At 40.6% G+C, this 72,089-nt stretch overlaps 1 long non-coding RNA gene across 1 annotated transcript; it reads right to left on the bottom strand.

Moving 5' to 3' along the window:
* Positions 1-41,961: 41,961 nt before the first annotated feature.
* LOC119697617 lies at positions 41,962-52,938 on the bottom strand. The gene is made up of 4 exons (XR_005255889.1): positions 52,838-52,938; positions 43,891-44,023; positions 42,890-43,154; positions 41,962-42,635 (listed from the first exon to the last, which is right to left on the bottom strand). It is a non-coding gene; the product is annotated as an uncharacterized LOC119697617 (long non-coding RNA).
* Positions 52,939-72,089: the final 19,151 nt, after the last annotated feature.

The raw sequence follows: 72,089 nt of genomic DNA, 5'->3' as shown, positions 1-72,089 counted from the left end.
TTTTTCTTATTCATCTGTTTTTTTTAAAAAAAAAAGATAATCCATTACCACTTCCATATTTACACTTTTACAGTTTCAGAGTAAGCCTTGTTTGTCTATGAGTCAGAAGCTAATAAATATCCCGCTTTTTTATGTCAACTCATCAACTTCCTCAGGACCTCTGCATGGCAAAGCTGACAATCTGCTGGTTCAGGGTTGCACTGGGAAGGGAATTAAGCAAGTTGGAACTCTTTCTTAAAAATCCACTGCATCAGGGAGATGCAAAAAATAATTGCAACCTTATCTTTGCTATTAAATACAGAGTAAGTTTTTGATATTTTGATTTTTGATATTATCTTCTTTTAATGGAGACAAGGTAGTCACAGAGGAACCAAATTGGTGCTTTTAGTTCAAGATGCACAGGGTCCAAGTTTTATCATAGTACCTGAGTTTTTCCCTGCACCTTGATCCCACGTCAAATGTGGATGACTGATGAAACTCTTGTTTGATGCCTCAGTCTTGAATTTGGAGTAAAATTGTGTTGTTATGCAGCAAAAGTGCTTACTATAAGGCAAAGAGTGTCTCAGCACCAGAGACATCATGGCTCTGCTTCGTGTTCCCAGATGTGAAATTCCTTCAGCTGGTTCCAAAAGGAATGGAGAAATAGAAGAAAAGAGAAACATGTTTCCAGATGTGAAATCTCTTCAGCTGGGTCCAAATGGAATGGGGAAATGGAAGAAAAAGATAAATTGCCTTTATCTTCCTTCTCATTCTTCAGGGGAACAGCTCATCTTGGGATTTGCTAACAACCATTATTCTTCTGAAAAAAATAGAAAAAGAGAGTAAAACCTCCCCTTTCCCTCACTGTGAGCCTGCTGCAGTTTTCTCCCTCATGCCCAAAGAACATAGAGATCTTAATCCTGAAAGTAACATACCTTCCACTCCTTTTCCTACACACTTTACATTTCTAATTCCCATTGCTGTGTGGGTTTAGACCCTTCAGGTTTTCTCCCTGAATACTCTGCCATTCTTCTTTTCCTTATATTCTTCACTTGTCAATCTGCAGGGGTCCTTGTGCAGGAGATTGATACTCTCATTTCAGTTAATTACCACACACTCATGCATACTTGCCCACAGTGCTGCCTCTGATCCATAGCCAAAGCACTTCTTCATATTTAGCCTGTCCTCTGCATTACCTCCACTAATCTTTGTCCCTCCAAACTTTTCTTCATAGTTTCTATTCTGTTTCTTGCTCCTCATCTCAGGCATTTTCTGGAGGTAACTGTGTGGTGGGAATGAGGTGCTTTCATTTCACCCTATTTCTTAGTGAGATAAGTAGGAGTTGTCCCTGCCTAAACAATTCCCATTCTTGTAGCTGGATGAGCCACTGTTCACTCTGCCTCCAGAGGACCTCAGGCCAAGCTCACCCCTGAGATGCAGGACAGTCAGTCAGGGTTTTGCTAATAGAATCTAAAGCTCCAGATGTGGTTTAGGCAGCTGCTACAGCCTACTTGCTGTAAGGAAGTTATTCCTGCTGGGGACTGGAGGCAGGTTAGCTAGACAGTGAATTTGCTGTTGATGTCAGACCTCTGCTAGCTTTACATAATTTCAGAGCTCTCCTCCAGTGAGAATCTCCTCACATTGTGGGTCTTACAATCAATTGGCAGCTTTGACTCCTAAAGAAGCAGCTCCATGTGAGAATCTCCCGTTATATTTTTTCTATCCTTGTTCATTTCCCAAATCAGAAATAATTAGGCTATGCTAATAAAAATGCTTTAAGCTACACATGAGGAAATACCATGTCCTGTTTCTCCTTCACTGAAGGTGTTTACCCAATTTCCTCACACCTCTCCTGCTTTGACCATTTTCCTTTGTGTCTAGTCCTGAGACAAAAGACCCACTGCTTATTTTGCAGCATCCTGATTTTCTGCCAGAATCTTTGTGTTTTAATTGATCCTATTGTGCCATGGTGAGTTTTTCTTCAGCTGCAGCTCATGAGTTATGAATCCTTTTTTGCCAAGTGCAGAGCTCATACTTTCACTTGATTTACTGGCACTAAAATATTGTCTGATCAGATGTCTTGGCACAATGCTATTCTCATCTAAGGATGACATCTTTACCTTTCAAAGAAAAACAGAGCTTCACTTGAAGATAAAAAGGCAGAGAGCTGAAGAATGTAAACAGTCTAGATTCTCTTATCACAGTTAAGGAAGAAAAAAATACCCCAAACTATTTTAAACAGAGGCCCTATATAAGGAAGTCTGCAAAACCACTTCCCATTTCATAGGACAGGATACACCAAAGAAATGATACAGCTTGGCACAAATAATGAAGATAATTTCAACTTTATTTGAATACTACAAGGACATTTAAAGACATCTCAGGACAAATCCCATTTTGATTACATTCTTCAGCTTTGCTTTAATGTTCATCTTTTTTTTCTGAGTAGAAGGGGAAACTAGAAAGATAGTCAAAACTTGTGGTTTGCAAAAATTATGAGCATCCTGTAAGCAGGTCTGGAAATTAAAACCTTAAATTTCTTCCCCCTAGAAGCCTGGAGAAGGAAGCCAGCATGTAATCTTCTTCCCTTTGCTTTACTGGAATACTTCTATCGCTCATGGCTGACCTGGAAGATGAGAGGTAATTTAAACTCTAATTGTCTCAAAAAGAGCCAAGCAAAGAAAACAAAACTATATTAAAACAAACAGTCTGCAGTCACTGAACCTATCCTCTGTCAGACTTATCACCCTGGGGACACTGACGGATGGGTCAGAATTCAAACATTGTAGGCAGGGATCACTGATGAGAACAGTCCGTGCTGGCTGCTGAACAGATGGGCACCCTCCAACCTCCACATATCCTCAGCTGATGGAAATCAGCACTTCTCTGCAGGAGTCAATAAAGAAATATCAATATTTTACAGCCAGGAATACAGCCAATACGATTTTCAATTTGGATTAAGCTCAGGATTCACAAGTGTTGAATCACAAGAACAAGGCATGAGAGATCCCTCAGGATTTTGCCATTTGTAAGTGCCAATAAAAACCACACAGGTGTCAAGTAAACCTGCACCTATGCACCTATGCACCTGCACCTATGCACCTATGCACCTCATGTCCTGCATACATGCAGGGTTCACAAGAGAAAAGACAATTTGAGAGAACTGTAAGAATTTAATTAGGAGTGCAAACCTATAGTCATCTTGCTCTTCAAGCACTTACACTAGACAGATGAGCAATGATATTAAAAGCCAGTAGCTTGTGTCCCACAGGGAATTTTTTATTGTTGGGGAAAAAAAAAATCCACTTTCCATTAGGGAATAGTTCTTCAATGTGCCACAAACAATGGTTTAGTTCATCCTTCTATACTGGTTTCAATTCTACTCCTACAATAAAACTCTTTAAAAATCGTTGTGTTAAGAGAGTAAAGGGAAGAGGTATCAGAAAACTCAAGGCAAAAAGAATGTACATACAAATCACAGGCTCTGCATAAACCTTATGCTCCCACTCCACACAGTGGGGAGAATGATTCAAGTCAAGGGGAAAACTCAATTAGGCCTACAGCATACCTGATATACTTGTTTAAATAAACCAAGCTGCCCATTCATTTTTCTTCAATGCCAAAACACAAACTCAACATAAACCAGAGAATCGTCCTCCATGTTTAGAAGATGATAGTAGAAGTTTTGCCAAGCTTTGCCACCTTCTGAAAGTTAGAGTGGATGGTGTCTAACTGGAGGGCCTTCAGACTTCATGCAGAATGCTGATCAAGTCAATTCCAGAAGTTGAGTTGGACATTTTAAAGTATTATCTCTTGTTAATATATATGTATACATATAAAGATAGACTTTTTAATATAGATATATAGAATATCAACATAATAATTCTTCCAAACATTCCAAAATCTTTCAGAATAATCCACAGAAATATTTGTAAGGCTCAAATACAAAGGGAGGCCTTCACTCATTCATCCCTGTTCTATGATGTCATTGGACTTTAAAATGACCCAAGGACTTCCTCCCAGGTGTGCACTGCAATGTCTGCAGGGCATGATGCGCACCACAGCTCATGCTGTGTAGATTCTGGTGACATTTTCAAAAGTATCTAACACATGAGTTGGAGTTGAGAATCCAGATTCTCTAGGTGACTCACAAGTCTTCAGGTAGGAGATTCTTCAGACTGTGCCCAAGGGCACAAAGGAGGAAAAGCTGCTTGAAATACATCTTCTACAACATTGTGTGTGAGCCTGGGCACAATCTGCTTCCAAATTATCTGAAGAGAGAAAAGGATATTTGCCAGAGAAATATTTTCAGGACATAGTCATACAATAGCAACTAGAAAGGTCATCATAGGGCATCGTCTGGTGTTTGTTCCTGTGCCTTTCACTGAGCAAGCTTTTAAAAAAAAGTTGGTTTCATATAGGTAATAACTCTGCCAATTAAAAAAAGAAAACTGAGAAGAGTCCTGTGCAATGCCACCTTATAACATGAGGGAACTGATGCAGAGATCTTATTGCAGTTCACTGATACCATCTTTGCTCCTTATGAAGCCAGCCAGATAGTAGAAACAACTGCCAAAAAATAGTCCTGTCTCTCCAGGCAAGGACACAACCCTAACTGGGACAATGGAGGCAGGCTGGAGTGCCTGAAAAGTGAAAGGAACAGAGCAGTAATCAAAACAAGTTTGTTTTGTTCTCAGCCTGGGTGTGTCCTCATTTTGACTGAGGAAGTAACTTCGTTTAACATCCCAATCAGCTGAAAAACCTCAGCTTTACCGTAAGTTCAGTTTTTCACATCCCGTTGCTCTTCTCTCACTCTCTGTTGCATTTTCATAACTGACCAGCAGTGCCGCTTCAGTGCTGCTCAGACTGGTTCATTTGATGACCAAAGCCACCTTCTTGGCAAAGCAACTGGTACAAAAAAGCTGTTGCTGCACGTGTGCCAACTGTGCCTGCACATGTTGCCTTCCCATTCATTACTCCTCAAACACCAAATGTGGACAAACATGAAGTACATGCTCTCTGGGAATTTTGATGGACAAAAGAGCCTTGTAAAGCAAGCCAGGAAAAAGTATTCTACAGTGGATAAGAAAAGAAAAGGCTACAGAGTCCTCTATCCTTGCTCCCAGAGCTTTTATATCCAGTCCAAGCCCCGCTGCACAGGGGGCACCAGCACTCCCACAGATGCTATGCTGACCTTTCTTCAAATACTTCTCAACTCACAGACATCAACCCTTCTGCTTTGAATCTGTCAAAAGAAGAAGTTCAGCTCCAAATACATAAAACTTGATGAAGCCCATGATTGGGAAGGCTGAAGTACAGTAGTTTTTACCCCAGTTATTTCTTCTCAAGGATTTTTGGAAACAATATCAGCTGGTAAAATAAAGAGAGAAGATATCATCATGTAGTGCTGGTGTGAAACTTTGCTGTGTCAGTCTCAACTCAAGAACAGGAGGGGAAGACTGGAGGAAGATGTTACTTGCTTGCTATTGTAAAGAAAAGATGAAAAATCACTCATGTGGAATTGATAGAGCCAACTTTTGAAAAATGAATTTACCATATGGGACCCTGTAGAGCCCTGGCTATTTAATCTGTTGAAAATTTGAATTAAACTGTCCAAGGGAAACTTCTGGGCACTGATTATGGGACTCTTGAGAGTTTTGAGACCAGTCAAAAAACCCCATTGTTTTCTTGGGGCAATGGAATGTGCATGGGGAATGTATCCAGCAGTTGTAGTTTTCATCTTCTACAGTGTCTCCTCAGCTTTCAACTATCTCCAGCTGCTATAAGGGCGATGGCATATTATGAAGTTGTACCTAAGGCTGCTAAACTTTTATTTCCCTCTACTTTCCTAGAAGGAAAATCAGTCACTGTACTGAGATGTGGTGCCTTTGGATGTCCATTGCTGAACAGGGGATACAGAAAGAGCTGCATCTGAAACTAGGAACGCATCATGCAACAGCTGTACGTGCAACACCAAGGGCAGTACCCAACCCAGAAGCCCAATACATTTGAAACACCTGACACACAGACACCCGAGGCTTTGCTCACTTCTAGATGCTTTTTTAGGCAACAATCAAGGCACTGCAGGTGGCAGAAATAATAGCAGTAACAGGTTAATCAGACCTAGCTGGTTAAAAATAAAAACCACCTATTTTGCACAGGTGTTCTGTCTTAAAACAGGATGTGGGGTAAGCTGCAAACATCATCATAAAAGGCTTATTTTTTGGGTGGAGCTAGGAAAACTGACACTTAGTGACTTTTCTATTAGACCTGTGTGGTTTCCTGAAGACTGCTTTTCTGTGACTTCTGAGAAGAGTGTACAGGTCATAGGATAATTTTGTTTATGAACATAGGATTGTCCCCTGTTTAAACTGCACAGATAATGATCAAGGGCTAAACCACATCAAGGCAGATTCCTTCTCTGACTGCTGTTTCCAGAACTGAGTAGCTTATTTTTCTTGACAGTGGTGCTGATCTGAAGGTTGGATACATTTCCAAATACAGGCACATTTTTTCTCTCATTTAGGGTTTTAAAACTTCAGTTTCCTATTTTTTCACTGTGAATTGTGTGTTAAACATAATCTTCCTCCTCTTCCCCACAATACAGGCACTGCAAAATCTCTAACAAGATTGTAGTAGCAATGTAAATGAAAATCCATGATGATCTTTCTATTACCAGGAAGGAGCAGTCTCTGAATGACAAAGTTTATTATTTTAGTTTATTAGTGGTTGTGGTTTAAAATTATTTGACTGTTGTGCAGAAATCACTGTCATAAAAACACAAGCCACTGAGCTTTTGATACTCTACAGCAGGGAATGAAGCCAAACATATCAGCCTTGTGCTGTGTACTTTTCTGCCCTTAATCTGAGCTCAGCAGAGCAATGACATCCCTTCTAGAACATCTGACCCATTGTGTCTCTGACTTAAAAGGAATACTTAATAGCAACCTTTATAGTGCTTTTACTGAGAATGGAGAGAGAAGTGGTTAAAAGGGCTTTGAAAGTTCATCCTTTGGCCCTTCCTGCCACCCACCTCCTTTTATATATTCTCTAGAAGATATAATAAACATAACTGATACCTGAAACATTTATCAGGTGGTATCATGTGATATGTTTCCCATTCATGTTGGCTAATCATCTCCATTTCTTCACATGCACAGATATAGGAGATACCTGCTAAAGATTGTATTGCTATTTCTTATCTTGCCCACAGTTTACTCGAATCCCTATAGTGAATAGGACACATAGCAAAAGATGTATTTTTGGTAGCTGGGAATCTCTGGGATTCTCAGGTCTCAATATTTTGTAGTTTTGGAGAACTGGACAACAATGTTAATTGCATAAGAAGCAACTTTCTCCCCACGGAAAGGGTGTGGTGCTCAGCAGCTTCTGAGCCATCGATGCAGAAAAAATGCATGTCTCATTTTTGATCATCACAACCCTGTAATACTATTCACACACAAAACCAGGAGTTTGTAAACTACTTTACAAACACCCTGGTATTTGTTACAGCCAAGTGGATCCCAGAGAATTGTTCCTTTTGTTGTTTGGCCTTAAGGTAAATAGTATTGCTAATGGCAATGCTATGAAAATTCAATACATTGACAGAACAATTTTCCCTGTGAAGTACTTTATGACCTAGAAATTTGGCTGTGGAGAGCCTGATATGTCATTACCCACATTTCTACAAGGAGTGTGGGATGTGGCTGGTCTGAAGGGAAAAGTTGCTATCAACAGCTAATAAGGAGGCTTCAGAGCAGCAAGTTTCACAAGTTGCCCAGAGACTTTTTCAGACAGCAGAAATGCCCAATATTTCTTGCAAACAGTGTTGAGGAACTATTAATGATCATAGCCGTGAAGGCCTCAGGCTCCTCTTTCACAGAAGGCATGACACCTTCAAACCATCCCCTCTCTGCATCCAGATGAGACCCTGGGTCTGAGGAAGGATGAGTTGTGCTTTACTACTAACATTGCTCCCAGCGACATTTGCACACCCTCCACTCCCTGCTGTCACCCAGAAGTGACCTCTGTCTTCTGAGTTCAAATGTAGTGCAGTGTCTCAAAGCAGGACTCCAATTCAGGGTAGGGAGTGTGTGATTTTATGAAAATTTGCATTTGAGAAATAGTTAAAGGCTGACTCACAACTCACAGAAATTGTCTTGAAATGTTGTCAGGAGTGTTGTCTACATTGACTTCAGCAAGGTTTTTTACACTGTCTCCCATAACATCCTTGTAGATAAGCTCAGGAAATGTGGGTTAGATGAATGCACAGTGAGGTGCATGAAGACCTGGCTGAATGGCAGACCTCAGAGAGCTGTGATCAGAAGAGCAGAATTCATCTGGTGGCCAGTGGTGTTCTCCAGGGATCTATACTGGGTCCTGCATCCAGGGAAGGATAATCCCAAGTCTTGGTGCAGGCTGGGGGCTGACTCACTAGAGAGCAGCTCTGCAAAGAAGGACGTGGGAGCCTCAGTGGGTGACCAGTTTGCTGCCAGCCAGCACTGTGCCCTTGCAGCCGGGAGGGCCAGTGGTGTCCTGGGGTGCATTGGGAAGAGAGCGAGCAGGTCAAGAGAGGAGATCCTGACCCTCTGCTCAGCCCTAATGAGGCCACATCTGGAGTGCTCTGTCCAATTGTGGGCCCCTCAGTACAAGAAAGACAAGGAGCTACTGGACAGGGTTCAGTGGAGACCACAAAGATGATTAAGGGAATGGAGCTTCTTTCTTACAAGGAGAGACTGCAGGAGCTGGGACTGTTTAGTCTGAAGATTGAAAGGGGATCTCATTAATGCATATAAATATATCAAAGGCAGGTGTCAAGAGAGTGGTGGCACCTTTTTTAGTGGTATCCACAGACAGGATGAGGAGAAATAACTAAACTAAAACACAATAAGATCTATCCCAATATGAGAAAAAGCTTCTTTTTGTTGAGGGTAACAGAGTTCTGGAACAGGTTGTTCACAGAGGTCATGGAGTCTCCCTTTCTGGGTACATTCAAATTCCATCTGGATGCATTCCTGTGTAACCTGCTCTAGGTGATCCTGCCTGGGCAGAGGGGTTGCGCTGGGGGATCCCCAGAGGCCCCTTCCAACCCCAGCAATTCTGTGATTCTGTAAAATTGATTCCGATCTCTGTGGGACTGGACTGAGCCATAAGCAAGGAGAGGCCCTTCATATTGTAGACTTTTCTTAATTTTTATTGGCTATAAATCATTAGGTTTTGAATGGCAATGCCTCTCAACACTTGAACATTTACACAGCTCTTATATCAACAAATATTTTCCCCAAAGTGTTGCAGTAATTAACATATAAATAAACCATGTCTTTTCAAAGCTGGTGACATATGTTAGCAAGTGTTTGCCAACACGAAGCTTAGCATGGCAAATACAGAGAGATTCCATTTCTTCATCTTTTCAAGCAGCCTGTTGCTAAAACAGGTCATTAGCAAGTTGTAGAACCTCCAGTTGTCATCCATATGGCAGGAACTAACAGCTATCAGCCACATCCATCCCACCAGCCAAACCAGTGCATAGGCAAGGATTTTCAGGAATGCAGGTTACAAGGTACAAGAAAGCAATACAGAGATGCATCCACAGCTGGTATAATTTGACATGGCTAAAATTATAGAATCACAGAACCACAGGCTGGGAAAGATCCTTAGTGTCACTCAGCAAACCATTAAACCAGCACTAAACCACGTCCCCAGGTGCCACATCTACACATCTTTTAAAAAACTGCAGAGATGGTGTCTCCACCACATCCCTCAGCAGCCTGTTCCAATTCTTGAAAGCCCCTTTCATGAAGAAATTTTCCCTGATATAAACCTCCCCTGGTGCAACTTGAGACCACTTCATTTTGTCCTGTCACTCACTCCTTGGGGAAAGAGACAAACCCCCACCTGGCTATCTCCTGGCTATCTCCTTCAGGTGGTTGTAGAAAGCAATAATGTCTCCCATGAGCCTTTTTTTCAGACTCTGTTCTTGATATTGATTCACTACTTCTGTCCAGTTTTGTTGCAGAGGATTTAGTCCTCACTATAAACATTGTAACTCTGAAGATTTACATCTGTGTCAGGATGGATTAATGCAGATCGTGTCACTGAGCTGAGAGCTAGGGGTGTCCTATCTGTCAAACCTAAATCATTCTTGTAAAGAACTGCTCCATTGTACAAAATATTGCAGACTTCATTCCTTTGATGAGAAAATACTTGATAAAATAAGATAAAATAGTAGAGTAGCAGCTTACACTAGATGGATGGACTTCTGCTGTCCCTCTATGGTAACAAACAAGGGTAGAGAGTTTGATGCCAGGTCTTCTGATGGGGCCATGGACAAAACTAGAGTAACTAAATAATTAATTAGTTTTTGGTGGATGAAATTTTTATTGTAGATACTTCTGGGTATTCCTTCTACCTTAGCAGTCCAGTCCACAACAACTGAAGTAGCAATTGCAAAGGAACCTCCCTGAAATAAAAGTCCTTCATGTTTGCTCTGTCTACCCAACAAAAACCCATCTCATGTTAATGGAAAGGTGTCAGGAGATTTCATGAAAGCAGAGAGTGGTTTGGGGAACATGACTGCAGAAACACTGTACTCTGAATATTTTTCCCAGTATCCTTCCCAAGCTGACAAGTATTTGTCATCCATCAATGGTACCCCTGCCTCTCTCCATATCACAAAATCCCAACAGTGAAATCCTTAATTTTTATACATTAAAAAAAAAACCAAACCAAACCAAACCAAAACAACAACAACAACAACAAACCAATCAGTCTTAATTCAGATACAAGCTACAGCTCATTTATTTACCTCATTCTTAACAGAATAGCAACCAGACTACCTGGTGTGCTTTGCATCCAGGTTAGCTTGAAACAAGCCAAGTCTGATATCGGAGCATAAGAAAGCTGAGCTGGGTCCTCTCATACTGACCATACCCCATCAGGCATCTAAAATCCTTAAATTCTAAAGATCTCATATGGAAATGAGAATTTTTGGGCCCATCTACAACCTTTCATCTCCTGTGCCTGATTGACTGTGCTCCATGTAGTGACAGAACTCACTGTCCTGATCTGCCACAGCCACTTGCAGAAGCAATGATGGAATGTACTAGGTTATTAGACACTGAAAAAATTATTAGGAACTAAAGTACATTGTAGATAGAATTATGGTGCTGACACCATAAAACCCTGGCTGATCACTTTTTTTGCCAGAGGCATCATGGAAACATATGTTTTTGTCAGTAGAAACCTTAAGACACCCTCAGATTCTTCTGTCTTGCTCTGGCTGGGTGCTCTATGGCAAGTGTGAATTTTGCATGTATTCAGGAACTGAGAGCTAAAAGAACTGATGAGGCTGGGCTGCTCAGACATATTGAGAACCTGGTGCTGAGACCAAAACACAAGCTTTGATATATAAGAACTACTCGTATTAAAAAAAAAAAAAAAAAAAAAAAAAAAAGTAGCCTTCTCCTCCCTGCCTTGAAAACTAACAAAACTAGAAATAATAGTAAAAAGTATAGTTTAGGGTTTAGCAGTTAAAAACCCTTTAAGGAAAGGGAGATAATTCAGGTCTGTTGAATGAATTGTGTCTAATATCTCTTCCTACTTAGCACTTGAGATGTTTTAGCAACACAGACCCGAATGCACCATTTTTGCCCAACAAAAAGCACTCAGCTCTAAGTCACAGGAATATCCTCTGTCATTCTCTCTTTGCTTCTGGCCCTTTGAATCTTGCCCTTTTTTCCTGCACACTGCTACTTTTGCAAGGATGGTGAGTAGGAATATCCTGGTGCTCAGGACCTAACCCTAGAAATGTCAGCCTGAAGTGAGCTGAATGCAGATCTCCCAGTGTGTGAGCACTGAACAATGTAGAAGACAGCCATGACCTCTTCTTCCCCCCATAGGGCAGCTGCTTTTCAAAAGGGGAAAGTGATTCATTTCCTTGGTACTCAGCCTGATCACTTAATACTACATGTTTAGGAAGCAGCTTTGGACTGTGAATCACAAAATATTAGAGGTGGAAAGTCTGAGCTGCAGAGGTAACATTTCAGACTCTTCTCTCAAATGTGTCCTATAGGAACAATTTGTTTAGGTGCCCCCCTGCCATGTGCTGGGATTGCTGGCTTTACAAACCCAAATATCCCAGAATGCTGCACACAGGATGCACACTGGGACTATCTGAGGACCTTCTGGTCATTTTAAAAGTGAAGCTTTAATGTGAATATGAGGCACTGCAGAGGATATACATCCGTTTAGGGTTGTGGAAACATGAACTCAGAGGAGCATTGTGGCACAGCCAACTGTGAGGAGAAATAAGTGTTACTGACTGACAGACTTGTCAGGCAGCCAGGTATAATAAGGTTCTAGCTCCATGTGGAAATAATGGCTTGTGAATGTTTATTTACTTTCCATTACTTTCAATTTTGATATTCTAGGGAATGTTTTGGATGACAAAATGCTTTAGAGTACACTCTTCCCTGAATAATGGAATGGATTCAATTGACAGAACAAATAAACTTGAATACTGAGAGCAAAAGAAAACATAAATAGGCAAGACAGAAAAGTGGTGGGAGGCAGAACAGAGAGACAAGGGAGGGAAATTGCATGCCAAGGTCACAGAGCAAGACAGTAGCTAAGACAGAAATAGAATTCAAAAGACTGGCTTGCTTAGGTATTTTTTTTAAGGCTTAACAAGTTATATCCTGTTTATTAAGCTTAAACAGATTTTTTTTATTTGTTCAGCTGACTGTAATAGCAATTGTAAATATGAGTCAGGTTTCTTTTCAGATCCTGAATGTTTCTCTGTGCCAGCTTATTCTAAATTATCAGCTTATTCTAAATATTCCCACTTATAGTGGGAGCTATGTTTTCAAAATCGGAAAGCAGCCAGTAAGAAGCCCCATTCTGCTGCCTCTGAGCCACCAAAATGCCCTGGTTGCTTGCAGAGGTCCACTGGCTCCATGGTCTGCAGCATACAGCTTGCTTTGGGTGATGGGGCCGTTGCATCTTCCCAAACTATTTCAGCAAAACCTGTGAAACTTTGGGCTGAGAGGTGGAGCAACTCCATTCTGTGTTGATCTAACTCCCTTGCAAAGCCTCAGATTGAGCCAGGGCTGCAGGACCACTCTGAAGGGCCCAAGTCTGGGATGCTTCAAGGCAGGAATGCTAGAGTCCAATGAGAAAGCAAAATGCAAAATAGCAATTAGCTCAAACATAGTTTATTTCAAATTTTACTTTGATTTCAGATGGTCTGAGTTAAACTATGATCCATCAGCCAGGTATCTCTCTCATCTGAGAAGGCAACCAGAGAAAAGAAGGAGATTACATCTGTGCATACATCTGATGGAGAGGAAGATGGAGTTCCTAAAGCCTGTTTCTTCAGAGAACGGGATTAAATCTACCTTTGAGAGGGTTGTGTCTTACTCATTTAAGAAAATTTACCCTATGTAAAAATAAATAGACAAAAACTCATCATCAATCTTCACTGAAGATGAAGAAAAATGCTTCTTAGGTATTACGGATGGAGTGAGACCAAAACCTATCCTGTTAATTTCTTCCACTATAAAATACGAAGATGTGCCACTCAGTTTACAAGCTCACCAGTGCCATTTTTGATTCTTCTTGTAGTAGCTGGTTTGGGTTCATGCTTTGCCTGATAGTACCTGCTGACTTCACAGGTTCAGCTTTGACTGTATTGCTTTGGGTTTTATTTTGCTTTTTAAATATCTTCAACTGAAAAAAAGTAAATACAAATAACTACGCATCATGGGCATATTTGTATTTAGAGCTGAACTTGAGGTGCCATGGGGGCACCTGCTGAAGATGGCCACACAGACTAGCTTTCCTGCACCTCAAAAAGTCCTTGCAGTTTCCTAAGTACTGTGAAACCAAGGTCTCAAAAAGCAAATTTTTAGTCTTGTTTCAGTAGAACATAGAGGTTTTTCAGAATATGTGAAAAATATCATATTGCTTCCCTTTAATTGCTGAGCCATGAATTTCATGGGTCTGATTTCACATACTCCCACATTAGAAAATTCACTGTATAATCTCTCTCCATCTCAGCTTCTCCATCAATCAACTGGGAATAATAGCAACTGATTTAGGAGTACTATGGACTTTAATTAATATGTGTACAGCATGTTGAGATCCCTGAAGAATAAGATGCTTTAGAACATCAAAGAATAAACAATGACATTCTTTGTCTTATGTCCTGGAGTCAAGAGACTTTAACATTAATCTTCAGACCTATAAGGGATTCAGACAGAATCCCTTTACAGCACTAAGTAAAATCAAAATGTGCAGCTGCCAACAATTCTATATTAAAAAAGAAATCACAAGAACTTATTTCCTATAGTCTCAATCTGAGAAAACATTTCTGCATGTTTTCCCACTCCTTGTTCTATCTGTAACCTTACTATTGCTGAAATTTTCAGCTCCAGACTACCACAGGGAGATCGATCCTCATTAGCTCCATGATGTCAAGGAGCAATGCTTGAGGTTCTCACATTAACATCACAAGCACAGGCAATACATCTGATAAATCTCGGCTGATCTCTGGATGTCCATGAGGCCTGCCCATAGTCAGAATGGGCAGAATATGGTACATAATATACCCTTAGAGCAGAGCCAGTGCACCCAGCTTTGGAGCTGAGTGGTCACACTGCAGTGCCCTCCCAAATTAGCAGTCGCTAGTGCCAGCCTCCATTCTCGCCCTGCTGGTCCTCCATACAGCAGTGGATTCTGCTAGTGCAGCCAAAGTTTGGCTTCTGATCCTGCTGAAGGTTTGTGAAGGTATTGAAAGACCCTAAGAACTTTTGGTTTCTGTATCCTTACTGCAAAGTGAAGGAGTAACCCTCTTGGAATTACAGGTAACCTGAAGTCATGACTTCCTTCTTCCACCCACCCATCCCCAACTCCCTAAAGAGAAGTGTGAGATAAAATGCCATTTATCTCTGGAGAAGATTCTCTCTTTGAGAAATAGGAGGCAGGCAGAAAGCCCGAGTGGAGATCCCCCCTATATCTACAATTAAAGCAAACCCGTAGATGAGATATCACACAGAAACAACAACAGGGTGTGTATATATCATTACTGCTGCACCAGCAGACACAACGTGCTAGAGTGTTCTAGAATTGTGTATTTTTCCTGAGCAAATTCTCAACTACAAGCAGTTAATTATCTTTTAAGTTAAGTTAATTTCATTCACGGGCCAAAGACTTAGAACGTTAAAATTTTTCCTTGCATATGCGTCATTTATGAACACCATATAATGATAGGTATTGTTTGTTATTCATAAACAAAACTACATTTCTCAAATCCTGTGAATATTAACTAAGATGCCTTATAATTTTCAATGTTTCCAGAACTTAATTCACTTGTCTTTACAAAGATTTTCCAAATGCTTAACAGAAATCACATGTTTTATGATCACTAAAAGTGTCATTACCCTTTGAAGTCTATAGCTGAGACAGCAAGTTTCTGATTTTTATTTTTTTTACCAGCATAGGCTTTTCATTCATACTTCTCCTTAGTTTAGTTTCGTCATTTTTCTGCCTCCTTATTTAGTATCTGAAGAGGCAGGGAAAGGCATCCACAAAGCCAAAGAGACCACTGGAGGTCAAACAGGATTAGCACTGAGCATTTTTGAGTCTCTGGCTAGACTCTGGGCTTGTGCAAGTCAGCAAAGTTTGACCAGCCAAGGATATGCAGCTGGAGTTTGCAAGGCAGCAAAACTCTCCAAACCAAGTACAAAAATACACCTGGCACCTACATGGTGATATTCTTCAGGGGAATAGATCTTGTCTGTCTGGGGCTGGAATTTCTGAAGACAGAGGGAAATGTTTTCAGGAGTGAGGATGTGTTGCACAGGGAGGTTCAGTCACTCACAAGACATTAAAAAATGCAGAATAACATACAGCAGAATTGAGTTTTCCAATTTTTCACCCAAAGGAAGGATTATAAATCTGTAGCTTTCCCTTCCCTCCCTCTTTTCACTGCACTGTTGGCTCTTTGCACTCCCAAGCCCTAAAGTGAGTCACCACTTCGCCCCACCCAGCTTGCTGCTCTGAGAGAGGGCTGTGCTTCTTCCCCATCCCTAAACAGTCTCTGTCTTATGGTCCCCTTCAGACCTTGATTCTACTGGAATATATGAAAATATTACAGGGAGAGGACAGTTGCTCTCATTTTCCTGGCTATTACAATTTGGAGTGTGCCAATTTCCAAAACTGGGATTGCTGGATAACCACCAGTTATCTGCACTCTGCCTGTGCCTCCATGGTGTAAAATCTGCCTCCTGGTGACTGCAGGAAAGGTCAAGGGCAGGGCTTGTCCTTGCAGTGAAGATGGAGGTCACTGGAGCCTGAGGGCCCTGAGCACAGTTTGTGAATGAAAACATTAGTCAGACGTCATGACTGAGGGGAAAAAGGAAGGAACATGACTCTTCTCTAGGCCATCACACATATGACAACAAAAAATTACTCGGCATTTTTCTGTGGTTTTTACTAACTTTAATCCATGTTGTCCTCCAAAACATCTGGATGTTACCAATGACTCACAGAGTGAGCACTTGAAGCTATGTCCATTGCAGATAATTGTGCTGCTGCCCATGTAGAAAAGGTTTTCTCATACATGAGATATTTTGCTGAATGTAAATCTGAGGGACAGTCTGATATTGAAGCTTTGCTGGAAGAATTTTTAAGACAACTGAATAAAATGGAAGAGATGAGACCCTGGGTCTTGACAGCATTCATTCACTCACTCATTCATTCATGAGTTTTCAGGAATTCAGGTGTGAAATTGCTGAGCTGCAGTATGTTTCATTTTGCATAAATGAACTTTGTTGACAAAGTAAAGAAAGATGGGAAATGTGACAGTCACCTTTAAAAAGGGTTCAGGGATGAATTTTGTCATGATTCACAGTCAAATCAATAGAAACAACAAGAAGAGTTGAATTAGTAGATGTGGGTAGGACAGAGCTCATAATGGAAAAGATGCTTTAGCTACAATAATGGAGTTTATTTTAGAAAGCTTTTCATGAGGCCCCTCAGTACAGTCCTAGAAAAAAAGTAAATTTTCACAGGACAAAGGAACAAATCATCATCACAACTTGAATAAACTTAAAAGATGGAAAGGAAAATTTAGGATAAATGTTAAATTTATACAACTGAAGGGAACTCACAGTAGAAATACACAGAGATCCTCCACAGAGATGCTCTTAAAGCACATATAAAGCAGTAGAAAAAGAGGGTGAAGAGCTCTATGGCAAAGACTGCAAATGAAGTAATGTAATGAAACCTAGAAACAACTGGGGAGTTATAGGAAAGTCTCATAAGACTGAATGAGAGGGAAAAAATGGCAGATCCAGTACATATGCCAAACAGTACAGAAAGAAATCATATCTGCGCTGCCAAGGATTGTACTTCAGCTTTACTCAGTCATGGTAAAGATCTGGGAAATGCTGAGTGCAATGCCCAATAAAACATCCCTCCAGTGCTCAAGGGCAGTCCAGATTTAAGCAGAGAGCTAGCAGAAGGGTACAGGCAAACATAAAGCATCTATCTCTATGCTCTATATAAATTCACATGGTATGAATTGATGAAAAGCCTTTAAATCTAGTGTCTAGTCCCGATGACCCCATTCTTTTCTTATTTACAGTCATTGTGGGCAATGGGTTATTAAGGTAAATGGACTTTTGTTTTGACCCTGAGGGGTGGCTCTTGTGTTAAGTAACGTGAGTAACAGCTGTTAGACATTTGTTCAAAGTCCACATCCCAAGAAAAATGACATTTAAGAATAAGACAACAATTGGATATTGACAGGCAGGCGTGATAACATAAGTTTTGCAGAATGAGTGATTTTTGAGTATTCACAGTAACCTGGTGTTCAAAGGGTAGATTTTTCACTGGTATTGTAAATTAGACCCCCTATCAGGTCCCTCAGGCTGGACAAGCCCAGACACTGATTATTTCTGAGCACTTCACTCACTAGATACATTATTACTGACGATGCAATCCTTTAAATTGTTTTACAGACCCCTTAATTTTAGGATATTCTGCTTTCTTCCCTATTGCTAAAAGAAATGTCTAATCAATATCCAGGTTTGTTGAATTTTTCCCCCTCCCATGCTGCATTTTACCAGCAGCATTTAGAAAATGCAGCTCTCTTCTTCCAATGATTTACAAGTACAGGGACCATTCTCACCATTTTGAAAGCAGCTCTCTGGCATCCCTAAAATCTAAGTTATTTTATAATAAGGAAAAGATGGTCCCAGGCTCACAGTCAACATTTTCTTGAAGGGATGCTGGATGTCAAGCCTGCCTGGGAACTAGGAGAGACATAATGCACTGCTGGACCACAGGCTGAACAGGTAGGAAAATCAGCAGCGACAAGGAGCACAGCATGGGTACATGGACTTGGAAGGTCTCTTACCGTCCCTGTGGGGTGGACACAGGATCCCATACAGAATGAGCTCTACCTGTTCTTACACCTCTTCCCCCTCTCTGGCAGGAAGGCACCTGTGTGTGGTTGAATTAGAGTCAAGGCTGAGGGCTGTGAGAGATGTGCTGGGGCCATGCACACCAGAGAGTGGAGCCCAAATCTCCAGGGTTTAGGTGACCTGAAGGACAGCTGACAGCAGAGGCAGTGCAGATGCAGGGCAACAGAATTGTGATAGAGGCAGGAGATGGATGCTCAGGGGCACAGACCTGCTCATGTTGTTGTGGCTGCTGAACTCAGGGCTGCTCTGCCCACCTTTGACCAGAGGACCCTGCAGGTCACTTCAATCAGGTAAGCATGTGTGGATGGACAGAAACCCAACCAGAGCCTCCGGGAATCTCCCTTCCTATTATTCTCCAGGGTAAGCATGGCCATTGAATGACTGTTTTGTGAGAGTCGGACTAAGCTCTTTAAGGTGTGCCCTTACTTTTTGAAGAACAAAATACTGCTGCTGTTATGGTGAGAAGAGCAGAGGCAGCTTGGCTTCTGTTTTTATATAGACTGCAAACAGCAATTCTGCTGTGCAGAGCACTCAGCTCAGTGCATCTTCCTCTGAACACCTTTCCCCTGGGGCTCATTGGCAGGCATCAGCTCCCTGCCTCCCCGACTGATGCTTAAGACTCCCTGGCACGGTCTGCAGAGCTGTAACTGAAAGGGCAGCTCCCCTTGGCTGGGCAGTTGTGTCAGCCCCAGCCCCCTCACCTCTGGAGCTAAAATTATTTGATAAAAATGCCTCTGCAGCAGCTATGGGCAGACAGCTCTGCCCCTCCCTTGTCAGTCACAGCTATCTGCTGGCTGCCTCTGCGCTTTTCATCTCCCTTGCAAGTTGGAGAAAAAGAAATAATACATAGCTCAGCTGTTTCTGTCTGTAGGCATTTAAGCTGGTAAGGCTCAGCTGTATAAATCTTCCCAGCTGTGAGAACCTCAGTGCTTTTATTCCCATGATAAAGCCTTTGGCTCTAAATGTGTTTCAGGGATATTCAAAGTGGAAATCTTTCTCTCCATCTGGGGAATTGCTTGGTGTCGACTGACAAGGAAATGGAAGGTCAGTTGCATTAAAAAAAAAAAAAAAAAAAAGCACCCTGGGTTATAGAATTAACTTTATACTAAACCTCAGTGTGTGTTTTAGGAAGAGAGGGGTGGGAAGGAGGCATGGGGGATGGGAGGCTCGACTTGTGCAGAGCCTTTCATTGGAAAACTAATGCAGCCATCCCCAAGGCACTGTGCTGCTAAGATCTGGCATTTTCCTGCTGCAATGGAAAAGGAAGACCAATACTTTCCCTTATAGTAACCTTTGCTGAATAATCAGTGTAGTGACATTGAAGTCAGTTCCAGTGGGAAATAATTGCTGTCGCTCTCAGGCACAGTATGGAAATAAGATGCCACAGTGACAGCGACAGTTTTGAAGGGCTGGCAAGGAAATACCGATCAAAGATCAATGTCTGGCAGGCAAAGTGTTCACTTAAAGTCAAGGAGAGAATAGTTTAGGCAGAGAGGTTTCTCTTGAAATTGATAGGGTTTGGGCAGGGAATGGGCAAACTCAAATAAAAACGTGGATATAAGGAAATTTTAGTTCTGCAGATTGGCTCAAAACCCAGGGCACAGATTGCAGCTGAGCATGGGCAACTCCTGATCTGAATGGTATTTCAAAGGTAAGCTGCTCAGATGGGTAAGACAGCATCCTTGTTATAGTGCTAGGATTTGGCTTCCACTCCGAGTTCTGCTGAACTTTTTCCTGTTGGTGACCAAGAACATGACCCCAGTCTCTTTTTCTGCCTCAGTTTTTCACCTATAAAAAGAGCAATGAACTCTTTCCTTTCTCCAAGGGTGTTGTAAAGGTATCAAAACGCCCATTGCTCAGACACTAAAGTAATGAGCTGAGATGGACTTGAGGCCTTTTTGTTGCCCATACTTAGGTTATTAAATAAATATGTCCCATTGGTACATAATTATGATTTTCTTTCAAATAAGTCACAAAGAGTTATGTTTGTGGAACTGATACATATCAGTTTATACCTGGAAGAAATTATGGTCCATCCTGCTAAGTTTTATTCTTGGGTCCTTGAAAGCAGTTAGATTTTTCTCTTTCTTCACCACCCCAATAAGACTGAATATCCTGGTGTGATCCATGTCCTCAGCAGACAACTGTATGGGGAAGGTAAAGGAGTCTCTCAGAGATAAAAAGCAAACAACTATGTTAGTCTACTGACAAATTTGATTTTAAACATGTAACTGAGAGTTTCCCAAGCATATAATAATCCAAATGACTGGCTTCTTATATAATAATAATAATAAATAAATAAATAACTCACCTAACTCTAAGGAGTGATGTGTTGTCAGCATTAAAAATAACTTAATGATATTTCTCCTCTGGGAAGAAATACATGGATTTGAATAATATACAGAGCTATCAACAAAGCAGAAGCAAATACAGCACCTACCATTTCCCCTGACTCTCATATTTCTAGGAGGTAAATGAAAGCAAACCAAAGCAAATCATTGTGATCATGATAACATATGGCATCAAAAGCAAGGGGCTTCCACGTGGCATACATGGGAAACAGAATCTGCCTTCCATCAGCATAATGAGAATTTGTTTCCATGCTGTTCTGATAAAGCAGGCCTCAGCTAGGAGAATAAATATGTTGGTGTCTAGGGATAAATTTAATTATTATACATTTTTCATTGGTTTTATATGACCAAGGAATGAAACTTCTTGCTTGCCATTAGCAGGACTTGGATGGCTCACAGCTGCCTGCAGTAAATGACTCTAGATAAGCAAGATCTCGCAGGAGTGATCTGTAAGAAGGGAAAATAAAGGCAACCTGAGAATCAGCACACATTGTATTGGCAATAACAGCCCGCAATAGAACCCCCAGCTGCACAGATCCAAGGGAGGATGAACTGGGAAAAGAGGCGGATTCATCTGGGTAGGAAACCTTGACTCACAGTTTAAGCTTCCCCACTGATGTCTCATTTCTAAGACATTTAGAATGAAAGATGTGTCTCATGAATTTATGAAGTGCCCTCTTACAGCACTGGTGTTTCATATGCAGAGCATGAACCTAAAGTCTTGGTGCAAAGTCCAGCCAGGCAGATCAGCTGGGAACCTTAGAGAGGTAATTTTACTCACCACAGGGATGGCCTGAGCATCCAGTAAAGATATGGCTATTTCCCTCTCTCCAAAGGAAAAATAAAAAAAGGTGTGATTCTGTAGTAGGACTTGAAAAGCTGTTTGTTCTAGCCCACAAGTCACCTTTATGAGGAACAAACCAGTCCACTTCTCAGGGCTGCCCACCCAGCCCTTTGCCTGCCTTGATCTTTTAGACTGTATGACTCAAATTCTCAAAGTCATTAGTACACATCACACCTACTGATGTGATTTTTGAAAATTTATTTTAGCGGGAAATGGCATCCAAATTCTGATGATGATGGAAGCTGAGCTCTTTTTGAGACAAAATATGGTAGGGTAGAACATCTGCCACAACAAGGAAGTGAGGCTTTGCTGATGGTTAATGCAATACTGAAGGATAATCTTTTCACTATAATTTTAATTTTCTTTCACTCAGAAATTCCTCTAGCATTTTCTGTGTCCATGTTCATTTTTTTCTCACCTGTTATGTCAGATGAAAGACGACCATCAATCAATATGAATCATGTACCAGAGCTTGTTTTTACCAGCTCTGAGGAGGCTGTGCATTAAAATGGGCAGGAAGAAAATTAATGACCTATCAGGCACAAATCACAATTGCAGTGTTTCAGAAGTTGTACAGAGAAAAACTAATTAAACTGACTGCCACAGACCCAGGACAGGAAACTGGGAAATGTGCCAAAACAGTTCCTAAAATAGCTCCTTTCAAAAATGCAAACTTTTTTTTTTCTCTTCTTTCCTCACTTCCCTCCCCTTTTTAGCCACCCTGACATTTATTTCTGCATAGAACATCCAGGCAGTACCTTTCTTCCATCTAGTCCCCAAAATATTCTGAAGATGAGGGTTAGTGTTCCATGGACAGAACAGCTATTCCTCATTGAAATCCATCACATTTCATAAAAGATCATAGTACATCTGATATATCTGATAAAGAGCCACCCCTCTCCCAGCATTCCCTGTGGATGTGCCTCAGCCTTGTCCCAGTGTGGCCATCCTTATGCTCTTGTTGAAGAAATAGGCAGCAAGATGGAGTTTTGCCAGAAACAAGACAATGAAAAAGGAGGTGAAAAAGCCAAAATACATCTCCTGACAACTGGTTGGAGAGAAATGACACACAAAAGAAATTCACATGGAGGATTCTCCTTGAGGTTAGTGCTGTGTTTGTCTCTGCCCCAGATTTTTTGTTGGTGACACTGGAAGAGTCACATTTTCTGTATGTCACTTCACCATGAAGAAAATTATGTTTTCCTTCCCAGTTAGGCCCTATAGCTCTCCAGGCTAAGAAAATATCTCTTTTTACCCATATGTCAAACACCATAGATTCTTTAGGAATATAAATTGTGTGTTGTCCTTTTGCGGCTCCACTATTTCTTTATTGGCATTCAAAACTAGAATATCATGGAAAGAACCATCTTTGGTGTACTTTAGAGAAACAGATGCATAAACCCTTCTAAATATGACATAAGTGCTTTTGGTTAATTACAACCCAGAACTAGAGCACAGACATGCAATGAATGGGAAATTCAGAAGTTTCTCCTATATCCCAGCTGTCAGAAGGTACCTCATTTCCAAGCTCCTGTAGATAGGAATTCCATCTCTAAAAACACTGTAGTATGCCAGTGTGTTAATTTGTTATTCTGTGAGATTAATATGTAGTAGTGGGAGGCTTCATCCCTTTATGTTCAGCAGTCTTATGCTGATTTATGCTAAAGAAGTCCTACAGAGAGGGAGAGATATAAAATGCATGTTACACTGTAATCAAGATTAAAAGGAATAAAGTACTTTTGTTTCTACTGTCAAGTTTGGCCATTGATAAAATATTTTTCAGGAGAGCTGACAGCCCCATGCTGCTTTTTCCCAGGGACTGATGATTCTTACACTGGGGAGAAACTTCATTCACCCAAGTGCTGCATCATTCTCATAAAAGCACAACACAAAATTCCCCCTGCACAACAAGAAGTTCCTTGAGTATTATCAAGCTAAGCTCAAAGTACCAGGATGCAAGTGAGCAGCAAAGAGATATTGATCACAGAGAAAAAAATTTCCAATAGCAATTTTAAACCAATCTTGCCAGAAGGCAGCTGGATTCCAGAGACTGTGACACCAGCTACTCCATCCTTCTGTATTGTGCCAGCAGATTTGGGAATCCTTAGGGATCCTTGATGACAGTTTTTATTCACCACCCAGGAGAGATGTAGTTAGATTTTTTCTCTTGTTTCCCTTGTTGAATTGATCTGTCACTTCTTTTTGTTTTTATGGAAAAAAACCATGGTTTAAGTGTGATCCCATTTAGGGATGTATGTGCAGACCGACAATTTAGATGTTGTTCATCAGTTCTCAGATAAAATTTCAGAAGAAACAAAGTGACTTAGGATCCTGCTTCTCAGCTCTAATTAAAATATTTAAGAGTTTACATTGCAGTGAAAGTCTGAGCCAGCCATGAACCTAGATGGCTGTTGGGAGTTAATTTAATTTAGGTCTCAGGGTCACCTAGGCTTTTTTGGAGATACTCTAGTTATTTTTTAAATTGGATGAGATCCTGAGAATGGGCTGAGGGAAGACTGAGTGTTACTCCATACATCTATAGTCTGTGCTAAATACTGTGCAGTTTGGTCATTTCTCCAGAAAGTAAGAAATGTTTTAGACCAAGATAAACTCACCAATGTCAAAAAAGTTTGCTTATGGGTGAAGAGCAATAGCAGTTTTGAGGATAAAATTCCTAATCCTTTATGCAATAGATCCAGGGCACAGTGAACTAAATGCCATTTCTCCAGCCTTTAAACATATATGCACTTAAATCAGCCTTCTGGGATATAGGAGTGTCTGTGCTGGAAGTTCACCTGAAGTTTAAAATACTAAAATAGCATTTCAGACATAGCAGAAGTCAACTGATTTGAGAGAAATTGTGACCATAGGATTAACTATTGCCCTCCCAAAGTTGCAGCAGCACAGTATTCTCCTCTCTTTGTCAGAGAGGAGAGAGCTGTTAGGGCTGAGGTGTGCTCGAAACTGCATGGTCAAAGCAGCAGTGAATTTGAGCTGTCCATCTGCATCCTAGTTTTCAGCATTAAGGAATAACTGCATCAGCAGCTGGGACCAGTCAGAGGGAGGGATGAAAACATGTGCCAAGTACACATCATGCCCTCCATCTTCAGAAATCTGGCATATGCTTGCACAGACCCTTGCCTCCTAAGCTCTGACCCCTATTTCCTTATCCTGTCCTCCTCATATGTGCTGGCTGGGATGGCAGTGGGGGAAACCTCTGTTAAGCACAGACCAGCAAGGAGACACTGGGCTGTTGCTGACTGTGAGCTGCTCATAGCCCATGCCTGCAAAATGGTAATTATTATGGCATGCTTGTCTGCTTAAATGTTTGCTCTATTCATGGGTCAGTCCAAAAGCCAGAGCTGTGAACTGGTTTATAGCTGTATTTTGCTCAGTGCATCTAGTTAGTTTCTGACTGATCAATCTTGTCAACAAGAAATTAGGAGGTATTTAGCTTCTCATTTCTCTGCAAATAATGATAGATTCATAGACATGAAGTGGCTAGTACTTACAGCTACCTCATTTTAGCTTAAGCTGTGGCTAAAGCACCACATTTTGATTGTGAGACACAGGATTCAACCTCATGGCTCCAACTGCCATGTCTAACTCAGGTATGTATCTCAAGGGATAAAGACAAAATTAAAACAAATTCTACTCCTAATACTGTGAAATCTGATTAGTGCAGAAAGGGCAACTCTGAGCCGATATTTGATATGGTGATGATCACATTTAACCCCATTAGTCATTCCTGATTTGCTTAGCATGTGCATCATGCTGGACAAAAAAAAAAATATTCAGAGACCAAATCAATATGTTTCTTTTAACACTGGGTGTGCCCTTGGTTCTTTCAGATCACAATGACCTCAAGTGCTGACACCCAGATTTGATCCAAGTTTTTATTCTACTTTACAGAGATAAGCATAATAGGGAACTCCTGATTCCAGCACTAAGGGAAGCAGAAGTTACAGCCATTCTGGGAATATAAAATAAGTTATTTTGTGCATCACAGTGTATCCAGTGGCACCATTAATTGTTCATTGATCCTCTATACCTAAAAGGTTACAGCAGGGTTGTTTGCCAGCATCAGTTAAGCAGAACAATGGTTGTGATTGGAAAAATATTGAACACTTTCTATGTTAATGTCTTGCCTTGTCACAGCTCTTTTTCTGCTGGGTTACTCTGTTCTGACCTGTCATGAAACACCTGTTCTTTAAGTGGTGTCTTTGCATGTTTTCCTTGTTAGTATCTTTTTCTCTCTCTTTCCTCTTTGTGAAAACATAGTTCTGACAGTGACTTTGGAAAACCTCACAGCTGTTTTTCTTATTCTGAAAAAATTCACCCCACCACCCACAAAGAAACCCACTTGGATTTTCTTTATGGCACTGTCATTGTGCAGGTCTGTAAAGCACCCTGCTCCTTAAAAACTCTGCAACCAGCCACTGTTGTATTATTTTATTTGTCTCTTTGTAATTTTGGTTTTGGGTAAAACTGGATTTTTTTCTCTAGGACAAAGATGCAGGGGAAGGAAGGGAGCAAAATTTTAAAAAGAGAAAAGCCTGATGGTCAGTAAATAATGAAAAACATTGACGTAGCTAAAAAGACTTCATGAATCAATGAGTCATCCTGACAAAGGCATGTTGTAGAGCTAGGAGTCAGGGAAACATCTAGACATTTGGCAAATCTAATGAGCTCAAATAACAGATATATTTAGCAGTGCTGTGTGACATGAAGGATGATTCTCATAGTCAGGTTAACCCTTCAACAATGGCAGCCATAATGCGAGTCTTCTAAGCACTGACTGAGATGCTGGGCAGAAAAACTCCTGTCTTCTCATGGGGAGAGATTGATGTAAATAGGTGTGTAAATAATCGTTTTCCTATTCTACCCTTGTTTTTGTGAGAGTGACAGCCACATGAAAAGCTGTAGTAAACTACTCAGTACAAGGTTATCCAAGCAGGCTCAGGGGAAAAAAAAGCGTTTGTTCTAAGAATGATGATGATGTTTTTACACCTCTCAGCAGAGCAGAGGCAAGGGGCTCCTTTTTTAATGTCATACAAAAAGCCCAGTCCCAGACCAAACAATGTCAGTTCTGTGGAAGCAGGCCAGGATCAGTAACTCTCTGTGCCACTTAAAGGTATAGAAGGGCAGAGCAGAATTGTCGAAATCAGGCTTTATCATCTTTACAAATTGTGAGGACAGGAGAGTTCCAGGACAAGTCTATCAGGGAGAGTCTTTCACTGCAGACAGAAAACTGAACAGTACTGATCCAGGAGTCAGGAGATTGAGATTAAACCTACCAGTAGCAATACTGGGAGGTGGAAGACTGGATTCAAGTATTTTACATACTTTATCTTCCTTAGGAAACTTATCTGTGCCTCTTCCACAGTGAGAAAAACTGCTCTCTGGGGTTAGCTGTCAGTAGGGAAGGTACCACTCACTGGTGGGATTTCTCAGGTTGGTGCATAGTAACTGGCAGTGTCTGGGTTAGAACAAAGAATTATTTCAGAATTTAATTTCAGGGAATAGCTTTGGTTTCCATTCAGTTTCAGAAAGAATTAAGAAAATTAGATAAGAGAAATTCCCTCTTTTTTCTATATGAAAACATTTCTCTATTTCACCTCTAAGTGATATGGCCAGTATGCCTCAGAGGTCCTCAGAGGGTCCCTGAGACCTGAGATGGTGTTTAGTTTATCTAACTAAACACCATCCTCAGACACTCTGAGGGAGGTGGCTCTCTTTTAGGGAGATTAACACAATGCCATTTTACCACAGAAAAGAGGTTAACTCTGATATTGATAGTTCTGCTAACTGCTCAATTATTTTCACCCCAGGATAGGAAAAGTCTATGACAGACACTACAGAAAGGAGAAAATAGAAAGATTAGGAAATATTAAACTGAATGGTAGCAAAAGCTGGCTCAGTCTCACCAGTATTAATTGAAAGAATATTTCCAATAACTTTTGTTTAAGTTAAAGGAGAGCACAGTTTTCCAATACTGGATTAGAATCTAGATTAAGTCTAACCCTTATCGTGACTTTGTTGTAGTCTTGACCACTCAATCATTGTGCAGTTGGGTCCCTTTCAGAAAAATGGAGTTCACATTGCTTTCTCAGTGATTGTATAGTTTCCCACAAGGCAGAAACCTAGTGTGGTTCCCTCTGTCCCCAGAAAGGGTCGATGAGCCCCAAGCTGAAATCACAAAGTGTTGTCACTGTGTTGTCTCTATTCGTGAGTGGTTTGTTAGCACAGGATAACCAGGATCCACATTTTGGGCTGGCCCAAAAATCTCTGACAGTGACATTAATATTGCATTTCAAACATAGGCTTGTTTTGTACTGCTGCATCTGGCCATCCTATAGTCACCACAAAAAACACCACACGGGTAAGTTGGTAACCAGGCTGCCTAAGATTTCAAGCATTTGCAGGGCATTATTTGTGGACACTCTCCAGAGTGAGAATGATACAATTCATTAGAAAATGAGTTTTCAGACAAATTTACACAGGAGAAAGAACTGACATCTCTTGAAGGAATCATTGTAAATGATTTATGCAGTTTAAGTCAAAATTGACTATGAGAGGTCGTTCATCCCACAACTGGTGGAGTGATTTATAGCTGATAAAAAAGGTAGCATTCAGGCAGCCAATCTCTATCAAAACCAAACAAATTTATTACAGTGTCTCAAAGCTTAATACTTCCTTCACACAGCAAAACCACAAAATATGTGTAAGTTATGTTAGTGGCATGTGTCAATGGCCAAAAAAGAAGGTTTTGAGATGGAAGGAATTCCATACAACATACCTTCTGTGCATTGAGTGAACATCAAAAATCAGCACATTCTAACTGCAATGTTTCTTGTTGCAGTTTTCTGGAAAGACAGTTTATCCTGAAATGTCAGCACACAGAAAGATGGAGGTAGGAGAACAGGACTATCCCACCAGTCTCTTTTCATTCCTGTTTTATAATCCAAACAGTAAAGTAAAGCAGATTTGTGAAGGAAAACAGAAACCTTACTGTTAGTATTTGGAAGTGCCAGGCTTTAAAAAGAAACCAAAATACAAGTCACAACTGAGTTATCAGTCCCTAATCTTGCCCTGATGATCTATGTATTTTATTAAAAATCTGTGAACCCAAAAGTCTATGTCTTAAAGGCTTGCAAAGTCTCCTGCAGATGGGGTTTTGTTTGTGCATCACTACTGGGCCACATTTGCTCAGCCTGGCATCTATTTTTTTCCTCTGCCCCGAAATATTATTATTATAATTTGTATGCTTAAGTGCCAGATTTTCTGATTTTTCTGAGCTGCTCTCACCACTAGAACAGGCAAAACTGGCATTAAGCCACTTATATCTTCCCCTGGAGTCTGGAGACAGCCAGATGTCAGTCCAATACCTTGCATAAATTACAGCAGCCTCAGGAATGTTCTGCCTGGTTATCCACACACACAAAGGGCTACTCTGGTGCCCAAGAACAATCAAGAAAGCAGAGTGCTTCAATTAAGTTTCTTTTGCTCCTGATATTTCCTTTCCATTAGGGGAACACAATGCACAGTGTGGTTCTTGGAAGTTCCTGCTTTATGTCATGAAGAGATTCTATTTTTAGTAATAACCATAAGAGGCAAGAGGTACCAATTTTGTGACATTGTAGGGCTGGGACACAGAAAATGTAGCATTGCTGAAATTTTATGAGCAAGAATGATATTTTTCTTTCTCCTGGTGTCAAACTATACAGGAGAGTAAGCTCTGCTTTCCATAATATATTAAATACATGCTATGATATCAATGAGGTATTTTTTCACCTAATGTATTTTATATCTCAGCAATTTAGGGTGCAGTCATGCTACCTGTTCTGGGGAGCTAAATTACACCAGCTAAGTGCAGATGCAAAATTATATCTATAATTTTACAGGTTTAAAAAATATATTTTGTGTTAAAGACAGACAATTGAATATAATATGTGTATATGAATGCATATAGAGGATGTAAATTCTGACTGGTTTTCAAGGGAGCATCAGTAAAACATTGCCAAAGGGAGAGAACTGTATGATATAATCCATCTCAGACATTATTTTATGATCAAGGTAATTTTTCTGTCCCTGTGGCAATATTTTACACAAATATTGCTAAAGAAAACTGTCCCTATTTGTTTCATTGTGTTTCTGAATGTAAATCTTCATTTGAAGTGCCTTCTGAAACAGAAAGTGAATTGAAGGGCTTGTGTCTGCAAACGTGGTGTGGGAGAGCCAATGCCTGAGTCACCAGGAAACAGCAATTACATCTGCTGTAAAATCACCTCCCATGCAGAGAGAATCAAGAAGAGGAGCAGAGAGATATGTCTGTGCACAGTGGTATGTGTCTTTAACACACAATGCCTATTTTCCTTCTATTTATATCTTTCCATTTCTTGAAACATCTACCCCGATCAGGTGGTTAATATTTTGTATGTCTCCTCCTTATTCCATGTCCCAGTCCTTTGACCTGTATCTCTTCTAGGGATTCTTCTTCTGCTATATGGTCCTGAGCATGCACATTTTATATAATGAATATGACACAATGTTTGGCACAAAAAAAGGGGTGTAAAGACTTTTTCTTTTTTTATTATTGCATCAATATGCATAATAGGGTTGAATTAAGATCACTAAGACAGCCTTAAATCTGAATTTTTATTACATGCCTTGCAATCTTACATGCCTTGCATCTATAGTCCCTTTGTGTATTTCCTAAACATGTAATTTTCCAAGTTTTTAATTTATCACATGAGGAAAAAGGATAGATTTTGTTGACTTTCTATTGCACAGAGAATTGCTAACACCCACACAAATCACTGGGGATTTGGAAACCTGAGATTTGCCTCTGCCACTAGCTTAAAGCAGAAACTGATAGTGGTAGATGATTGTCATCCTTTCTATGAAGAGCTCTGAAGGAGAACCAGAAGATTTTTCAGAGGGTTTTGCAGATATTTGCTTTATAGCAGACTGACAGACTGACACATAAACGAATGCATTGAATGAAAATGTGGGCTGCTCTTGTGGGCACTGCCAAAGCCTGGCCACAAAACAAGTGTTAAGTGTTTCTAAAAGTCAAAACCTTACTCTGAACCATGAAGCATTAGAAATTTCAAGAAACAACTTCTCCACCTTTTTTCTTTTTTTTTTTTTTTTTTTTTAACTACTACAAAACCAAACCAAACCACCTCTGGTTTGTTTGATTTGTTTTGTTGTGCTTTTTTCCCCCAACTTCATTCATGAAACTAGCTTCTCTTTAGGAAAAAAACAAACAAACAAAAGACATTTGAAACAGGCACCTAATGTAGAGTATTAAATACCAGTTCATTAAAGATATGAAAAATTATTGGCAGCTGGAAAGCAAGCCTCTCTAATAGGATGTATCAAACTGATGTTACCAGCTGGCTTACAGCCTCTGTCTATAGCAGTTGAGGGAGTTTGAGAAATATTTTGGACTTCAGAAAGTTCTTCATTATAGAATTGGAAGCATAGTAACCTATTGCTTTTTTTGGAAATCATACACATGGCCTGCAATATATAAAAAAAAAAAAAGTGCCCCACAAATATTAATACATTAAATGAGGTAAATGTTTATCAGATGTTAACCTTGTTCAAGATACTTTCATCCGAAGCTTGAGATAAATTTGTAACAGAGTATAATAAGGACCCTTCACCCTCTACAGGTATAGTTTTTGCACATGGGGTTCTTGATTATTTTGTTTCTTGGGTTTTTCTGAAAAAGACTCATCTGGGTTTATTTTTGCCAGTTACAATTTGCTGGAGCTGTTCTTGGCATTGTGACTAGGTCTTGCGAAATTTTAAGCTTTTTATATATATATATATTTTTTTTTAAGGGAGTCATTTTGTATTTGCAACAGTGTATTAAGAGCTTCTCTCTACAATCAGCTTCTAAGACTTCTTTTACTCTTTTTCCGGGTATTTGAGACCAGAAAATAAAGAGATGTTAATTAGACATGTTTGTTTTCTAATTGGGGAACAGATGGCAAGACGCTCTAGTATTTTAATGGTGACTGAGGCAGGTTTTGGGGTAATACTTTTGTTTAAGTGCCTGGAAATTGTATAAGCACAGCTCAGTTGCTCCTGTTACGTAGCTGTCTGAGACTGACTGGCTGTCTCAGGACATAGTCACACATCCTCTTTCAGCTCCAGCTGTTCCAGCTGAGACATTTACTCCCTACAGCTGTTCATAACTGCATCCAAACTGGAAATCTTTACCACCCATCTGATTTATTGGTGGAGAAGCTCTCTCAGGCAGTCCCCAGCCTGCTCTAACCAGGTTAACTACCACGGTGGAAGTGCTGTGCCTGTTTGTCTGCAATGCCAGGGAGAAGCAAAGCCTCCAGATGGGAGGGTAGAACATTCACTGCTCAGGCTGGGAAGAGGAATGAGGTGGGAGAGATAAAGCCACCTCTTTGGGAAGTGCTATTAAGGACAGGATGAAAGGCGTGTCCAGCCTCTGGGAATGACAGCCCACTGCTGCTGCAGTGCGCATGCAGAACATCCAGATGCTTCTGTTTCATTTTTGCCTTGGAAAACATCCAAAATCTATCAGCTAGTCTCAAGGCCCTTGCTTTGAATGAGTTTGGAGCTGTCTGTATCTATGGAAAGTTAATCACATCTTCAGAGCACAGCAGGGCAAGATCTTGAGAATATTTTTCTTTCTGAAGCAGTCTTTTATTGCCATCTCAGTGAGTGGAGAAATAATAAAAAGGTGACATTGGCAAAAAAGTCTCATTGTCATTAGATGATTTGACCAGCTCCACCAAGGAAAGACAGTGAGAGAGGGATTTCAAGGAAAAATATGTTTCACACTAGGGTATGAGTGTGCTGTATTCCTCTCCGCCCTTTCTCCCTACCAAAATTCCCCACAGATATCAAACTCCACTCCTGTTATTTTAGAAATATTGAAATCTCCAAAACCAAGGCCTGTCATTATTTCTTGGACACGGAAGGGTTTACACATTGTAAGTGGCAGCTGAGCCCAGAAGCTACAGCTGTCCTCTTGGTGATCTGTGAAAGAAGCAAGACTTAAAGACTGAAGTATAATTTTTTTTTTTTTAAATCATAGGAAAAAATATAGCAGATTTTAATTTTTAGAGTGAATTGTCAGAAAGAGAAAAAAAAAAAAACAAAACAAAACCAACAAACAAACAAAACATATATACTGCTTCCACCTGCAGTTACTTGGCTGGTAACAATAAACATTTTTGTAGCATAGTATTACTATATTCTGGTCTTCTGTCATCTCTATACTTTCTCCTCCCCCAAGCACAAGGATGGATTTGATGATTCCTAATTTCTATGATTCTATCATAGCATCTCACAGCTTTCTAGCTAAAATGCTTGTCAGTGTGAAATGAAAGATTTAGAAGAAGAAATGTACTGCACAGAAGTGAAAGTGCCAGGGTGACATCTAACCTCAGCCGAAAACATATGTCACAGAATTTTTTTTCATCAGCTATCAAAGAACAAAATAAAGGATTACAGATGTGAAAAGCTGAAGATACTGAGCACCAGGATGACTATCCATGGTGATGGTTCTGTGCACAGAATCATCTTTGCCATTATTAGATTTAGAATGCTCACGGAAAAGTCTGTCATTCCTGTGGTTCTCAGACCACATTATTGGACTTTCCATATCTCCTCAGATCTGTTGGGGTATCTGAGGCGTGTGGGGAAATGAGAATTTTTCTGCTTTTTGCAAACAAAATAACTGGGTACTGCTCAAGTGGGCAGGAAAAGATCTTGTCCTCAAACATGTTCATAACCTCTTTAGTAGTAGTTTTTTAGTAGTAAGAGAATCAAAAGCAAATTTGTTCATACCAACTCTTGCACAATATCTTCTTACTCTTTTACAGCACTCTGAAAACAAAATGCCAGTAGAAGGTACACCAGTTAATAAAGTCATATGCCCTTCAAGCTTATCAATATGTACTTGGATATGTATCATTTAGGTTTCACAGTCTTTATAACTTTCTTGATAGTGAATAATATGTATCTCAGTCAGGGACTGATAAAGGTGCTGTTCACATAACTTTTGACACAGCTGGATCAGTGTAACTTTATACCTGCTGCAGAGATAAAAGCATTAATAGATGAATGTGCTCTTCTGAAACTGCCCAAACAATGGAAAAAAAGGTTATGGCTTTTGATATATTTTTGACTGTGTTATATTCTTGTATCACTCATCTTTTCAAAAATTCTCATCCATATTTTTGAGATTGGTTTCCCAAGAGAATTTACTCAGTTTCTCTGGGGGAAACTGGCTGTTAAGGCTAAATCTGGTCACAACCCAGAGGACCATTTTCCAGCTCAAGCCTATTTAGGAAGGGAATGGCAATTTGTTTTCAATGACTTCACTCACTCTTTCTGCAATATTTCCAGTAAATGTAGGCGTTGCTCTTCTGGTGTGAGCTCAGCACATCATTCCTAATGCGATCCTAACAGAAATTTTATATTACTTACTGAAATATGTACTTTTCTTCATATGTTCTTTATCTCTCATATTATGCTGAATCATTGTAAAATGAAAAAAATCTGATGAGCTATCCACAAAAAAACTAACCGACATTAGATCATCACAACTGGGGCTGTTAAATCAAATGTAAATAGCCAGTTCTTAGCCAGCAGATCCAAAACACTGCCAAATAGTTTTTGGTCGCTTTGTTTACACAGTGACAGATTCTCATGTTAGTCATATCCTTCTGAACAAATGTTTTGGATGGATTCTTAAATCAGTGTCCACAAGGAAATAGAGGGAGGCAGCCAAACTCAGTTGAACGGCTGCCATTGACAAAGGTTGAGCATTTACAGTCACTCTCTGCCTAAGTATTCTAAGGAAATAGTAAGGAGTGAAAAACAGAAGGCAAGGATGTTCTGTACTCTCGGCAACAATGCAGTAAGGGTGACAGAAGTAATTCCAAAATAGCCAGCTACTGGGCCAGATCCTGTTCCCATCAACGTCACTGGTAAAACTCCCTTTACGTCTAAAGGGATTAGGATGGGGCAACTGGTCCTTTGAGTGACTAAGGAAAAAATAGTGAGGTCTTGACTCTTGTCTTTTTGCTTCCACTTTTTGTTCATGAAGAATCCCTATGAGACTGAATAAAACTAAGTCAGGATGTAAATTATGTGCCTCTACCGGACTGTCAGGAAGGCTGATAACATATTGCATCCTCTAAATTTCCCTGAAAAACTATACCCATTTTCCCTGTTTCTTTTCTAGCCACTCATAATATTTATTCTGCCCCAATTAGTTTCACTCACAAAAAATCAGCTGGATTACAGCAAAGGAAGAATATTTTTGGGTGAAAATAAAATTTAAACCAAGGTGGATTTTACTATTTCAGTCCTCACATCACACAACTGTAAATCCACGTATATCTGTGATGACTTTTTAGTCACTCCTCTGACATTTAAACCTTAGCCCTCATATAAATCTTATGCAGGGCAGATGGATGGACAGAATTCACTGACACAATTCTGCTCTGATATCTCTATAGTACATTGAATATACCTGCAGGTGTCCCAAAAAGTGGAAAGTCATGGACAACTGCTGCAGGCACACAGGACACAGGGGAGAAATCCTTCCTCAGCAAGGACAATACAATTTTTGGTTTTCACTGTTTTTCTTCACTTTCTTTGTTTTTCAGATTAAAAGTAAATCTGAAAGATTTACAGCAACACTCCTGTAGATTTTAGAAAAACAAATGCAAAGTAGAGAAGATATATTTACTTAAAATTTAGACCCTTATCTGCTTTTAGCCTGTAGTGTTTCACTTTTTTATCCTTTAATAGGTAAGGGATGATGACATATGCATAAGCTGAAAATATAAATCTTACTCATAAAGTCAGTATCTGAAGAATGGAAAATTGTTTTCTGAAACATCTGATTTGTTGTTCTTAAAGAAAGTATCACTGACGATATACAGCCATTGAGCAGCACACTACTTTAGCCTTTTTCGGTTTGTAAAGATCATTTAGTTTCTATAAATTAGGATATGCTCCAGCACACACTGTAGTCAACAGTAAGACCTGTGAACACAGTGGAAGACAGCTTGGGCTTTTAATCTCTGTGCAGCACAGAGGCAGTGGACCTGTGAGGTACCTCCTGCCCTGTGGCAGAGGTGAGGGCAGGGAGCCACATGAGACAAGGATCAACTGGCATTGTGGAACCACACGTCTCCTGCTCCTTCTGGTTATCAGAGGTGGCACCTTCTCTAGGAAACAGAAGATGGGAGGGAGTGAGTTAAACATTTCATGTCCAGGCCCAGTATTGTTCCAGACATCATTTAATTCTCATCACACGTCCATACAATAACTGACTGATGGGAAACTGTGTGGGGCCGTCTGAGAAAGAAGCCTCTTGCAGTCAGCCAGACCTCCCAAAATCCACCTCTTTCACCTTGAGCTTGGGGTCCACTATTCCCCATTTTTGCCATGATTCTATTCTAGAGAGAAACATCTACAACTGATTCCTCAGCACACAAAACCCCATACAAAACAGAGTGGAAATATTTGCCTGTCCCTGGCCTTTAGCCTTTACAGAGAACTTCGAAGGTTTTTAGTGAAGCTCTAAGAAATCTGGTCTAGTGGAAAGTATCCCATGGCAGGGGTTTAGAAATAAATGATCTTAAAGGTCCTTTCCAACCCAAGCTGTTCTATGGTTCTATGAATCTGGGCCACAATTTCAGCTCTTACATAAAAAACCTTCATTCACCAAGACTGAGATATGGCAACCAAGACTTTTGCTCATATTGTAGTGTAACCGAGCAGGGTACTCCCTTTTTTATCACATTTCTAAGTTCTCTTGAATCAGTAACAACACCCATGAACAGGAGTGATGGGAGGCAAGCTTGCTATATTTTGTTCAAAGTGTAATGCAGAAAAGGATATGTCTGCTCAGACACACTGAAGTAACCACTAAAGTTTTCCTAAGTTAAGGACTGCTAACTAAATCCAGCTAGCCCAGATGAGGCTACTTTTCATGTTATAATATTGAGTTGCAGAAATATGTATCTCAGGCCATACAAATTATCCTGAAAATTAAATTCAGGGTAATCTCCTCCTAGCACTAAATCTGAAGTGGATTAAAAAATATATTTTAATGACATTGCATTTGTAAGGTGCTGGTTTAAAAATTTTAGAACAAAGGAACAAAGAACTGGAAATCTTCCAGAAGAAGAGATAATTTGATGATTCCCCATATAAATCTAACATTTCTTCATCTTTTATAAATGGAATTTTGCAGGTCATTAGTCCCTTAATGTAGTATAGCTATCAGTTGTAGAGTGTGTGTGTGAGTGTGTGTGTGTGTGTGTGTGTGTGTGTGTGCGTGTGCAAAAAAAAAGCATTAAAATGGTTGAGATACAGAGAAAATTGACTGCTGCATAGTCACCACTTTTAATAAAGATTTTTACTACACCCTTGGTATTATGGATCTATAATATGCAAATGTGTAGCATCATTAATATGCATTTGCTGCATACACCCTCCATAACAGAGTATGTTATGGGAATACAAATTAAAAACAATATACTCGACTCAGCTAAATTTTAATGGCCCATTGTATGAGCGATCCCCAGTTGGGAGGTACCTAAGCCCTTTGTCTTCGATACTTCCCTTCCTTCCCCACATCCATTTTCTTTATTTGCTCTTGTTTTCACTGACACCTCCACAGCTGAATTAGTTAGGTCTCAGCAGAAAAAGTGAAGTAATATGAAGGTTCTTTGTTACTTCAACAGGGGTAGCTGGCACAAGAACTGAAAGCTGAGTCCCGGAAACTAGTTCAGCCAAGAGTGCCCATAGAGGGATAAGCTGTGCAGCCCAATCTTCTGCGTTAACGTACCCTGAGGTAACTTTGGCTTGTATTTGCTGCAGAAGGGAGCTAAGGCATTACCTAACAGAGGTGAGTCATTTGAGTACATCCCCTGGCACACTTCTGCTCTTGCCTTTCCTTCCCAGCTGCCTGTCCAGGGAAAAGAGGCTTCTGATACCTTCCCCTTCATCCATCAAAACCTCTCCGAAGGGACAAGATCACTTCATCTGGCAAACCAGACCAAGAGCTCTCTTACTGACTCACATATACCAGTGGCTTAAGTTTTGACATTGGATGCAATCACTGGCCCCAAGTTTTCCCTTCTGACTCTCTAGAGCCAGAGCCAGCTCTTGTGCAGCAAGGACAGACATAACAATGAAGCATCTTTAAAGCACTGCAAATTACAGCCCAGCATTTTAATGTCAACTGGTGTTGACTGAGGCTTGACCTAAGATGAGCCTCAAAGTGAAGCCTTGCAGGAGACAGTTCACAGGCAGAGCAGACAGGGACCCTGCTGGCATCAGGAAAAGCAGATGCCATCCAAAATGAAGTTACCCATCCTCATTAGCCAGTGCGTGCAGTCAAACCTAATAACGAGCTTGCTGTTCTCATCAGTGCTTTTTGCCTGCAGGCTCTGAACTTTGTAGATCAGATGGACTTCCAACCACACCTTGGGGACAGGGTCATCTGACAGCGACTGTGAAAAGGATTGGTAGGGAAGGTAATTTTTTCCACTGGCCCAGTTAAACCTAGCAAAGAATTGGGCAAAAGTCCTTAGTGGATGTTAAGAGTTTAATATACTGTCAGTTTATCCTCAAGTACTTAAGACAAATCTTATATACACGTATATAAACTGAAGAATTTTTAAAAAACCACATGCACTTTTATAGTTTCCTTTATTCAGTAATGGATTTTTATTTATTCAGTAATGGATTCCAATGTTATTTTCCTTTACTTAACAATGACTGTCCCAGAGCTTAATCCTTTCAAAATGCAATAGGGAGAAAAATAACACAGCAAGATGCACTCTGCTAATTGGACTTCCCAATATGGTGTGAGGACATTTGTCACTCAGCCTGCTTATTCAGTGCTACATATTCAAGCTGTTTCAGCAGGTCTAGCTACTCTTGTGGGAAATTAAGCTGCAATCAGATTCTGCAGTCATCCAGGTCTAGACTGTGATATTGATCACAGAGCAGGCAAACCGAAAGAACAAGGTTGAAATGGCCACTTGGTATAAGAGCACAGTTACTTGACAGAAAGTGATCTTTTGCAAATGCAAATCTGCTATGCGAGGTGTAATGTGGTTGATTCCAAAAGCTGTGAAACAGCTGGGAAGCCACAACATAGGAAAGACTCCATTTATTTTAATGCGTCTGTCTCATGTCTCCTTGTCCCATGAAACTGAGTTACACCAAACCTTGGAGCTTGGTGTAATTCAGGATCTCCTTCAGATTTGTAGTTGTTAATCACAATGTCTTTCATGGAAATTTCATCACAGATGTGAAGAATAAACATGCCACCCTGATGCAAAGATTGCAGAACCTTTGATTGCAGTTGCACCTCTCCACAAATTCTTTGTTAAGTCCCAGGTCCTGCCTACAACAGGAATCAACAAAGTTGAAAACCTCAGAAAAGCTATACAAGTTTCCATCATGTGACAGATTTTAGCTGAAAGCTTTGTCCATTTTGATTCCTTTATCAATACTTGATAACAACTGAACATGGGTGGTTGAAGTTCTTCATGCTTTGAACTAATTTTACCACAGCTATAAATGACACATTGATCAGTGAAGCAAGAATGGGATGACATAATGGAACCAAACATTTTCATCTGCCAGTTTCAACTAGCTGATGATTAGTTGTGAAATGTAATATTGATAATGTTCTAAGTGTTCCTGTCCAAAGATGAGTGGAAGTGGGTACATTATGTGAAAAAATCTTTATTTGTACACAAACAATCCTGTCTAGAATGGGCAAAAGGCTACATAAAAATGAAGATCCTCAACACTGACTAATAAAACACAGATATAAATTCCAGAGGGCAAGTGATGACAAAATAGAAATGACCATTGTGAACTAGAATATTATTAGATCACAACCATAAGTTCCTAACAAAAACTATAAAATCATTAACAAAGTTTTTTATTTTTAAGTATTATTTAGTGTGCACTATACAGGAAGCTCAAAAAAAACTGCCAGTGCATTGACACAGTCAGTAAACCTAGGCTATAAAAAGACTATAATGAGCACTACTACAGATGGAAAGGACTCTTACTGAGGATAATCATAGTTGTGGATTTTAAGAAACCTCAGAAAATGTGACTGTCCAAATAACTTCTACTGGTACCTTATAAACTCTTCTGAGATCACAATATCCTTCACTTAATGTTTTCATTTGTGAATAGGATAACCAAATTTACACACATGTTTAAATAAAACACATACAAAACAAGCACCTTTTGAAATCATTATTTCCTTTCCTATCTTATTTTTATAAACCCCAGAGAGTAGACCAAATTACTGATTAATTTGAAAAATATTCAAAAATATTTTAAGTTCACTTGCATCCTACTCTTAGAAATATTTGATCCATTACGTCCTTTTCTGTGAAATAATGTCCGTGAAGAAAATACTTGGTCAGCTTTTGAACAAAGACTGGAAATTGCTCAGAAGATATTCCCTTTTTCATACCCCCATGGTGCCTAGCAGCAATGAGCACCCTGCTGTCTTCATAGCTGGAACTGCTAAAGGAGAGTCCCAGGATGACAAAGACCTTCTTCACAGAAACCTCCCTTTGGTGGGCTGCAGCAATCATTGCTGACAACAGCTCCTAGTGAATTACTTTCTAGCTTACAACAAAAAGACTTCATGCCAAAATTCTTTCCTAGGACCTTCCTGGTATGAAAGATCTTTTCCCTCAAAACCAGTAGCTAGCGAGTGCTCTACCAGACATAAGAGATGAGAAATGGCTTTCCATCTGAGAACCATGAGTTTCTACACTGTGCCGGAGGAAAAGTTTAAAATTTGACATGACCATCATATATTTCTCAGAATAAAAAAGGCAAAATGAGAAGTATCGAATAGCAATCTTAAGAGACCAAGAAGTTCACTCCAATATCCACCAGAATGTCAATTTAAACCCTGCAACTAACAGCAAAATAGACTTTTAGCAGAGAAATATTTCCTTTAGAGAGTTAAAAACCAAGTCCAAGCTGAAGGAGACTGGTCCACAGCAAATAATTGAAAATCCCCCATGCTCTGGTCTAGATTCAATTCACCTTATTGCTGGAAAATAAAATAAACCATCATTTGATAGGATAACCCTGGTTAATCATTCAGTCTTCAACTCATAAAAGGAAGATGGCAGGTCACAGTACTCATCCTTAATGGCAAAAATAACTTCTTCATTGAAAATTCTGTGTCTCTATATAGAATTTTTCTTCAAAAGATTATAAAAGATCATGTGAAAAACAGTGCACAGGGAGGTTCAGTCTCCTCTGGCTGAACTGGCTTTGAAGCACTGGTCTCTGAACCACTTGCTACAATTAACAGGTCCCTTTCCTCATTAATATTGGACCCAGCTGGTTCAGGCCCTGTAAGGATGGCTCATCTGGCACCCTGATGAGATCAGTGGAGGAACATAAATACTACAGAAGCCACTGCCATCAAAAAAGCAGCTCTTCAGCATAAGAAAATAACTAATTTACATCAAAAAAAGTGATATTTCACTTTCTCATTCTATGACCATTAAAATAAGCTGGGCATTTTCTTAATATCCAGGAGGAAAAAAAGGAGAAAAGCCAGAAGGTGTGGCACAGCACCAGAAAAGACCAAATAAGACAGAAGGAAAGCTAGTTCAAGCTCAGACTCAATCTTTTCTTTTTTCTTTTCTTTTTTTTTTTTCTTTTCTTTTTTTCTTTTTTCTTTTCTTTTCTTTTTTATTTTATTTTTTTTCTTTTTTCTTTTTTTTCTTTTTTCTTTTCTTTTTTCTTTTCTTTTCTTTTTTCTTTTCTTTTTTCTTTTCTTTCTCCTTTCCTTTCCTTTCCTTTCCTTTCCTTTCCTTTCCTTTCCTTTCCTTTCCTTTCCTTTCCTTTCCTTTCCTTTCCTTTCCTTTCCTTTCCTTTCCTTTTCACCAAGATGCAAATACATTGAGCCAGGAAGATGTACAGACAGAAAATTTCAAAAACTATAGATTCGGTATCTGAATCAGATACTGTTTCCCATCCAAGGATCTTTAGATGTTTAAGAAAAATTGATTAGATTCCAGTGCAACCAAGAATGTTATCTGACTCATCTGACAGAGAAAAGAGAATGATATTAATTGCTACTGGCAGAAAACAAGTCTGTATCAAAACCTGGGCCAAACCTTTGAAATCTTGGCCTCTACTTGTAAGAGAATGTTACAGTCCACTCCAATGACTCTGAAGGTTGAAAATACTTTCTTTTCATATTCTAAGCATACATATATATCTATTAAAAACAAAAACAAAAAACCAAAACAAACAAACAAACAAACAAAACCACAAAAAAAAACCCCACCACCAATTTTTAAAATCAGCTGTTGGCTTCCTCAGGAAGCCAATGTTTTGACTGCTTGAAAAATTGGTCATTAAAAGACTTACAATAGGTTTCTTTTATCAACTTATTTATTTGTGAAACAGAAACAGAGACAAAAATAATTCTTGTTCATTAAGTTGACAGCCACTGCAACATTCATGCCTTCAAAATAACCAAGTTTTCAGTTTCTATAAATTAGTGAAGGGGCATCTCAGCGTACTCACTCATGTTTCACACACACCTGTTAAGTAGCGATTGTACTTGTGAGTTTATAATACTTGTGCTTCCTGTGGATGGTGGTGCCTCTCCTGCCACAGCCATGTGGATTTCCAAAGAATTTCCAAAGCTGTTCAAAACGTTTATTATGGGAATAAAAATTGTTATGCTGAGTGAAATCTTACATGTTGAAAAAGTGCAATTCTTCAGAAGTCTGTGTTCAGCCAACTTGACAGGCTGTGAGGGCATTTGTCCTGAGGCAAACGATACACTGTCAGCCCAAGGGAGCCTGCTCTCCTGAAATTTATCTGGGATACCACAGCAGATGAATCATTCTTCTGGTAAAAGCGTCCTTGTGTGTGCTATTAAGAAAGAAAACGGGACTCAGAACACATTTAGCAGATCTGTAACTGGAGTTGAGTAATGCAGCCAAGCCCCAGATTTCAGCAACACATGCTACTCTGCCCTCACACTATTCGTAAACAACTTCTTTCCTTGCTGATTTCCAGCCAGTTCACTTCCCTTTCTAATCCCAGGAAGTCACTGCCCACCCTTAAATGCTGAAAGATACATTTTAATCGAGCCGAGAACGGAACAGTAGCATAATTTTACTTACAGCACACACCAAGCCACACTTCAGAGCTATTTGGGGAAGAAACCAACCACAGGCAGGCAGCCCCCCTTGCAAAGTTCAGGCTGGGTGGTCATTTGAGCCAGGGACAACACAGTCAATTCAGACAGATGGCCACTAAGTCAGCCTGGCACATTTGGGGAGTATCCAAGATGTTAAAAAGGAGATGCACACCTTCAACTCCCTGCAGCTCAAGTAGCTTAGACCTGCAGGAAGAAATTTATCTTTTTTTTCCTCTTCAGTAGCTCATCTGGGGAAAAAGTACATAGGGAAAAATTCAGTTAAGGCTGAACAGACTTTCTCCTGCCAAAATGTTTTTGTGTGTGTCTGTGTGTCTGTGTCTGTGTGTGTGATGAGAATGTCAACATTTTAAAAATTATCTCCAATTATTTGGACCCAATATCACCTAGTGAATTCAATTTATATTCACAAGAAGCTTAATAACTCCATTTTATTGCAAATTTATCATTCTTCATCACCTCCTGTACTTGCTCTACCCCTTAGTCCATGTTTTTTTCAGATTTCACACATATTCTCTAGGATCTGTGTGCCATGTTGCTCGGTGTGTTAATTGCTGTCGGATCAGAAGGACCTGGGACAAACTGTACAGTACTCAACAGCCATTTCAGAAGATGGAGAAGGAGGAAAATTTGCTTTGATCTGTTTCAGGCATACTGAGACACCCAGGATATTTGGTGAAGAGGGCAACATATGCTGATGAAGACCCATAATTCAAAGAAAGATGGGCTCCCATGCTCACAGAAGGCAAGGAGTAGATAAGGAACAGGAAGAAACAACACTGTATCAAAGAGGGAACATCAAAAGCTGGAAAAAGATTTAGCAATTTGGGAGGGCTAATGTTTATCATTAATATTGTATCTGGCTTTAGCTCTGTGCTCCCAATAGATTAAGAATTGCAAGCAAAACCTTCACCCTGAGTCGGGCTGAAGAGACATGAAGATAACAGAAAATACATTGCTTCCTACTTTTCATTTCATCTTCTTTACTTCCTCTTCCTTGTTTTCTTCCCCTTGTGTGACTGAGTATGTTATTCTCTACTGCATCATCCATGTCATACAGATGATGTCCATCCACAAGGCTGGGAGGAAAATAACACATCTAAAAGACACAGATGCACATTACAGCTACCGTTCAACAAAGACACCGAGAGATGTGACAAAGTCCCCCTTACACTCTGTCCTTCCATGCATGTCGTCTCAAGGTCAGTAACTCCCACTACTTTCTAGCTGCAGCCACTGAAATTAAAATTAGTAAGCTTTGGGTCCCTTTAAATGTCACCGAGGGAGGCCCAAACCTCTTTAACCATAAAGATAACATCTGCCTCAGAAATCGAAAGCCAAAGAAAAAAGCCCAGACAAAACCAGTTGGGTAAAACAAGAAAACTTTGGGCTACTCATTAAATACAAAACACATTCATGTAAGACAAAAGCCTGTAACAGAAATTTTTAAAGCCCTGAAAATACAGTGCTTTTTGTATCTACATTCTCTGTATCTTATATTTTTACAGGTCTGTAAAAAATAGTTACCTCTAACATAAGTAGAAATGCCACAGATTTACTGGGGTCACTTGGAAAGTTAGCATAAAGAGGTCACGCTTCCAATCACATTAATATACTAACGTGCCCAGCAGTAGATTATGTTAATTTTTAGAGTAATTTTTAAGATTTGTAATGCAACACATTACTTGATAGGATTTCTGAGCCTTCTTGGAGCTTATTAGTCTGCCTTTATAAACCAAATGTCAGCTTTATCAAAGTCAAACATTAATTATTAGTGATGGGCGAACCTCAGAAGGTTTAGAGGTTTGGTCTAGTTTGACCAGACAGGCATGAGACCAGCTGCTTTTGTGGATCATTTTGATGGTAGATTGGACTCCTGATTCTGCAAATGTTACACAATTATTTCAATGTAAGCACCCAGACAGAGCCTGCTGCCTTCTAGGAGGATAGTGGAGTGTCTTGAGCTCAGCAAGCGTGGGGCTGCCTGACTCATCACTGTCAGACTGCACCATCACAACTTCCCACAGCATCCACTGCAGGGGTGTGACAGTGCACCATAATAAAACATCCACAGGGAGTTGGGACTAGAACAGAGAGGAGAGGAGAGGAGAGGAGAGGAGAGGAGAGGAGAGGAGAGGAGAGGAGAGGAGAGGAGAGGAGAGGAGAGGAGAGGAGAGGAGAGGAGAGGAGAGGAGAGGAGAGGAGAGGAGAGGAGAGGAGAGGAGAGGAGAGGAGAGGAGAGGAGAGGAGAGGAGAGGAGAGGAGTGGGAAGGAAACATACTATGATATGCTGAGGTATACTACTAATATAGTAGCCAGAGAAGTCTTACAAATATTCTAGGACAGACCTATATAGATTTGTATAAGCTGAATGACACATTAGGAGTCTCAAACCCATGAGCCTGAACACAAATCAATATATTTGCAAGGGCTGTGCTTCAGCTGAGTCCAGCCTCTTCTCAGGGCTTATTGGCTCAAATGGGGTGACTTTTTACTCTAGCAGAGCATGCCAACATGGCTATATGACTTTTGGGTTGAAGCTTGCAATAAAGAATACTGTGTGTGCCAGCATACATCAGTGAAGACAGGCCTGAGGGGGGCATGTGGGAGGAGCCAAGCATTTGGCCTGGAAGTATGATTACTTGTAAGAAAATGATAAAGTTCAATTTGTGTCTGTATTTCTGTGAGTAAACCAGGTGAGTTTTACTGCATGGCAGAGATTTACTAGGAAAACCTGTGATAACATTGAATAACCAGCAACAGGACTCCACCAGCTAATGCTCTTCCCTGTCCTGTAAAATGGTCCTTCAGAGCAGAGCTGCAAGGCTAGTTCTTTACCTCTCTCTCTCTCTTTTTTTTCTTTATTTTTTAACCTGAAGCTGTTGTTTTACATAACTATCACCATTGCTACTTGTGAGAGCCACAGCAGATGGCTCAGATCATCATCACAGCTCAGATTTCTTCTTCACTGCCTAAGGGTGGTCCATCCCTTTCCCCTGTCACCTGCTGAATTTTTAAGCATTTTTGTATGCAGAGCTTGAAAATGAGAAAGTTCCTTAGATACACCCACCTCTTTATTAATTTTGAGGCAATATTCTGGTGGAGGGGGGATGGGAAGGCATTATTTCAAACTGACAGCCAAAACTCACTGAAATCTCATCCTTCTGTTACTTTTTTTCAGAGCTGCCATTGCATCCAGAGGGGAAAGTGAGCACTTGCATGTAAGCTGTTTTTTGAGAAAGAAGGACTGAATCCTCTTTCATTTTTTGAAAAGAAACAGGCACATCCCTCCAGGGGATGGTTTTACCTTGCATGAAAGAAAGTGTCCATGTCATTTCCATTTCCTGAGGGGAAGTCTTTTCTCAGTGCTGCAACTTTTGAGAAAATTCTTAAGGTTCTTGTAACTTTCCTCATCCATTGCATGGGGAACTTTAAGACAAAGACACTTAGGTTTCCTTTCATAGTGAAAACCAACCACTGGAAAATGGCCACTGGTGACACGAAGTGTAAAACTCCACAATAAATTTATGCATAAGTAATAGAACAAATTGGTTATGAAGCAGAATCTGAACCTAGTTCTCCCAAATCCCAGCTAATTCTATAGCTGCTGCACCAACTGCAGGAGCAAAGAAAGATCAGCATAAATCTTCCCACATCTACTTCTTGTAGAGAGCCTACATCTTTCCCCTTAGTGCATGGAGATCTCCAGATGGGGAGAAACATGGGTTTAGATGAATCTTTAGCTCACATCAGCCCAGCTACACTTGTGTCCTCATGTCAGCACAAGACCAGAGGTCATGAGTAACTGTGTCAAAACCCGAGTCAGATGCCTGGACATTATGGCCGTAACAGCAGCAGAAAGCACAGGAGTGAATGACAGTACAGCCATAATGAGAGCAGCAGTCAGTGGAGCAGCAGATGTGAGTTCAATCATATCAGTAACAGAGACAGGCAGTGTGGAGGCAGATGGGGCTCTGACTGAGCAAAAGCAGCCAGCTGCAAGATGGAAGATGCTGCTGCATAGCTGGTGAGACAGATGCTACTGATGGGAGTGGGACTGCAGCAAGACCTGCAGCAGCAAGACCTGCAGCAGATGCTGCAGCTGCCTCAGAGCAGTGGGCAGCCAGCAGTTAGAGATGCAGCTGCAGGTGCTCTTTGCTTCTGAATTCCTAGTGGTCATCACTTGCTGAATGGGCACAAGGGCTTTTACTTTTACACAATAATTTCTGCAAACTATTGGGGCATGACAATGCATGGCACTGAGACCAGGATTACATTTCTCAGTGATGATCAGCCACTACCCCACTTCACAACAGCATTACAGGCCATTCAGTGGGGCAAAAAATACAATAAAGAGTTACTCTGAAAAATCCTACTTCTACCCCTTATGCTATTCTGTAGCTGAGAGTACTTTATACCTCAGCCATCTCTGTGAATGCAGACTCTTCTCAGCTGGAGGAGAAAGTGACTGTGAAACTTCTGAAATCTTCTCCGTAGATTGGATTGCTCCCAGGTTTTCACCAGCTGAATGTCTCTATGCACAGCCTAGGTCCTCTCTCAGCCTTGTGACAGACCTCTGTTGAGGCCAGAGAGAGACCATTTCATCAGATAAGTGGTAGAAATTATGCAAGCCTTTCCCAAACGCGGCACAACCTTCTGATAGTTTGGGACATATCAAGCAAAAAAAAGAAAGTATTCAAATAATGAAATTTTGTCATGAAGTAGTTTTTGTTCAATGTCTTTTCTCAGAAGCTATGCATTCAATATGAGCATCTGGTCCTGCCCAATGAACACATATTATTCCAGTAGAAGGAAAGCTTCAAGGCTAATATTGAAAGATTTTTGAAATTGGAAGGTAAACAGAAAAATAATGTTCTCTATGGCCTTGAGATCATAGTGAAGGAAGAATGAATACTACAGTCATGGTCAGTTACAAAGATGTGCTTTGTCCATTTAAGGAGAGTCTCAGTTCTCTTTGAAAAAAAAGTGATGTTTTTATTCACTATCCATTAAAACTATTTGAACAGTTCTTAAAGATATTTATAAGTCTTTCTAGGCAAACATTTCCAAACTCTGTGCGCAGATGAGCCCTTGAGAGGTAACTTGATACCTCTTAGTTACACCGTAATAATTGATACAACAAGATCTAAATTTCTGCCTTTCCCTCTCCTTTTTTTCCCCCTTATTTCAACTGTAATTTCTATTCAAATGAAATCTTAAATATTCTGCCCTGACCTTTGCTGGAAGGAATTTAATTACCTATGGAGTTTACATAAATTATATGGCCTGTTTGTTTAAGATTAATATTACACAGAGATCAATAGAGCCATGGAACATCAGTATAAAATGGCTTCTTGCAAATGCCACCAAAGGTCACAAAATTCTTTCCGGGAAAAGGGGACAAGAGACATGGTGTGGCACATTCCTGTCGTCAGTCCAGTGTATGTCACTGCTGCTGCATCTGCAGCCACTCAGGGATGATTTATCAGCTGTTAGAGGACACTTAGTACAAACACACTATAAGAACCAGCTGAGGAAAAATTAATTGAATGCAGTGATGACTACAATTCATCATTCTCAAAAAAATGGCTCAAAAAGTGAGAGAAGGATGATACATTGACCGCAGCTCAGATAAACTGCTTTTTACAACACTCTTTGGAAACAACCTCTTGCTCCCACAAATGCAATGCCAGATTCCTTGTGGAAAAGGCAGCTCTTATTCTTGGTTTATGAGATGGAGAGGAAACACTCAGTATGCATAGTCAAAAGATTAATTAGAAATTGCATGCTTGTAACTTGGTAGAGCTGCTTTCTGTGGGCCCTGGGTATGTTTACCAGCAAATCTGAGTTTATTCTCCTATTAGGTTGACAGATTTAATGCAGTGAAAGTGCAACACTGTCAACACTTCCTGGCTGATCAAGACTAGATGGAGTGCCGAGAAAATGTTTCCCCATGTTAAAAAGAAAATGGGTTGAGAGAACAGAGAAGAAGGAAATAGAAGAAGAAAGTATCCTACTGTTAGAGCAGTGATGTGAAATGGTGAATTGGGTTTGTGTGGCCAGGTTTTGGTAGTGGGGGGGCTACAGGGGTGGCTTTTGCAAAAAGCTGCCAGAAGCTTCCCCCATGTCTGGCCAATCCTTTGTAGCTCCAAGACAGAAGTGCCACTGGTCAAGGCTGGGCCAGTTAGAAATTATGAAAACGCCTCTGTTACACACACATGAGAAGAAAGAAAGGTATTGTGCAAATGTAATTGAATTCAGAGAAGACTAAGGTGAGAACATGTGAGAACAGCCCTGCAGACACCCAGGTCAGTGGAGAGCAAAGGGCAGGAGGTGCTCCAGGCACCAGAGCTGAGATTCTCCTGCAGCCCATGGTGAAGACATGGCAGCTGTGCCCCTGAGACCATGGAGATCCATGGGGATGCAGAGATCCACCGCAGCCCTTGGAGGAGACTCACACCAGAGCAGGTGAATGCCTGAGAGGAGGCTGTGATCCCATGGGGTGTCCATGGCAGGGACCTGCAGACCAATGGAGAGAGAAGCCCATGCTGGAGCAGGTTTCCTGGTAGGACTTGTGACCTTGTGGGGGCCCACAGTGGAGCATCCTCTTCCTGCAGGACTGCACCCCATGGAAGAGCGACCTACATTGCAGAAGTGTGTGGAGACTGTCTCACATGGGAGGAACCCCATGCTGGAGCAGGGGAAGGACTCTTCACCCTAAGCTCCAGCAGGAACAATCTGTGATGAACTGACTGTAAACCCCATTCCCACCTCCTGTGCTGCTGGGGCAGGAGGTCAGGGTGGGAAGGAGAGAGGGATGGGGGGAAGGTATTTTTAAGACCTTATTTTACTTCTCATTATCCTGCTTTGATTTTGTTAGTACTAAATTGAATTAATATCTCAAATTTGAGCCCGGTTTGCCTGTGATGGTATTTAGTGAGTGATCTCTCATCTTGACCCTTGAACTCTTATATTTTCTCTCCCCTGTCCAGTTGCAGAGGGGAGTGATAGAGAGGCTTTGGTAGGTGCCTGGCATCTAGACAGGGTCAACCCACTACAACCTCCAAAGATTGTATTACATCTGAGTCAATCCATAGAATTCAACTGCAGTTTTCCACTGAGAAACCTCTGATTTTGACAATAAATGGTCATATTCTGACCTTCACCAGAGTTAAGCACCAGATGCAAAACCTTTTGCTAATATTGCTAATGCAAGGGGAGATTTTCACAATTGTTCACAAACTAGCAGCTCCCATTGTGACATATTTTGAAAGTGACCAGTAATTAGTGTACACATTTCTTAGGACTTCTAACCAATTAGCTCTGTGCCAAAATAGGAACTGAGCTTTTATTAAAATCAGTTCCTCACTGTGGTAATTAGCAGGGTTGGGGTTTGTTTTTTTTTTTTTTTTTGATCTTCAAGAGGTGAGCAGAATGATTTTAACTTGACTTTGAGATCTGTAGGCTGAATTTCCAGGCTATGAAATAAGGAAAAAGCAAAGTGGTACCCTCCTTTGTAGACTGGGATGGAATTCTCTGGTGACGACCATATTTTGGTTGGTGTGAAAGTCTTTCTCAGCTCTGCTTGGGATAAACTTCTATTGGGAAGTGAGACTTACCAGCTTTATCTCCAGGGTATGAATTTTTGGGGCTATAATATACATGGATTATAAACCAACTGGAAAAGTTGGTTTTATTGTAGTTCTACATAATAGAGCACAAAAGCACTTGACCAAGGACTTCTGCTCTACAAAGAAGTACAGCATACAATTTCATACATAGGAAGATGACTTGAAGCTATACAGTCTGGAGCTTCATTCAGAGTATAGTTGGATTCAGGCTTTGGTTTGATCCACTGTGGAGAGGAGGCCCAGAAGCTGAATTGAAGTGGGATAAAACTTGGATGTTTAAAAGGCCCCAAAAGCCAAGCAGAGTTTTGATGTGGAATTATGCTCTGAACAGCATTAGCAATATCAGCAATCTTTCAATTACTAAGCAAGCCTCTTTCGTCAAGCCTGGAGTCAGAACACCATGCTGAGGGAACATTCAAACAGAAATGATACATTCAGGGTCATAAAACTCCCATTGTTTCTATGTCCTATAATAAAGCCTGTAAACCACAGATGTGATCAAGACCATCTTTTGCAGGGCACTGCACATACAAGCAGGATGAGACAGGCTTTCCTCTGCTCACAGACCGCGAGACAGGGAGGGAGAAGGGTGAGGATGAGGGAAAGGGACTTGTCTCCATGCCCAGCTTGGCAGGAGCAGAGCTCTGCCTTCTCACTCACAGCCCAGCAGAGTGGGAAGTACTTCCCACAAGTACCAACTGCAGCTCAGATGAATGTTTTAGGTTCCAGTTACAACAGGAGGCCTTAATGGGCAGCCCTGTTTGCTGGCTTGGAGCCTAGGGGTTCAGAAGAGGTCTGTCCACTCACACGAGCAGATGTGCACACTTACAGTGTGGCTGGGATTTTACCAACCAGGATGGGCTGCACCTGGTCCACTGTACAGGGACAACTGGAAATGATCTACCAAGTGTCTGTCAGGCAACGGGGCACTGATTTCTGGTGTAAAACTGAAGTTCATGTAATTAACTAATGAGAACATCTTTGAGTTTTTCACCTGTGTCCCATTGGGTGTTGTTGATGGTGTAGGTTAAGCAGAACATGAAAACTTCCATGTACATTTTGTGCTACTGCCAAACTCTTACTGTAGTCACCAGCCATGAGACAGGCTGCTAACACTCAGGCTTCACAACAGATCTGTGTGGATTTCTGCCTTTTTTGACCAGTGACAATTGTACCAACACTAGCCCATGTGGACCCAGGCAGAGGTGAAATGCCCCAGAAGCCTGGAGATAAGTGCCATTTGGTAAGTGGACTTGTGTTAGAGCATCCCACTCACAGGCCAGGAGGCATGTCCATACCTTCAGTATCATAGTATCATCTCTGAAGACCTCGTGGCCACCACTGAATTTTGAGTGAGTCTTTGCCTGGTTTTGTGCTTTAAGGGAGGGGATGGGGGTATAGGATGAAAATCATCATCTTTGCTGGAATAGCAGAGCATTATAGCTCAGCCCTGAGATTCTGCATCATTTCTTTTTTCCTTTTGTAGCTTTTTTGTTTGTTTTTTTTTTGTTTGGTTGTTGTTGTTGTTGGTTTGGTTTGTTTTTCTTTTTTTTTTTTTTTTTTGGTGATTCCTAAGACAAGACCATGATGGGGAGAAAATATCTTATCAATAGATTGTAGTGGTAGTGACACAGGATTTTAATTCAGGAGGGTGTATCCACATCCATTTTATTCCTTTAGGGACTACATTGTATTCTAATGTGAAAGATCCAGAAAAGGTCCACAAAACTATGCCAAACACTGCTTCCAGTACAACTGTAAATTAAAAGTTTGATTATGCAATTACATGATGACCTATAAGAGAGGGGTAAGAGGGGGTTACTGGTTCATTTCTGTTGTGGGTCAGGATACCATTGCCAGAAATATTAAAGCAATTTATAGGCTGTATGTTTCATTCTACAGAGGAAGGAACACACTTGAAAATAAAATTAAAACGATGATGTAAAAACTGAGTTTTTATCTGTGCAAGTTACATCAGTGCAAATCTATGCAAAGAAACCTGCAACACAGCTTGGCCCCTTTAGGCATTTCTAAATATTCTCAATTAATACATAATAATTGAAAATCTTAAATACTTGAAAATGTATTACAGACATTGTCATTCCTGGCATAGTAAAAATTAAAACTAGCATTGAACATAAAGCATATATCACCACATCAAACCTTAGCTATGATTACGAATTCTCATTACTCCTTCACCAATAATTTCAAGTATTAGCCCAAGGCAAATCCTTTTTGGCATTATTCTTATATTACCCATAACAGAATGTCAATTTTAGTACCTAGGTCCTTTCATGTGCCTTTCCTTGAGGTGAAATCCTTAGTTATGAAGGGGCTGTGGCACTTCACCCAGTTTTCCAATGCTCTTCATGCAATTCCAGCCTGTAACCAAGCAGAGCAAATGTTTATGCACAGAGCCGAAACAAATCAGCGCTGATGCCACCACTGAGAACTGAGTGACCTTTGGCAGAGGAGCCCAGCTTCCAAGGTTCAGCAGGCAATGAGGATTAATTTTATGGTCTGGACAGAGTCCTGAATTCCAAGCATAGAAATTGGATGTTTGTAATAAGCTATTTACAGTTGCAGTTCTATTATTTTTATTGGTCCTCAAGGGCCTACAAACAATGCTGCACATTTTGGTCACCATCTCCTAACTCATTGTGTATTCACTGTCTCCATAAATAGATATTGCTTGTTGGACAGCATCCTCCATATCTCTCTCTCTCAAAACAAGAAGCCATTGGGTTAAGGATTGCAAAGGCTGAGAGTAAGAGACACAGTTTCCTCAGCTCCCACATGGAGTGGCTATAACTCTGTCACCAGGGGAAAAGTTGGGATCTATAGGAACAACCACAGCATTTTTAGTAACACATATTTGCAGAATGTACAAAAGAGGAAAATTCTGTCAGAACTTAAAGGATAAAACACTCTAATGAAATCTTTTCATAGTGCTGCTGTCAAAGCCTTTCCTCATTTCTCTCTGGTACCTGAATACCATGGACAGGATATTCAGCACATTTTATCTTTGCTTGCAATTTTCATTTAATGTATGAAGCCCAGGCAAAGCTCTATGGAAAACTCATTCTAGATGTATAAAGTATGGTGTCATATGAGGTAAGAGTAATTTCTCCTGCATGTCCAGCCTAAAAGCTGCAAAGTGAGGGCCTGCAGAGACACGGATCTGGAGTCTTGGCTGAAGTTGAATTTATAAACCTGAACTCTGCCAGGCAACATTTTACAATCATTCAGCTTTTCTTCCTCCATGAATCTGTAGATTCTTCCAAATGCTCAGTACAGGCAGTACAGATTTATCAAGCACAAGGTTGGGAAGCTTTAAATAAAAGGAATGTCTTGGATCCGCTGCAGTTTGAGCAGCAAATTTGGTCCATATACTGCTCTTTGAAACTCTTTTCATGAACCAGTCTCACAAAGTGACGGATAGATGTATTTTACTGTAATAATGTTAACTACATGTTAAAGCAAAAATGGACAAGGAGTGCAGCAAACACCAGCAGAGAAATTGCAAATTAAATTAGAAAGGTAATATTTTTTTCCCCACACTTTCCAATTAAATCACAGGGGACGCTAAGCCAGAACCAGGATGGGTAGAGGAGTTGCTGTATACTCCAGTCCAAAGTTCTGTCATCCTTATACTGATATTATCAGCATGGTTTCTTCTTGGAAAATTACAGGAGTAAGAGGAAAGAAACAGCATGGGAAGAGTCCAGACCCTCAGTCAGTAGTGTTCAGAGGACCAGAGAGACCATAGTCAATTATTAACCAAGGTCAATATTTATGGCACAGGGAATCATTTTAAGTGTACATTATTCATGAAGAGACTTGTAATGAGCACTTCATGCCTCAATAGAGAATGTATATACTAGGATAACTTTAATAAGAAAGCTCATAGGAAACAGGATATATCTCCTCGGAAATGGTCTATGTGTCTGTCTGTCTCTCACTCTAGCTCCCATCGAATCAGTCAATACTTTCCACCATTACAATTCATGATCAGAAATATCCTTCAGCTGGAACTTGGTAAGAACAGAACGAGATGGTTTAGACTTTGGTTTTGAAGCTTCTATTTACGCAAACTGAATCCAGACTGTGGATTTTTCTTGAAAAATGGTAATGTAACCTAAATTATGTGAGGAACTCCAGCTATCCATTCCACATACCCAAACAGACAGAGGCCACTGCTGGGAGCATTTTCATTGCTCAGTTTGATGAAGTTTCTGAATCACACTTCCACTTGCTTTGTGAATCCTTCCTCCTCCTAGAGTATGTATCAAGGATAAAGATGTGATAAAACACTCTTGAGCTAGGAAATGACAGCTTTGCTGTGACAACTGCTGAAGAAACAAGTGGCTGGGTTATATGACTGTAACACATGAGCCCTTGCATTTGGGATTTGGCTTGTATTCCACACATTCATACAGCATCAGTCATTCACTGAGAACCTGCTCTTTATGCTCTTGTTGCTCTCACACACACAGAAGAGTATCACAATATGCTGAGTCAGGCTTTAAAAGAATTTAGGCAAATAAAGATGCTGAATGGCTTCTAATAGGATTTCCAAGTATGCCTAAGCACACAACTTCTGAAAGGCACCCCTGAAAACTCCGCAAAGCAGTTATGTGCACCTTAAAGTGCTTGAAAATCTTATAATTGAAAGGAAGTAAATTTCTTGCACTCTTTACCTGTGACTTTCAACAGGGGCTGGAGAGTTTTAAGTGTTTTGGACTCTTTAGTTGTTGTGTCCTTTGAAAATCCCAGCCTAAGACCTTATCCATTGCCAACAACATCAAAGAGAGGAAGCTCAGCAAAGTGATTTAGAAGTTGGTACTAACAAGCACCCTAAATCAATCCAAAACATGTCTCATGCTGCGTGACGTCTGCTATTGATCAAAGGGACAGGACAAGTCAAGTCAAGGAAACATGATTGGGAAAATAATAAAACAGCCCCAGTGAATGTTTCAAGGCTTTTCTTAGCTTGAACGATGGCACTAAAGTGCACTGCTGGCTGAGAAGCGATCATCTGTGGGATACTCCCTAGACAAAGAGGAGACATGCTATATCAGAGGGACAGTAAAAATTAATTTCCCTCTTCATGACCCCTTTTTTCAATCTACAGTTTATTTATGTTCTTAACATTAAGACTATACACAACTGATTTCTTTCTGACAGATGATGTATTGCTAACATAGCACAGTAGATTGGTGCTTTGTAAGGACCTGGCAAAGCAGTTGGTGTGCCTGCGAAAAAGCTGTGGGAGATACTGCCAGCTCACAGATGTGCTGATGGAGTCAGATAGCCTGGAAAGTGCAGAGAAGTTGGAAGACCTGCTTCCAGGACAGGGCTCTTCTCAAAAAGAATCATTGTCAGGGTACATCTTACATAGAGGAAGTTTCTTCCCTGAGGTCACAGAAGACACCTTCTGTCTCAAAGGAAGGTCAACTATTGTTTTATGCATGCTGGGCAGAGTTGTGTTGCTTCTTCTTTTTCTATCAGGACTGAAAATCTGGTTGAGAAATATCTTACTGGCACGATTTCTGAAGGCCACCCACACATCCCTGTAAGTTAAACCTCTGTACTTAACATAGGGGTAAACTTCTCCCCAGGGAAGAGGGGGGAAGGACTATGTTGCAGAGTTACAAACATCTGCAGAGAAGGAAGCATATGAAGCATGTATGTTTTACAGAAGGAGCTCAGGAGGAGGGGAGAGAAAAGATCTTTGTTGCCTGGAAGGACAGATCTTCATTCTCCAGGGGCAGGTGAGGAAGGGGACTCAAGGTCGTGACTGAGAAAGGTGAGATGAATAAGGGCTGAAAGTCTCCTGATGTGATGTGACTGCAGATTGCCCTGGAGATTCCACCCCTCAAAAAGGGCTGTGAGCTGAACAAAATTATCCTGCACTGGGAGATACTGTGAGCAAGGCCAAACCAGCAGCCCCCCTGTCTCAAGTCAGTGTCTTCTCCTTGGATGCAGATTGTAGCCAAACTGAGCAGTTTGCACAATTGCTGCTTTTTTTTTTATTCTTTTTTAATAACATGAAGCAGTTACTGAATTTTAAAATAACAACCTTAAAGCTGATCCAAGCTACTCCATTGCAGCAGTAAGAAAAACTACACTGGTCCAGCTGGCCTGCTGCAGAATAACTCCAGACAGCTGGAGACATGGTTAAAGGAATCCAGTCCTCCACATCTGGGCTGCCTAATGAAAAAGTATCGTGTGACGATCTCAGAGAATTGCTACTACAGAGGAGAGAAACCCTGGAGACAAGGGAAAGATAGTCTTTGAGAGGTGTAAAATTCTCACAGTCAGCCAGAGAAAGTAGTTGTGTGTGCAGGAGAGCCAGCTCACCCTGGCTTCCTATGGATTTGCCTGTGGTGGATTCGTGGCTGTCTGATCTGAAACAGATGCCAGGAGAATCTTTTATCAAAGCCAGGGAATTAAAAATCTCTCTCTCCCAAAAGGATTCTCTTCTGGATAGAAGGAGTCTTTTCCCCAGTGAATGGATTAATAGTCTCCATCTCTCTCCTGCCTGCCTGCCTAAGACTTGCAGGAATTTCCTACTGCTTTGTGTGAATGAAATGAAAAGAGTAAATGGGTTAAAAATGCATCAGATTGAGGAAGAATACGCACAAAGACAGAACATGATCCACTTGTTTAGGAAAATATGCTGAAAATATAGCTGATGTGGAACATGCTATCTCCACAACATATTTCCTCTTTAGCCCCTGAATTTTCTTCCTGGTCTGGAAGATTTTTTTGTTATATAAGGAGTGGGAGAGGAAGGACAGAGCTGTGCATTAAGGGCACTGAGGGCTTACAGCTGGCAAAACCAAACCCATTATTTTCAGCTACTCTAAAGAGCTCTGGATAAGTGCAATCCTGCAAGCTGCCTGCCTGCCTTAAGTAACAGGAGTTTCACTGGCTTGCATCAGCCAGCCTCTGGCTCTTCTTATGCTAACCAGGCCAGCATTATTGTATTACATTTAATGGAGCTCCTTATGTCATTCCAGCCTTGCTTCCTTTTTCTAATCCATGTGCTTTCCCTCCCTCCCATCATCTCTCCCTCCTCTCAGCTGGAGTATGCATACGTGTTCCTCTTCCCCTGTACCAGACACCACTGCAGTGCAGTGCTTATGATTACAAATCATCTCATTAAAGCCAGACAGCCACTCAGCTGGATGCAAATTGCTGACCTCCTCCATTTATGAATGTCAGATTTTTCAGGGTGGGAAGGGAGGGAGGAGCAGGGTGGAAAGCGTTCCATTAAATGGCATCCATCAACCCTATCACATTTATAAGCTAATAGAAAGGCTAAAATGAAGTTCATTGGGACTGGCTGGATCTAGTAGTACCAGCTGGGTCTATGAAATATTAATAGAAACAAGACATGTCTCTGTGTTGGAGTCAGGTGAAAGGATGATACTCTTATTGATAAGTTACTGCCCTGTCCATTCTTCTGAGTGACATCTTCAATTTTCCTTCTGGTAGTGTTAATCCTCCTCTGCATGTGACAAGACAAGGCTAAAACACAGGAGACTCTTCTACTGAAGAATAAAGACACATATTTTACAGGGGATCAAAAAGATAGCCTCAACTTGCAGGTTACACCTACTATTTTGACCTTTTTCTAGCATCTGTGAACTTTGCTGCCTTTGTGTAATTCAAAGGCAGAGCTTTGGCTTTAACTGGTAGAGGGAGACATGTCAGAGAAGGTGTTGAACCTGAACCCTGAGGAAAAAAATGCAAACTGTAATGAAGAGTTCAGATGATGAAAATGCTGTTTAGCAGCATGGCAGAAGAGCTTGATTCAGGCTTGATCAAGCTTGATGAAGGTTTTCCCCATTTTGGTGGCTTTTCAGTTCAGCAGGTTCTTGGACTTTGAATTAGGAATAAATGTGAGCTAAAAAAATCTGCTGTTTGCTGGGATACCTTGGCAGCCTGGACATTCATATATCAAGGCAATTAGCTCAGCAGATCCAGAGAGATAGGGCCAAATAGCTTGAACAGAAAAGCCAAATAATAAACAGGCCTGCACTAATCTCAAAGATCTACAGATGGTGCTTTCAGGTTGCATGAGCACTGTAGCATTAGAGGGAAGGAAAGTGTACCAAATGACGTCTGTCCTATGGCAGAGCAGATCATCTTCATACACGTTAATATCAATTAAGCACTTCTCACCAACACTGAGAAACATTCTCATCTAGCCTGGGCCAACCAGCCAGGCTGCTGGGGGTCTCTGCAATCATTGGGAAGCCTCGACTGTAAAAGAGAATGAAAACAACTAAAGGAGGAGATCTCTTTGAGTCACTGCAAACAAGAGTTTCACAAAGACAGAAATATGCACCATAAACTTTTTGTTCTATGAATGTCCCCTCCCAAGATAATGGCCAGTCACAAGCTTTTAGAGACAAGAATAAATACACTAGAACATATCCCTTGGCAGAGCCAGGCAGATGCAATGATAAATTAGCTGGCGGCTGGAAGACTACCCACTGTGTAGAGAACAGGTTGTCAAACAGATTCATTTATGGCTGTGAGAGTGATCAGTTGGGTTCTGAGCAGTTAGTGGAAATAATTATATCACATAAACAGCATGTTTCTTACAAAGAACAGATATGCCATTGACTAGGTAGCAGAAGCACAACTTGTCACTGAGCAAACACACACAACAGATTTGAAGCTTAAAATCAAATCCTTTAGGTTTCCCCAAAAGAGTTCAGTTCAGAGGAGAGCTCAAGCATAAGCAATGTCAGTCAAAAAGGTAGTAGTTGCAATGGAAGTCTGGTGAGAGGTTTATAGCAATATATTTATATGCTTGTTTCACCCAGAGGGGACAAGAGCCAAATGAGTCTTCAAAAAACAGTAGCTATTGCACACAGAGACATCCATTTGCCAAGTGTCACGCTGCATAACTGCTTACAGCCAAAAAATATCCATTACTACAGTGAACAGATGTGAGCAAGAATAACAGGAAAGGAGAGCTGCTAAGAGAAGTTCTGCAGTGATATTCAGAATAATTCAAGTACAGTAATACAGGCAGGAAATCTCTCCAGGTAACAGTAAATCAGCCGTATCTTCACAAAGCGTTTATATTATTCCCACATTTTTTGACAACTGCTGGCATTGTAAACCATCTTTCAGGAGCAGCTTGATGGAGTTGGTACCCCTGCAAAGATGAACACAGGCAGAGGAAACAGATAAACATCCCTTGAGCTGGATGAAAGGTAGACAGCAGATAACATGGCAATCTGCACTGCCTTATGGTTCTGGCCTGACTTGGTGTGCTGGCTTCAAGGCAAACAGCCAGTTTGAGAAGAAGCAAAAAATGGAAAGGGAAGCATAGAACTGGTAGATCATAATCATTCTGGTGGTTTGGCAGTGATGGAACACCTGATTTTTTGGAGAAGATAGAGGATCTATTTGTCTAGGTTATGCATAGGAATCCCACCACCCTTTTTGGTCTTCAAAATCTCTTATCCAAGAAGAAATGCTTATGAAGTACTTTTCAAATTAGACATGTGCAAAAAATATTTATGTGAAGAACTGTTGGTTTGAGACAGCCTGTAGAAGAGGTTGAAGAGTTTTCTCCTCTTCAGACTCAGCAAGCTACTTTTCACAACAGAAAATTAAGGTTCAAATGTAATCCAAATAATCATATGAACAAGTGTGGAGTCTAGCAAGTGCTCATTGTCTGCTTTGTTTTTTCTGCAAGGACAGCCAAAGAAGTCAGACTCTACCTAAGCTACTATCTGGCCCCATCAGCAGAGTATGTGTGCTATATCCAGTGACTGGGTCAAGGAAAATCTATTAAACTAACAGTGACAAATAACCAAATCTCCCCCATCCAAGGAGACTATAGTCAGTCTTGCTGGTGTTCTCTTTTGTCCCAGAAACTCTTGAGTCCTATGCTACAGCTGCACAGATTCAGTAGGAGCTCTGGAGGACAGCCTAAACCCAGTTTGATAATTGGGGATAATTAACAGCATTTCCCCAGTCAGAGGAGGGTGGACCATTGATATCCTGGATGAGTGTTTCAGCCACTGACTACTTTGCAAAGTGTGGCTGAGGAAAGAAGGTTGTGGAGTAACAATAAGAAATTGGCCACCATTTCAGAGGAAACTCCCAGGATTTGGTAGGGTCTCAAAAAAATGAATGCAAGTATTTAACTTTGGGGTAGTGTCCCAGCTTTGGATTGGGAGTGAGACATGCATCTTGCCTCTGCCCACCCAGGCCCTGCAGCTCTCTCTCTCCTAGTTCTCTCTCAGCTACACACTGTAGTTCCCTGCTTGGCCTACAACCTGCTTTGAACTCCACCCTAAGCACATAATCTCTCTGTAAGCTGTGTCCTGAGCTGCAGTGTTCACCTTATGGTACAACACTGGACAGACAAAGTGGTCACTGGACATTACCAGGCTACTGAAAGTGATCTCTGATGATAAAGCAAATTCAACTGGGTCCCACATAGCTCCAGAGCTTGAACCACTGGTCTCTACATGTGCACATACATTCATCTTTTTACGAGACAAAACTTTTTTAATTTAACTCTTCTTCAGCAAATGCCCCTAGGTGAAGGGGAGCATTCCCAGTAAATGCTGACCTAATAAAATATGTGGTCCTTGATTGAATAACTTTGCAGAAAGAGGAAACTCATGAAATCACATAGTGCTCACTTTGGCCCAAATTTTTTGGTGCTTTGTCAGTCATTTTCTATTCAATTCTCCCACTGAAGCCAGTGAACTAGAAAAGAACATGCTCTCCATGAGTACTTAGACTACATTTAACCAAGAACAGACAAAATAAAAGAGGGAGGAATCTACATATTTTCCAAATGGTTTGAATGAACATAGACCTGAAAAGGCTGGGATAGATGCATTTATGTGGATACTGATCCACCAGGCCTATCCAGACTATATTGATTGCCAGAATTTTGAGCCAGCAGAGGAGAAATGCATTGATCTGCTGAAAAGTGGCTGGAGCCTGTGTATCATGCTGACTATCTGCACATGGAACCATAGCCTAACTTGGGTCTGAGCCCGGCTCCAGGATGCTTTTCAGGTGCATTTCATCCAAGAAGGGCTTGTACAAATATACACCTTGTAGGATACTCTATTTTTGTCTCTGCCTTTGCTTAGCTGTAGAGAATGTGCTTGGCTGATGCAAAACCTGCTGAAAACTCTGCCCAGGGTAAAGTAATGTTCCTGCAGCAGACATTTCCCTTTCTCCCTTTGTTTTCTGTATCCTCTCCACTTTTTATTTGGGCTAGGCCCATCCCCCCCTTTCTCCTCAATGAGGTAATGTTTATGTGAATTTGTTTGCACTTCAGTATCAGATGATGACCCTCTCTCCTTCACATCATCAGCTGACTCGGCCCATGATGCCAAGTGACACAATGGGTGACAGCAGAGCAGTTACCAACAGTTGCATCAGAAAAGGCATGTGACACCTGCTCTCAGGAATTAAAAAAAGAGTGAGCTCACACTGAAGGTGACTCAGCAACGCTTCTTTGCTGCTTGTTATAAAACAGACAGGCACATTTTGATCAGCCCTACAGCCCTTTACTGTAAGAGGATTTGGAGAATCTTTACATGAGCCAAATGGCAGAAGCAACCTCAGCTTATAAAGACTCAGAGTATTTCTGTCTGCACATTTTTATAGCCCCTTGCTAGATGAGACTTGCAGTTTCACTCCCTGATGAGTAAGAATCTGAAAGAGCATGAAACAGCTGAAACATTATTCATCTTCCCAGTTAAAGAATATAGAGAACAGGTGGGAAGGAGGAGGCTTCTGAAGGCCAGTTGCACATTTCTATTCCAAACAGAACACTGTTATCCAGCTGCTTGAGATTTGAGAATTAAACATAGGCAGTGGATTTTTTTTTTTTTTACATTTCTTCTTATCTTGATACAACAAAATGAAGAAATCATCTCAGTGATTGCTTCATGTACAGCATATACACTCCTGCACTTCACAAAGTTTGCATAAATAAAAATTACATGAGGTGACACTGTACTTTATGCTAGCTAAACCTTTACATTACATAAATTCAGCCCTGAAGAGAACAACTCAGGGATACTAGTGGATGAAAAATTGGACATGAGCCAGCAACGTGCACCTGCAGCTCAGAAAGACAACCCTGTCCTGGGCTGCCTCTTCAGCAGTGTGGGCAGCAGATTGAGGGAGGTGACTCTGCCACTCTGCTCTGCTGTGGTGACACTCCACCTGCAGTGTCACATCCAGCTCTGGGGCTCCCAACACAAGGAGGACATGAACCTGCTGGAGCAAGTACAGAGGAGGGCCATGAAGGTGATCAAAGAGCTGGAGCACCTCTCCTATGAAGACAGCCTGAGAAGAGTGGGGCTCAGTCTGGAGAAGTGAAGGTTCTGCGGAAACCTCAGAGCACTTTCCAATACCTGAAGGCAACTTATAAGAAAGACAGGGGCAGACTTTTCAGTGAGGCCTATAGTGACAGGACAAGGGGCAACTGTTTTAAACTGAGAGAGTAGATTTAGATTTTACATAAGGAAGAAATTTTTTACAATGAGGGTGGTCAGACACCAGAAAAAGTTGTCCAAAAAAAGCAGTGTGGATGCCCTATCCCAGGAAGATTGGATGAGGTTTTGGGCAACCTACTATAGCAGAAGATATCACTGTCCATGGCAAGAGAATAGAACCAGATGTTCTTTGAAGATGTCTTCCAACACAAACCTTTTATTTTGATTCATAGTTTCTATGATTGTTATCCTTTATATTAATCCTTTATCTGATCTCACTGGGGACTGTTCTACCATTGGTGCAACAGAGTCCAGATTAAAGTGTCTCTCCTGATCACAGTGCTTGTCACCCTCACTCCCACCTCTCACAGAATGGGGAAGACCATGGCATGTTGCTTAATCACAATAGTTGAAGGTTGACATCTTAACTGGGTCAAAAGTGTGGGAAGACTGCCTCATACACTCTCTCAAAGTACTGTCTACCTTCTTAAGGATGAGACAGCACTAACTTTGCCTCATTTTAGTCTTCATGCAGAAGAAATGTATATTTCCCTCCTACCTTATTCTTTACTATGACTTACACCTTTTTATGCTTCATTGTCCAAATTAATAAAACAAGCATGAATTAGAACTAATTGAAGTCTCGACTTCTGCAGCTGTAGCCTAGTGCTATAGGTTAATAATAGCTGAGCTCTCAGAAAAGCCCTTAAAGCTTCTAAAATACCCCCACCCTTACATTAGCCAGACAAAAGTGAAATGACAAGGCAAGACAAAAAATTTCCAAGCCTCCTCATATCTCCATGACTAATGTCACTGCTGTTGTGGAAAGATCAGGGGGAAAGTGAATAAAAAATATAAATTATATTTATGCCTTTCATCCATGTCTTGTTTGTTTTCTCTTTATCGTGCATTGTATTAATGAGGAGGATAATCGTTATTTAATATCCTCTTCCAAAAAAGGCATTCAACCAAAGCATATGAGGGCTTGAAATAATTAGGATGATATAATTGGGTACATTATAGAGGGCATGAAATTAACTGTAGTTAAATTAACTCTTCTTTCTCACATGAGCATAAAGGAGAATTGCCAAGAACACATCTTTTTCGTTCTAATTGGAAGCAGAGTCATGTAGTATTTTATCTGCCTGAGTTTTAACTCTGAATCACAGGTGTGCTTGTACATTCTTCTGTTGAACACTACCTCCAATTGTGGTCAGCATTTGTTTAAATCTCCTGGACTCTCTTCTGCCTATAGGCAATACTGAAATTAAAGCTTGCTGCATAGTGCTATAATCCCATTTAGGTCAACAACTAAATCAGAGTCTTTCAAGAACATTTAAATGTGTCAATGATTCAGTAGGCCAGGACTAGAGCAACATTCCTGTTTCATGAGACGGAGTATTAGTGACTTTTTTCACAGTAGAAGCACTGGCATTTGCTCTCCTGTTAATTCTCTCCCCATGGACCTGCTCAGCCACCCTGGGGTGTGTCTGAGCCTGGTCCCCCTCAATGGGTCTGATTCTGGCCCCAGCACCAGGCTGCTGCTCTGGTGTGAGCTCAGCCTGTCTCCAAGCCCTTGGCCATGCCCAGTGCCAGGGGCTGCCCTCTTGCCTGCCCTGGCCAGGGGCACTGGGCTGGGCCCTGGCTGTGAGACCCCTGTGATGCCAGAGCCCTGCAGATACAGCCCCCAAGGGGGGCTCAGCCCCTACTGCACCTTGACAACTAGCAAAGCAGAAATCTTCTTTGAAAGCCAGATGCAAACAGGCTTATGACAGTTCTGTTCCTTCCAGAAGCCACACTTTAATAGCTTGCTGTTAAGAGCCTCATTCCAGCCAAGAAACAGAAATGTGGCTAGTGCAAAAAAATTACAAATTTAAGTTGAATTATTTTCAGCCAAAAAAGAAAATGGAAAACAGTGAAAATATTTGAAGGCTTCTGTCAAATTTTCAGAATGAAATGTTTTTGTTTTTTTTTTTTTTAAGAGACATTTCTTACTAAAAAATAATTCATTTGAACTTATTTTTTTATTTTTAAAACTTTTTCCTTTCAAGACTTGACTAATTGATGACTCTTCTTGCTAAAAGTAACAAGGATAATTCTCAGGGATGTCTGTGCCAGCATCACTGTGTAGGTGTAGCTCTACAACTTTTTTTTGGAGGGGAAAGCAGAGATAGGTTAAGCTCATAACAGTCCCACAGAGGCCTGAAAGACCTCCAGGAGTTTGGGAAAAACCCTGCTTGTGGAACTAATATTCACTAAATGACAACTTCAACTGTTCTTTTGTACTTTTTTACCCTGTGAAATTTCAAACCATTGAAACATTATTTTTATTACTGTAAAGGGATACAGCTGGTCTAACCATAGGTTAACATCAGAAGTGACAATATAAAATGTAAAAGTGAAGGCTTATTTGCTGTGCAGATAGGGAGCTGGAAACAGCTGTTTTGTATGAAAGCACTCATTACCTCATTTGTAAGCAGTATCATTGAGAACAACATGCTGTGGCTGTCCAGGAGGACTCAAAACATAAGCCAGAGTGAGTACTTGAAATCCAGCCACCCTGGACCCATCCCTTTCCCAAGAGGAATTTAACACTGAGAGATAGAGTGGTGGTTTGTAAACAGGCAGAAATGCCTTCAGTGAGCAAACAGTCAACACAGGGGAAGCCCAGAGTGTTCCACCCTGGTGTGATGCCAGTTTTCACCCTATGAAGTGAAAGAGTGCTGTTGTTGGATATGAGGATGAGAACCAGGTAACCTAGTCTTGTACTCTTCACCAACCCAGATAATTGTTTCATTCATACACATATTTCAGAAAAGAAAGGTAGAGGTGCCATTGGCTCTCTCCACCCTCTACTACCCTCCTTCCTCCTGGGTAGCACCAGCATCCTACAAGATATGGTAATGTGGAGGCTTTCTCCCTCTCCCTCTCTCATTTAAAGTCAAATTGTTTTCTCATTCTCTGAACTTCTGTTCCTCCTCTTTCTTCTCACTGAAGGTGTATGTTCCTTGTGATCTTAGTAAGCCATAGTACTGCAGAGGTGTCTGAAAATGGTATTCAAGGTCCTTCCTCCTCAGCATCACTTCTAAAAATGGCCTGAAATCAACCATCAGCAATATCAGTCAAAATAACTCAAATGAGAAGAAAAAATTAAAGAAATCTGGACCAGATGTTCAAATAACAAAGTCTAGATTACAAGAGAAGGGCACACACAGAAAAAAGACAGCAGTAAAACGCATTCATTTCCAAAGGTGAGACTTCAGTGAGTCTATATTCTAAGTCATTTGAATGTTGAGGGTTTTACTGTAATTTTTTTCCAATGAATAATGCAGGATGTAACAACAGATCTTCAGATGGTGTAAATTGGTGTCAGTCTCCCCTAGACAATGGAGAACCAATGGCTGTCATCAAGTCAAAACCTGCTGCTCATTTTGAAAAGGGCTGCAACTGTGTGTGCCTAGAGCTCCCTGAGGGTTTCAGTCAGGCTGCTTGAAGTCAGTCTCCCGTGCTCAGGCTTTGGGATGTGGGAAAAAGCAGCTCACTTAAAAGTGCTTGGCCAAGTGAGAAAAGAGGCAAATGAGAAGTACAATCATTGGGAAGCATTAGGAAAAGGGATCAGGGGCAGGAGTTAATAGTGGAGCATGGCAATTGTTGGAGTTAACACAAGAATGTGAAGAAACACAGAGGAAATCCTGTGAGGAGAAGAAATGAAGGGACAAAATTAGAAACCTGGGCATCCATCAAAAGTAGCAGCACTGAATGCATGAGGAGGGGAGAAAGGAGAGAGGGAAACTTGAGCAATTTGTCAGCTTCCAGCTGTTTTTCAAAATTGTAATTTTGCAGAGGTGTATTAGTATGCAGCACTGCAAAGGGATGACAACAGATAATGTTTGGCCCATCTGCTACTTTTCTTCCCTGGCTTTTAAGAAGATGCCCTGTAACTTACCTCACACAGATGACATGAAAAGTGCTTCCTTTATTGTTGGGTTTGTTTTTGGTTTTTTTTTTAAGGGTAAATTAGAGGAAAAGGGGGTATATTATTACAACTCAACCTCAGATGCTGAGGAAGATGATATCAAGCATCTCCCACCAGCCCTTGTTAGCTAGCTGCAGTGTTAATGCTATAAATAGTTCAGGTTTTCTCCCCTCTGGAATGAAGTTCTGATTCCTTTACATCTTGAAGGTACTCTCCATTTCCTTTTTCTAAGCCAAAAACATTAACATGCATGGAAGTGTCTGGCAGTGGCAGATCTGAGACATATATGGCAGCATTACAATTTGCAGTCAACTGGGGACATAGAAATCAAAATAAAATTTCAGTCCTTCCCAAGACATAAGACTGGGGATATGTTAGGCAGCTGAAAATAACCTACATCATCACAAATACACATGCACAAATCTATTTTACAATGTCTGAGCACAAAATCGCTTGAAAGCTTTTAACCTCTCCCCCAAGACTACACAATGTTTGATTTGATGATCCATAGGTTATCTAAATATAATAATCTCTTCTAAAAGTCAGAGATCTACAATATGCAAACAGAAAGCTGCAGAGTGTCTCCAACAATAAGATTGATGCCATGCTGACTTTTGTTTTTGCACAACCCTGGCCTGGGTATGAAGATCATCACCTCTCGTGACTCACTTTGCGTTCACTTGATTTAGGCAAGAGCCCCTGAAAATTAAAAGGTATTTGAGTCTGGAGATCAAAATGTTTTTCTCTTTAATGTGTTTGAACATTTTCTTAGGATAATTTTTATCATGCTCACAGATGGCAGAAAAGCTTTTTCTTTATCCTGCACTGTGACCATTTAGAGTGAATCCAAATGAAAGGCAAAGTGATGAATTGCAATGTGAAGAGGTAAGTAATCCCAGTATATGGCTTTAACATGTTTCGTTTGCCTGTAAAAAAAGTACCCATCACTCCTAGCAAATCTAAATTCTTCAGCAGAAGTCACTGCTAAGCTGTCCTTTTCATATTTAAATCTCAGAATGTGTTACAACCTAATAATCATCATTTTCCAGGAAGAGAACATAAAGAACAAGACTATGAAAGGAGAAAAGTAAAGTTATCTGGAAAAGACAGAAGCACTGAAAGAGAGGTATTTGAATCTTGGTTCAGCACATGTACAGTAACATTTAGCCTTGTGGAAAGAGTCTACAGCCAGTCAACATGATATAATATGTTGATTATAATCATTCATATTCCAACACCAAACCTGAAAATGAAATTATGCTTTGCTGGAAAGCTATCACTGTTGACAAACAAAACTATTATGTGTCACAAATAATTTGATTGCTAGAAGATGAATGGACACCAACTTTTCATGGGCTAGAGAAGCTCCATGACTTTGCAATGAAGCAGGGGGAAAAGCACTAGCAGATTGGAGTCCCCACCTCACCCATACTGAGCAGGTACATAAATGTCTGATTGAAAGGCCAAACCCTTCTCTTTTCTCCTAAGGATGGTTGTTAAAATAGTCAGTTACAAGTTGTAGTAATTTTTTGCTATTGAAACACCACCAATTTCCTGGTCTTGAAAGTTTATAGAGCTGATGCAGAGGCAGCAGTTACATCTCCACAGGCTGTTTCTAGCCCTTTCCAACATGCACTAGCACACCTCACGTTTACATGTTATCCTGTTCCAGGACAGTGTTGGTGTTTGCAGTAGCCAGGAAGGGCATGGCCAGGACCTGGAGGTGATTCTACACCACTTACCTCATTTTCCAGGAGTGGGGAAAGGGGTCCCTTCCAGGTCAGGAGGGTAGTCAGGAATTATTTGGCTTCTTTTGGCAGAGTGGTGAGCGTATCAATCCCTTACCTCTCTTGCACACATTTGTTATTAATATTGTTGTTGTCAGATTTATATTGTTGCTAACAGAAAACTGTTTGTTTTCTTATCTCATTGATGTTTCCAGTAAATTGTTCTTATCACAACCTGCCATCTTTAACTTTTGTGCCTCCAATTCTGTTCTCCACCCCACCAGAGGAGAGGAGGAGGCGGGAAAGAGCAAACAGTGCATGGTTTGGAGTGGTTTCAGGGGAAACACTAAATTGGAGAACACCATTCCTAAACTACAGTGCCTATAAAGGTATCTAAAAGTTTTTTGTGGAGTCCATGGGCTGAACTCATCCACTCTGGAAAAACAAGGTCAGTTCTCAAGATTAAAAACCACACAATGCACATGATCCAGTACACAGGCACTAAGTCACCAAGAACTACCAAAACACAAATCAACACTTAATAATTATAATATAATCCTGGGGAAAACCTCTGTTAATTTATAGTAATCCTATTAAATTCACTATTAACTAACTGTATAAGACTTTATAGGACATACATATCTTAAGCACCTTTTATGTCACTGAAATGGGTCAATTAATTTTCAGACTCCTACCACAGACATCAAGAGAAGACATCCCAAACTCAAAGTCCAAACAGAAGATCCAAGAGAGAAAAAAAGAAACTCAAATACTTTGATTTATATTTTGATAATTATTTGACATTCCCAGGCTTCATGACAATTTAAGAGGAAGTCACATTCCCATAGAACTAAAAGCATCCATGGACAGCTTTCCATAGATGGTGGAGTGATGTGTTACATATACATTTATTTTTCATGGAAGTTGAAAGCACATTCATCTAAGTCATTTCTGTTATATTCTCTGACAGCTTTTGAAAATTGCCAGGCTAGTTTTTTTTGCATTTGATCTTTCAACATTATTGGAGGTTCTATAAACAGGAAGCAATGTATAGCTTCAGCATCAATTAAGATAATTCTAAACAAACACACTGTCACAGTGCTGTCAGGTCCCTGTGGTGGGCATGTTCATGGACTAAGATCACATTGCAAATCCACTTCTAGTGGAAATGGCAGTCCTAGTGTTCCTCCACTTATCTGCAGCTCTGGCTACGTTACTAGCCCAACCACAGCCATACCATGGAGTTAAATACTGCACAGTGTGGTTCATGCAGATTAATAGTTGTTACATTACCTGGGGATGATGGGAAGAGGGGTTGAGCCATGTGGATGCTGCTCTGCTTGCCCTTAGGGCCAGAGAACAGGACTTGACCTGCTTTATTTAACAGTAGCCTGCAGTTCTTACTCTGCTACCAATCACCACAGGATGGACCACATAAAGCAGATGGGCAGAAGCCAAACCATGCCGAGCTTCAGGAATTCTCTGGGCCTTCTTGGGTTTATCAGTGCATGTAAGTAATGAACAGGAAATGGAAATCAGGTTGGGATGGAGTTGGTAGTCATTAGTCCAACATCATAACGTGGCACATTTATTAAAAATTTATTATGTATTTTTTTAAATTCCTTTGAAGAAGTTGCATAGGCACTCTGGATCTCCCAAATAAAAATGTATAAATTGAGTATCAAAGTACATGGGGAGGCAGACTCCATTACATTTCTGTGCAGAGGCTACAAATCCTACTCTAGTAATTAATTCCTTCCATTGTTTTAGATGAGAAATAAATTCAGTATTTCAACTCTGAAGCTGGTAGGAAGTTTCTCATAGCATTCAATGAGCTTTCGATTAGACAATTCTTTTAGCTGTTAGGTCCTGTACATTTATTATGTCTGCAAGTGTGTAACATTGGCTTCTCATATATCTCTGGAGGAGAGGTATCTTTCCTGGCATTAATTCTAAATGTCAGACTAAGGCTCTTTACGCCTTCCCCCACTAGGCCTTTACAAATCAGTTGTATATGATTATATCAATAATTTCCACAGCATAGGTCTCAACAACATTCTGCAGGGGGACTTCATAAGTGATTGCTTTCCAAGAAAATCATGAGGCCTTCCAATCTAAATAAATGACTGGAAAAGAGTTCCACTAACTCTATGTGGGTGCTTCCTAAAAGACTTGGGTGGACAGGAAGAGACAGAGTGTGATTTCTCCCAGTCATAAATCTTGTGCAGACAGGATTCTTCTTTCATACCTCTTGCAATGAGCAGTCTGGAAAGGCACAAAGGACTGTCTTGTAAGCAAGAGACTGTGGAGATGCTCAGACTGCCCAGATTTGAGCTCCAGTCTTCTGTGATCAGGGCCAGTTCACTGAGGGTACATGTGTGTCATATGTGTGCACTGTACACAGGCACATGAGCAAAGACATTTCATGCAATGCTTTTATCCAGGGAGGCAAAGGTAATACTTCAGCCTACCTTAGAATAGAAACTTGAAGATTTTCTAAGCAGTTTCTACTGTCTATTTTCCCTTCTTCTCAATCTACTGAGTCAACCTCCAACTACAAGAGAGGGACATAGTCTGCAAGCAGGTCACAGTGAAAGAGAGCTTGAAAATGCTGTCCAAAAGGAAATATTTGATTTTCGTTTCTTCCCTAGAAGTACTTTTATAGATTCATGGTACTTGATGATTAAAAATGATGCAACATGTCATATGTGGATATGTCTGTATAGTGTATTACCCAAGAGACACACCAAAGGTATGCCTACACTCTGAGCCAACCAGAAGCCATTCAAACCTGGTTATCCGAGCTCTGGGCCTTACTTAATGAACTCCATTTTTCAGGAGAACAAATCAGCTCAGATCCAGCACTGATATAATTGTGTGTATCCAGCTTTTGGTTGCTCTACTTTGAGCAAAACTAGCTTGCCTCTGCTCACTGCGTACCATGTACCCCTGCCCACAACAGGGCCAGTTGTTGAATACAAAAAATGTTTGGACCAGGGTAAGGGATGTTTTTACTTACAGGGAATATGAAAAAGACTGTTTCATAGTTTAGTTGAATTTTTTCTAGTAGTGACACATCCTTCAGGAAAAATGATACAGTGAAAAAACCCTCTTTTTTTTCTGTTCTGTGCTCCTTACACTATAAAGCGTATCACAAATTGAAAATGGAAATTAAAAAAGGTGATTAAATTTCTAATGTCTTTAACCTAGCTTTGGGAGAAGTCAGGATTTCAAGAGCAATTGCTTTGAAGATTGCCTTTAGAGTGTGGTTTAAGACTTCTCAAATAAGTGTGTGTGGGCATGCATGAGCAGCTTTCTGAGTAAC

Source organism: Motacilla alba, chromosome 2, assembly GCF_015832195.1.
Source record: "Motacilla alba alba isolate MOTALB_02 chromosome 2, Motacilla_alba_V1.0_pri, whole genome shotgun sequence".
NCBI classification, from domain to species: Eukaryota; Metazoa; Chordata; class Aves; order Passeriformes; family Motacillidae; genus Motacilla; species Motacilla alba.
The sequence above is the reverse complement of the archived record's forward strand: the minus strand, read 5'-3'. Positions and strand labels throughout refer to the sequence as shown.